We start from the raw sequence: 60,948 nt of genomic DNA on the forward strand, positions 1-60,948 counted from the left end.
TGCATGCTTGAGATTTTTTCTTTTGAAATCATTTGTAGTTTTGGAGATATTTAACTTTAAGCGCCCCATTCATTGTCGATGCGGCAATGGACATTTAAAGGCAGGCTTACAACTACATACTTACGCCTAGTAACCTCATTCATACTTTAAAATGTTCGTCTTACTCTGGACATGTTTGCCTGAAAAGGAATCTTTGAAATGTTTAATAGTTTTAGAATTGTACTCCTTTAAAAGTTCAGAGATTTAGAATGGAGGTCGATGGACGAATTTGGGACCTCAAAAAAACACTTTCACCTAGAAACTCCATTCACAGTTCAAAAATTCCACGTTACTGTGGACATGCATGCTTGAGATTTTTTCTTTTGAAATCATTTGTAGTTTTGGAGATATTTAACTTTAAGCGCCCCATTCATTGTCGATGCGGCAATGGACATTTAAAGGCAGGCTTACAACTACATACTTACGCCTAATAACCTCATTCATACTTTAAAATGTTCGTCTTACTCTGGACATGTTTGCCTGAAAAGGAATCTTTGAAATGTTGCATAGTTTTAGAATTGTACTCCTTTAAAAGTTCAGAGATTTAGAATGGAGGCGGATGGAAGGTTAGGGTTAGGGTATAGGGACCTCAAAAAAACACGTTCACCTAGAAACTCCATTCACAGTTCAAAAATTCCACCTTACTGTGGACATGCATGCTTGAGATTTTTTCTTTTGAAATCATTTGTAGTTTTGGAGATATTTAACTTTAAGCGCCCCATTCATTGTCGATGCGGCAATGGACATTTAAAGGCAGGCTTACAACTACATACTTACGCCTAGTAACCTCATTCATACTTTAAAATGTTCGTCTTACTCTGGACATGTTTGCCTGAAAAGGAATCTTTGAAATGTTTAATAGTTTTAGAATTGTACTCCTTTAAAAGTTCAGAGATTTAGAATGGAGGTCGATGGACGAATTTGGGACCTCAAAAAAACACTTTCACCTAGAAACTCCATTCACAGTTCAAAAATTCCACGTTACTGTGGACATGCATGCTTGAGATTTTTTCTTTTGAAATCATTTGTAGTTTTGGAGATATTTAACTTTAAGCGCCCCATTCATTGTCGATGCGGCAATGGACATTTAAAGGCAGGCTTACAACTACATACTTACGCCTAATAACCTCATTCATACTTTAAAATGTTCGTCTTACTCTGGACATGTTTGCCTGAAAAGGAATCTTTGAAATGTTGCATAGTTTTAGAATTGTACTCCTTTAAAAGTTCAGAGATTTAGAATGGAGGCGGATGGAAGGTTAGGGTTAGGGTATAGGGACCTCAAAAAAACACGTTCACCTAGAAACTCCATTCACAGTTCAAAAATTCCACCTTACTGTGGACATGCATGCTTGAGATTTTTTCTTTTGAAATCATTTGTAGTTTTGGAGATATTTAACTTTAAGCGCCCCATTCATTGTCGATGCGGCAATGGACATTTAAAGGCAGGCTTACAACTACATACTTACGCCTAGTAACCTCATTCATACTTTAAAATGTTCATCTTACTCTGGACATGTTTGCTTGAAAAGGAATCTTTGAAATGTTTAATAGTTTTAGAATTGTACTCCTTTAAAAGTTCAGAGATTTAGAATGGAGGTCGATGGACGAATTTGGGACCTCAAAAAACACTTTCACCTAGAAACTCCATTCACAGTTCAAAAATTCCACGTTACTGTGGACATGCATGCTTGAGATTTTTTCTTTTGAAATCATTTGTAGTTTTGGAGATATTTAACTTTAAGCGCCCCATTCATTGTTGATGCGGCAATGGACATTTAAAGGCAGGCTTACAACTACATACTTACGCCTAGTAACCTCATTCATACTTTAAAATGTTCGTCTTACTCTGGACATGTTTGCCTGAAAAGGAATCTTTGAAATGTTGCATAGTTTTAGAATTGTACTCCTTTAAAAGTTCAGAGATTTAGAATGGAGGCGGATGGAAGGTTAGGGTTAGGCTATAGGGACCTCAAAAAAACACGTTCACCTAGAAACTCCATTCACAGTTCAAAAATTCCACCTTACTGTGGACATGCATGCTTGAGATTTTTTCTTTTGAAATCATTTGTAGTTTTGGAGATATTTAACTTTAAGCGCCCCATTCATTGTCGATGCGGCAATGGACATTTAAAGGCAGGCTTACAACTACATACTTACGTCTAGTAACCTCATTCATACTTTAAAATGTTCATCTTACTCTGGACATGTTTGCTTGAAAAGGAATCTTTGAAATGTTTAATAGTTTTAGAATTGTACTCCTTTAAAAGTTCAGAGATTTAGAATGGAGGTCGATGGACGAATTTGGGACCTCAAAAAAACACTATCACCTAGAAACTCCATTCACAGTTCAAAAATTCCACGTTACTGTGGACATGCATGCTTGAGATTTTTTCTTTTGAAATCATTTGTAGTTTTGGAGATATTTAACTTTAAGCGCCTCATTCATTGTCGATGCGGCAATGGACATTTAAAGGCAGGCTTACAACTACATACTTACGCCTAGTAACCTCATTCATACTTTAAAATGTTCATCTTACTCTGGACATGTTTGCCTGAAAAGGAATCTTTGAAATGTTGCATAGTTTTAGAATTGTACTCCTTTAAAAGTTCAGAGATTTAGAATGGAGGCGGATGGAAGGTTTTGGGACCTCAAAAAAACACTTTCACCTAGAAACTCCATTCACAGTTCAAAAATTCCCCCTTACTGTGGACATGCATCCTTGAGATGTTTTACTTTGAAATGATTTGTAGTTTTTGAAATATTTAACTTTAAGCGCCTAATGCATTGTCAATGGCAATGGATATTTAAAGGGAAAAGGGTACAAAGTTTTAAAGGCTAAGTAACAAGTCAGAACCTCTGTGGTGCAGTGGTTTAGATACAGGACTTGGAAACAGAAGGTTACCGGTTCAAATCCAACCAGGACAGGTTTCCAACCAAAACCTGACTCTTGCACCTTTATCTGATCTTTCACTGAAGAGCGTGTAAGAGACCATAGAAAGTTTGTACCATGGTGGAGCAGTGGTTAAGATTCAGGCCTTGCATACTGAAGGTCCTGAGTTCAAATCCCGCAAGGACATCTTTCTAACTTTTACCTGGGGCTTTTACCTTTATATAATCTTTGAGAAACTTCACTTTGCAGACTAACTTCTAGAAAAACAAGTTAAAAACACCAGGAAACCTGTAACTCTCAGCCAACAGCTTAGCTCAACTGGTAGAGCGTTTGTCCAATAACATGACTTGACCTGACTTGTGTGGTTTCGATTCCCACTCGAGTCAAGTGTCCCCGGTATCTTGGGGCAACGGATAAATTGACTGATATCCTTAGTGATGCGCTTCACTTTGCATAGCTCAACTGGTAGAGCGTCTGTCCAATAACATGACTTGACTTGACCGTAGAATAACTTGTATTATTATGCTGTTGGCTGAGAGTTACAGGTTTCCTGATGATTCTAACTTGTTTTTCTAGAAGTTAGTCTGCAAAGGGAAGCATCACTAAGGATATCAGCAACGGATAAATTGACTGATATCCGTAGAATAACTTGTACAACTATGCTGTTGGCTGAGAGTTACAGGTTTCCTGGTGGTTCTAACTTGTTTTTCTAGAAGTTAGTCTGCAAAGGGAAGCATCACAAAGGATATCAGTCAATTTATCCGTTGCCCCAAGATACCGGGGACACTTGACTCAAGTGAGAATCGAACCCACACAAGTCAGGTCAAGTCATGTTATTGGACAGACGCTCTACCAGTTGAGCTAAGCTGTTGGCTGAGAGGCACAGGTTTCCTGGTGGTTTTAACTTGTTTTTCTAGAAGTTAGTCTGCAAAGGGAAGCATCACAGTAAAGACACCAGTGGGATTTGAACTCATGGCCTCTGGATCATGAATACCGCGTCTCAACCCATTGAGCTAACTGTTGGCCAAGAAATACAGCCTTCCTGGTGCTTTGACTTGAACAACAAACAAGACAAATACATTTATTTTTTCACCATTGTGTCACTACCGAAACGAAAGTTTGTCACTACCGAAACGAAAGTTAAATCCGAAAAAATCACTAAGTGTGGAGGCCAAAATCGTCCCCCCAAAAACCTGTTAGGAGTACGTTTCAGGCAATTTAGAGTTGATTGGTAATTTTCGTTTCGGTAAAATTTATTTTACCGAAACGAAAGTTAAATCCAAAAAAATCACTAAGTGTGGAGGCCAAAATCGTCCCCCCAAAAACCTGTTAGGAGTAGGTTTCAGGCAATTTAGAGTTGATTGGTAGTACTTTGTAGTGACTTTTTTTGGTCCCTAACATTGAATAACTTAAAACAAATGTGTTACTTTTCACATTCAACCTAACCTAACCATAACCCTAAAGGCAGGCTTACAACTACATACTTACGCCTAGTAACCTCATTCATACTTTAAAATGTTCATCTTACTCTGGACATGTTTGCCTGAAAAGGAATCTTTGAAATGTTGCATAGTTTTAGAATTGTACTCCTTTAAAAGTTCAGAGATTTAGAATGGAGGCGGATGGAAGGTTAGGGTTAGGGTATAGGGACCTCAAAAAAACACGTTCACCTAGAAACTCCATTCACAGTTCAAAAATTCCACCTTACTGTGGACATGCATGCTTGAGATTTTTTCTTTTGAAATCATTTGTAGTTTTGGAGATATTTAACTTTAAGCGCCCCATTCATTGTCAATGCGGCAATGGACATTTAAAGGCAGGCTTACAACTACATACTTACGCCTAGTAACCTCATTCATACTTTAAAATGTTCGTCTTACTCTGGACATGTTTGCCTGAAAAGGAATCTTTGAAATGTTGCATAGTTTTAGAATTGTACTCCTTTAAAAGTTCAGAGATTTAGAATGGAGGCGGATGGAAGGTTAGGGTTAGGTATAGGGACCTCAAAAAAACACGTTCACCTAGAAACTCCATTCACAGTTCAAAAAATCCACCTTACTGTGGACATGCATGCTTGAGATTTTTTCTTTTGAAATCATTTGTAGTTTTGGAGATATTTAACTTTAAGCGCCCCATTCATTGTCGATGCGGCAATGGACATTTAAAGGCAGGCTTACAACTACATACTTACGCCTAGTAACCTCATTCATACTTTAAAATGTTCGTCTTACTCTGGACATGTTTGTCTGAAAAGGAATCTTTGAAATGTTGCATAGTTTTAGAATTGTACTCCTTTAAAAGTTCAGAGATTTAGAATGGAGGCGGATGGAAGGTTAGGGTTAGGGTATAGGGACCTCAAAAAAACACGTTCACCTAGAAACTCCATTCACAGTTCAAAAATTCCACCTTACTGTGGACATGCATGCTTGAGATTTTTTCTTTTGAAATCATTTGTAGTTTTGGAGATATTTAACTTTAAGCGCCCCATTCATTGTCGATGCGGCAATGGACATTTAAAGGCAGGCTTACAACTACATACTTACGCCTAGTAACCTCATTCATACTTTAAAATGTTCGTCTTACTCTGGACATGTTTGCCTGAAAAGGAATCTTTGAAATGTTGCATAGTTTTAGAATTGTACTCCTTTAAAAGTTCAGAGATTTAGAATGGAGGCGGATGGAAGGTTAGGGTTAGGGTATAGGGACCTCAAAAAAACACGTTCACCTAGAAACTCCATTCACAGTTCAAAAATTCCACCTTACTGTGAACATGCATGCTTGAGATTTTTTCTTTTGAAATCATTTGTAGTTTGGAGATATTTAACTTTAAGCGCCCCATTCATTGTCAATGCGGCAATGGACATTTAAAGGCAGGCTTACAACTACATACTTACGCCTAGTAACCTCATTCATACTTTAAAATGTTCGTCTTACTCTGGACATGTTTGCCTGAAAAGGAATCTTTGAAATGTTGCATAGTTTTAGAATTGTACTCCTTTAAAAGTTCAGAGATTTAGAATGGAGGCGGATGGAAGGTTAGGGTTAGGGTATAGGGACCTAAAAAAAACACGTTCACCTAGAAACTCCGTTCACAGTTCAAAAATTCCACCTTACTGTGGACATGCATGCTTGAGATTTTTTCTTTTGAAATCATTTGTAGTTTTGGAGATATTTAACTTTAAGCGCCCCATTCATTGTCGATGCGGCAATGGACATTTAAAGGCAGGCTTACAACTACATACTTACGCCTAGTAACCTCATTCATACTTTAAAATGTTCGTCTTACTCTGGACATGTTTGCCTGAAAAGGAATCTTTGAAATGTTGCATAGTTTTAGAATTGTACTCCTTTAAAAGTTCAGAGATTTAGAATAGAGGCGGATGGAAGGTTAGGGTTAGGGTATAGGGACCTCAAAAAAACACGTTCACCTAGAAACTCCATTCACAGTTCAAAAATTCCACCTTACTGTGGACATGCATGCTTGAGATTTTTTCTTTTGAAATCATTTGTAGTTTTGGAGATATTTAACTTTAAGCGCCCCATTCATTGTCGATGCGGCAATGGACATTTAAAGGCAGGCTTACAACTACATACTTACGCCTAGTAACCTCATTCATACTTTAAAATGTTCGTCTTACTCTGGACATGTTTGCCTGAAAAGGAATCTTTGAAATGTTGCATAGTTTTAGAATTGTACTCCTTTAAAAGTTCAGAGATTTAGAATGGAGGCGGATGGAAGGTTAGGGTTAGGGTATAGGGACCTCAAAAAAACACGTTCACCTAGAAACTCCATTCACAGTTCAAAAATTCCACCTTACTGTGAACATGCATGCTTGAGATTTTTTCTTTTGAAATCATTTGTAGTTTGGAGATATTTAACTTTAAGCGCCCCATTCATTGTCAATGCGGCAATGGACATTTAAAGGCAGGCTTACAACTACATACTTACGCCTAGTAACCTCATTCATACTTTAAAATGTTCGTCTTACTCTGGACATGTTTGCCTGAAAAGGAATCTTTGAAATGTTGCATAGTTTTAGAATTGTACTCCTTTAAAAGTTCAGAGATTTAGAATGGAGGCGGATGGAAGGTTAGGGTTAGGGTATAGGGACCTAAAAAAAACACGTTCACCTAGAAACTCCGTTCACAGTTCAAAAATTCCACCTTACTGTGGACATGCATGCTTGAGATTTTTTCTTTTGAAATCATTTGTAGTTTTGGAGATATTTAACTTTAAGCGCCCCATTCATTGTCGATGCGGCAATGGACATTTAAAGGCAGGCTTACAACTACATACTTACGCCTAGTAACCTCATTCATACTTTAAAATGTTCGTCTTACTCTGGACATGTTTGCCTGAAAAGGAATCTTTGAAATGTTGCATAGTTTTAGAATTGTACTCCTTTAAAAGTTCAGAGATTTAGAATAGAGGCGGATGGAAGGTTAGGGTTAGGGTATAGGGACCTCAAAAAAACACGTTCACCTAGAAACTCCATTCACAGTTCAAAAATTCCACCTTACTGTGAACATGCATGCTTGAGATTTTTTCTTTTGAAATCATTTGTAGTTTTGGAGATATTTAACTTTAAGCGCCCCATTCATTGTCGATGCGGCAATGGACATTTAAAGGCAGGCTTACAACTACATACTTACGCCTAGTAACCTCATTCATACTTTAAAATGTTCGTCTTACTCTGGACATGTTTGCCTGAAAAGGAATCTTTGAAATGTTGCATAGTTTTAGAATTGTACTCCTTTAAAAGTTCAGAGATTTAGAATGGAGAAGGATGGAAGGTTAGGGTTAGGGTATAGGGACCTCAAAAAAACACGTTCACCTAGAAACTCCATTCACAGTTCAAAAATTCCACCTTACTGTGGACATGCATGCTTGAGATTTTTCTTTTGAAATCATTTGTAGTTTTGGAGATATTTAACTTTAAGCGCCCCATTCATTGTCGATGCGGCAATGGACATTTAAAGGCAGGCTTACAACTACATACTTATGCCTAGTAACCACATTCATACTTTAAAATGTTCGTCTTACTCTGGACATGTTTGCCTGAAAAGGAATCTTTGAAATGTTGCATAGTTTTAGAATTGTACTCCTTTAAAAGTTCAGAGATTTAGAGTGGAGGCGGATGGAAGGTTGGGGTTAGGGTATAGGGACCTCAAAAAAACACGTTCACCTAGAAACTCCATTCACAGTTCAAAAATTCCACCTTACTGTGGACATGCATGCTTGAGATTTTTTCTTTTGAAATCATTTGTAGTTTTGGAGATATTTAACTTTAAGCGCCCCATTCATTGTCGATGCGGCAATGGACATTTAAAGGCAGGCTTACAACTACATACTTACGCCTAGTAACCTCATTCATACTTTAAAATGTTCATCTTACTCTGGACATGTTTGCTTGAAAAGGAATCTTTGAAATGTTTAATAGTTTTAGAATTGTACTCCTTTAAAAGTTCAGAGATTTAGAATGGAGGTCGATGGACGAATTTGGGACCTCAAAAAAACACTTTCACCTAGAAACTCCATTCACAGTTCAAAAATTCCACGTTACTGTGGACATGCATGCTTGAGATTTTTTCTTTTGAAATCATTTGTAGTTTTGGAGATATTTAACTTTAAGCGCCCCATTCATTGTTGATGCGGCAATGGACATTTAAAGGCAGGCTTACAACTACATACTTACGCCTAGTAACCTCATTCATACTTTAAAATGTTCGTCTTACTCTGGACATGTTTGCCTGAAAAGGAATCTTTGAAATGTTGCATAGTTTTAGAATTGTACTCCTTTAAAAGTTCAGAGATTTAGAATGGAGGCGGATGGAAGGTTAGGGTTAGGCTATAGGGACCTCAAAAAAACACGTTCACCTAGAAACTCCATTCACAGTTCAAAAATTCCACCTTACTGTGGACATGCATGCTTGAGATTTTTTCTTTTGAAATCATTTGTAGTTTTGGAGATATTTAACTTTAAGCGCCCCATTCATTGTCGATGCGGCAATGGACATTTAAAGGCAGGCTTACAACTACATACTTACGCCTAGTAACCTCATTCATACTTTAAAATGTTCGTCTTACTCTGGACATGTTTGCCTGAAAAGGAATCTTTGAAATGTTGCATAGTTTTAGAATTGTACTCCTTTAAAAGTTCAGAGATTTAGAATGGAGGCGGATGGAAGGTTAGGGTTAGGTATAGGGACCTCAAAAAAACACGTTCACCTAGAAACTCCATTCACAGTTCAAAAAATCCACCTTACTGTGGACATGCATGCTTGAGATTTTTTCTTTTGAAATCATTTGTAGTTTTGGAGATATTTAACTTTAAGCGCCCCATTCATTGTCGATGCGGCAATGGACATTTAAAGGCAGGCTTACAACTACATACTTATGCCTAGTAACCTCATTCATACTTTAAAATGTTCGTCTTACTCTGGACATGTTTGCCTGAAAAGGAATCTTTGAAATGTTGCATAGTTTTAGAATTGTACTCCTTTAAAAGTTCAGAGATTTAGAATGGAGGCGGATGGAAGGTTAGGGTTAGGGTATAGGGACCTCAAAAAAACACGTTCACCTAGAAACTCCATTCACAGTTCAAAAATTCCACCTTACTGTGGACATGCATGCTTGAGATTTTTTCTTTTGAAATCATTTGTAGTTTTGGAGATATTTAACTTTAAGCGCCCCATTCATTGTCGATGCGGCAATGGACATTTAAAGGCAGGCTTACAACTACATACTTACGCCTAGTAACCTCATTCATACTTTAAAATGTTCGTCTTACTCTGGACATGTTTGCCTGAAAAGGAATCTTTGAAATGTTTAATAGTTTTAGAATTGTACTCCTTTAAAAGTTCAGAGATTTAGAATGGAGGTCGATGGACGAATTTGGGACCTCAAAAAAACACTTTCACCTAGAAACTCCATTCACAGTTCAAAAATTCCACGTTACTGTGGACATGCATGCTTGAGATTTTTTCTTTTGAAATCATTTGTAGTTTTGGAGATATTTAACTTTAAGCGCCCCATTCATTGTCGATGCGGCAATGGACATTTAAAGGCAGGCTTACAACTACATACTTACGCCTAATAACCTCATTCATACTTTAAAATGTTCGTCTTACTCTGGACATGTTTGCCTGAAAAGGAATCTTTGAAATGTTGCATAGTTTTAGAATTGTACTCCTTTAAAAGTTCAGAGATTTAGAATGGAGGCGGATGGAAGGTTAGGGTTAGGGTATAGGGACCTCAAAAAAACACGTTCACCTAGAAACTCCATTCACAGTTCAAAAATTCCACCTTACTGTGGACATGCATGCTTGAGATTTTTTCTTTTGAAATCATTTGTAGTTTTGGAGATATTTAACTTTAAGCGCCCCATTCATTGTCGATGCGGCAATGGACATTTAAAGGCAGGCTTACAACTACATACTTACGTCTAGTAACCTCATTCATACTTTAAAATGTTCATCTTACTCTGGACATGTTTGCTTGAAAAGGAATCTTTGAAATGTTTAATAGTTTTAGAATTGTACTCCTTTAAAAGTTCAGAGATTTAGAATGGAGGTCGATGGACGAATTTGGGACCTCAAAAAAACACTTTCACCTAGAAACTCCATTCACAGTTCAAAAATTCCACGTTACTGTGGACATGCATGCTTGAGATTTTTTCTTTTGAAATCATTTGTAGTTTTGGAGATATTTAACTTTAAGCGCCTCATTCATTGTCGATGCGGCAATGGACATTTAAAGGCAGGCTTACAACTACATACTTACGTCTAGTAACCTCATTCATACTTTAAAATGTTCATCTTACTCTGGACATGTTTGCTTGAAAAGGAATCTTTGAAATGTTTAATAGTTTTAGAATTGTACTCCTTTAAAAGTTCAGAGATTTAGAATGGAGGTCGATGGACGAATTTGGGACCTCAAAAAAACACTTTCACCTAGAAACTCCATTCACAGTTCAAAAATTCCACGTTACTGTGGACATGCATGCTTGAGATTTTTTCTTTTGAAATCATTTGTAGTTTTGGAGATATTTAACTTTAAGCGCCTCATTCATTGTCGATGCGGCAATGGACATTTAAAGGCAGGCTTACAACTACATACTTACGCCTAGTAACCTCATTCATACTTTAAAATGTTCATCTTACTCTGGACATGTTTGCCTGAAAAGGAATCTTTGAAATGTTGCATAGTTTTAGAATTGTACTCCTTTAAAAGTTCAGAGATTTAGAATGGAGGCGGATGGAAGGTTTTGGGACCTCAAAAAAACACTTTCACCTAGAAACTCCATTCACAGTTCAAAAATTCCCCCTTACTGTGGACATGCATGCTTGAGATGTTTTACTTTGAAATGATTTGTAGTTTTTGAAATATTTAACTTTAAGCGCCTAATGCATTGTCAATGGCAATGGATATTTAAAGGGAAAAGGGTACAAAGTTTTAAAGGCTAAGTAACAAGTCAGAACCTCTGTGGTGCAGTGGTTTAGATACAGGACTTGGAAACAGAAGGTTACCGGTTGAAATCCAACCAGGACAGGTTTTCAACCAAAACCTGACTCTTGCACCTTTATCTGATCTTTCACTGAAGAGCGTGTAAGAGACCATAGAAAGTATGTACCATGGTGGAGCAGTGGTTAAGATTCAGGCCTTGCATACTGAAGGTCCTGAGTTCAAATCCCACAAGGACATCTTTCTAACTTTTACCTGGGGCTGTTACCTTTATATAATCTTTGAGAAACTTCACTTTGCAGACTAACTTCTAGAAAAACAAGTTAAATCCACCAGGAAACCTGTAACTCTCAGCCAACAGCTTAGCTCAACTGGTAGAGCGTTTGTCCAATAACATGACTTGACCTGACTTGTGTGGGTTCGATTCCCACTCGAGTCAAGTGTCCCCGGTATCTTGGGGCAACGGATAAATTGACTGATATCCTTAGTGATGCGCTTCACTTTGCATAGCTCAACTGGTAGAGCGTCTGTCCAATAACATGACTTGACTTGACCGTAGAATAACTTGTATTATTATGCTGTTGGCTGAGAGTTACAGGTTTCCTGATGATTCTAACTTGTTTTTCTAGAAGTTAGTCTGCAAAGGGAAGCATCACTAAGGATATCAGCAACGGATAAATTGACTGATATCCGTAGAATAACTTGTACAACTATGCTGTTGGCTGAGAGTTATAGGTTTCCTGGTGGTTCTAACTTGTTTTTCTAGAAGTTAGTCTGCAAAGGGAAGCATCACAAAGGATATCAGTCAATTTATCCGTTGCCCCAAGATACCGGGGACACTTGACTCAAGTGGGAATCGAACCCACACAAGTCAGGTCAAGTCATGTTACTGGACAGACGCTCTACCAGTTGAGCTAAGCTGTTGGCTGAGAGATACAGGTTTCCTGGTGGTTTTAACTTGTTTCTCTAGAAGTTAGTCTGCAAAGGGAAGCATCACAGTAAAGACACCAGTGGGATTTGAACTCATGGCCTCTGGATCATGAATACCGCATCTCAACCCATTGAGCTAACTGTTGGCCAAGAAATACAGCCTTCCTGGTGCTTTGACTTGAACAACAAACAAGACAAATACATTTATTTTTTCACCATTGTGTCACTACCGAAACGAAAGTTTGTCACTACCGAAACGAAAGTTAAATCCGAAAAAATCACTAAGTGTGGAGGCCAAAATCGTCCCCCCAAAAACCTGTTAGGAGTACGTTTCAGGCAATTTAGAGTTGATTGGTAATTTTCGTTTCGGTAAAATTTATTTTACCGAAACGAAAGTTAAATCCAAAAAAATCACTAAGTGTGGAGGCCAAAATCGTCCCCCCAAAAACCTGTTAGGAGTAGGTTTCAGGCAATTTAGAGTTGATTGGTAGTACTTTGTAGTGACTTTTTTTGGTCCCTAACATTGAATAACTTAAAACAAATGTGTTACTTTTCACATTCAACCTAACCTAACCATAACCCTAAAGGCAGGCTTACAACTACATACTTACGCCTAGTAACCTCATTCATACTTTAAAATGTTCATCTTACTCTGGACATGTTTGCCTGAAAAGGAATCTTTGAAATGTTGCATAGTTTTAGAATTGTACTCCTTTAAAAGTTCAGAGATTTAGAATGGAGGCGGATGGAAGGTTAGGGTTAGGGTATAGGGACCTCAAAAAAACACGTTCACCTAGAAACTCCATTCAAAGTTCAAAAATTCCACCTTACTGTGGACATGCATGCTTGAGATTTTTTCTTTTGAAATCATTTGTAGTTTTGGAGATATTTAACTTTAAGCGCCCCATTCATTGTCGATGCGGCAATGGACATTTAAAGGCAGGCTTACAACTACATACTTACGCCTAGTAACCTCATTCATACTTTAAAATGTTCGTCTTACTCTGGACATGTTTGCCTGAAAAGGAATCTTTGAAATGTTGCATAGTTTTAGAATTGTACTCCTTTAAAAGTTCAGAGATTTAGAATGGAGGCGGATGGAAGGTTAGGGTTAGGTATAGGGACCTCAAAAAAACACGTTCACCTAGAAACTCCATTCACAGTTCAAAAAATCCACCTTACTGTGGACATGCATGCTTGAGATTTTTTCTTTTGAAATCATTTGTAGTTTTGGAGATATTTAACTTTAAGCGCCCCATTCATTGTCGATGCGGCAATGGACATTTAAAGGCAGGCTTACAACTACATACTTATGCCTAGTAACCTCATTCATACTTTAAAATGTTCGTCTTACTCTGGACATGTTTGTCTGAAAAGGAATCTTTGAAATGTTGCATAGTTTTAGAATTGTACTCCTTTAAAAGTTCAGAGATTTAGAATGGAGGCGGATGGAAGGTTAGGGTTAGGGTATAGGGACCTCAAAAAAACACGTTCACCTAGAAACTCCATTCACAGTTCAAAAATTCCACCTTACTGTGGACATGCATGCTTGAGATTTTTTCTTTTGAAATCATTTGTAGTTTTGGAGATATTTAACTTTAAGCGCCCCATTCATTGTCGATGCGGCAATGGACATTTAAAGGCAGGCTTACAACTACATACTTATGCCTAGTAACCTCATTCATACTTTAAAATGTTCGTCTTACTCTGGACATGTTTGCCTGAAAAGGAATCTTTGAAATGTTGCATAGTTTTAGAATTGTACTCCTTTAAAAGTTCAGAGATTTAGAATGGAGGCGGATGGAAGGTTAGGGTTAGGGTATAGGGACCTCAAAAAAACACGTTCACCTAGAAACTCCATTCACAGTTCAAAAATTCCACCTTACTGTGGACATGCATGCTTGAGATTTTTTCTTTTGAAATCATTTGTAGTTTTGGAGATATTTAACTTTAAGCGCCCCATTCATTGTCGATGCGGCAATGGACATTTAAAGGCAGGCTTACAACTACATACTTACGCCTAGTAACCTCATTCATACTTTAAAATGTTCGTCTTACTCTGGACATGTTTGCCTGAAAAGGAATCTTTGAAATGTTTAATAGTTTTAGAATTGTACTCCTTTAAAAGTTCAGAGATTTAGAATGGAGGTCGATGGACGAATTTGGGACCTCAAAAAAACACTTTCACCTAGAAACTCCATTCACAGTTCAAAAATTCCACGTTACTGTGGACATGCATGCTTGAGATTTTTTCTTTTGAAATCATTTGTAGTTTTGGAGATATTTAACTTTAAGCGCCCCATTCATTGTCGATGCGGCAATGGACATTTAAAGGCAGGCTTACAACTACATACTTACGCCTAATAACCTCATTCATACTTTAAAATGTTCGTCTTACTCTGGACATGTTTGCCTGAAAAGGAATCTTTGAAATGTTGCATAGTTTTAGAATTGTACTCCTTTAAAAGTTCAGAGATTTAGAATGGAGGCGGATGGAAGGTTAGGGTTAGGGTATAGGGACCTCAAAAAAACACGTTCACCTAGAAACTCCATTCACAGTTCAAAAATTCCACCTTACTGTGGACATGCATGCTTGAGATTTTTTCTTTTGAAATCATTTGTAGTTTTGGAGATATTTAACTTTAAGCGCCCCATTCATTGTCGATGCGGCAATGGACATTTAAAGGCAGGCTTACAACTACATACTTACGTCTAGTAACCTCATTCATACTTTAAAATGTTCATCTTACTCTGGACATGTTTGCTTGAAAAGGAATCTTTGAAATGTTTAATAGTTTTAGAATTGTACTCCTTTAAAAGTTCAGAGATTTAGAATGGAGGTCGATGGACGAATTTGGGACCTCAAAAAAACACTTTCACCTAGAAACTCCATTCACAGTTCAAAAATTCCACGTTACTGTGGACATGCATGCTTGAGATTTTTTCTTTTGAAATCATTTGTAGTTTTGGAGATATTTAACTTTAAGCGCCTCATTCATTGTCGATGCGGCAATGGACATTTAAAGGCAGGCTTACAACTACATACTTACGTCTAGTAACCTCATTCATACTTTAAAATGTTCATCTTACTCTGGACATGTTTGCTTGAAAAGGAATCTTTGAAATGTTTAATAGTTTTAGAATTGTACTCCTTTAAAAGTTCAGAGATTTAGAATGGAGGTCGATGGACGAATTTGGGACCTCAAAAAAACACTTTCACCTAGAAACTCCATTCACAGTTCAAAAATTCCACGTTACTGTGGACATGCATGCTTGAGATTTTTTCTTTTGAAATCATTTGTAGTTTTGGAGATATTTAACTTTAAGCGCCTCATTCATTGTCGATGCGGCAATGGACATTTAAAGGCAGGCTTACAACTACATACTTACGCCTAGTAACCTCATTCATACTTTAAAATGTTCATCTTACTCTGGACATGTTTGCCTGAAAAGGAATCTTTGAAATGTTGCATAGTTTTAGAATTGTACTCCTTTAAAAGTTCAGAGATTTAGAATGGAGGCGGATGGAAGGTTTTGGGACCTCAAAAAAACACTTTCACCTAGAAACTCCATTCACAGTTCAAAAATTCCCCCTTACTGTGGACATGCATGCTTGAGATGTTTTACTTTGAAATGATTTGTAGTTTTTGAAATATTTAACTTTAAGCGCCTAATGCATTGTCAATGGCAATGGATATTTAAAGGGAAAAGGGTACAAAGTTTTAAAGGCTAAGTAACAAGTCAGAACCTCTGTGGTGCAGTGGTTTAGATACAGGACTTGGAAACAGAAGGTTACCGGTTGAAATCCAACCAGGACAGGTTTTCAACCAAAACCTGACTCTTGCACCTTTATCTGATCTTTCACTGAAGAGCGTGTAAGAGACCATAGAAAGTATGTACCATGGTGGAGCAGTGGTTAAGATTCAGGCCTTGCATACTGAAGGTCCTGAGTTCAAATCCCGCAAGGACATCTTTCTAACTTTTACCTGGGGCTTTTACCTTTATATAATCTTTGAGAAACTTCACTTTGCAGACTAACTTCTAGAAAAACAAGTTAAATCCACCAGGAAACCTGTAACTCTCAGCCAACAGCTTAGCTCAACTGGTAGAGCGTTTGTCCAATAACATGACTTGACCTGACTTGTGTGGGTTCGATTCCCACTCGAGTCAAGTGTCCCCGGTATCTTGGGGCAACGGATAAATTGACTGATATCCTTAGTGATGCGCTTCACTTTGCATAGCTCAACTGGTAGAGCGTCTGTCCAATAACATGACTTGACTTGACCGTAGAATAACTTGTATTATTATGCTGTTGGCTGAGAGTTACAGGTTTCCTGATGATTCTAACTTGTTTTTCTAGAAGTTAGTCTGCAAAGGGAAGCATCACTAAGGATATCAGCAACGGATAAATTGACTGATATCCGTAGAATAACTTGTACAACTATGCTGTTGGCTGAGAGTTATAGGTTTCCTGGTGGTTCTAACTTGTTTTTCTAGAAGTTAGTCTGCAAAGGGAAGCATCACAAAGGATATCAGTCAATTTATCCGTTGCCCCAAGATACCGGGGACACTTGACTCAAGTGGGAATCGAACCCACACAAGTCAGGTCAAGTCATGTTACTGGACAGACGCTCTACCAGTTGAGCTAAGCTGTTGGCTGAGAGATACAGGTTTCCTGGTGGTTTTAACTTGTTTTTCTAGAAGTTAGTCTGCAAAGGGAAGCATCACAGTAAAGACACCAGTGGGATTTGAACTCATGGCCTCTGGATCATGAATACCGCATCTCAACCCATTGAGCTAACTGTTGGCCAAGAAATACAGCCTTCCTGGTGCTTTGACTTGAACAACAAACAAGACAAATACATTTATTTTTTCACCATTGTGTCACTACCGAAACGAAAGTTTGTCACTACCGAAACGAAAGTTAAATCCGAAAAAATCACTAAGTGTGGAGGCCAAAATCGTCCCCCCAAAAACCTGTTAGGAGTACGTTTCAGGCAATTTAGAGTTGATTGGTAATTTTCGTTTCGGTAAAATTTATTTTACCGAAACGAAAGTTAAATCCAAAAAAATCACTAAGTGTGGAGGCCAAAATCGTCCCCCCAAAAACCTGTTAGGAGTAGGTTTCAGGCAATTTAGAGTTGATTGGTAGTACTTTGTAGTGACTTTTTTTGGTCCCTAACATTGAATAACTTAAAACAAATGTGTTACTTTTCACATTCAACCTAACCTAACCATAACCCTAAAGGCAGGCTTACAACTACATACTTACGCCTAGTAACCTCATTCATACTTTAAAATGTTCATCTTACTCTGGACATGTTTGCCTGAAAAGGAATCTTTGAAATGTTGCATAGTTTTAGAATTGTACTCCTTTAAAAGTTCAGAGATTTAGAATGGAGGCGGATGGAAGGTTAGGGTTAGGGTATAGGGACCTCAAAAAAACACGTTCACCTAGAAACTCCATTCAAAGTTCAAAAATTCCACCTTACTGTGGACATGCATGCTTGAGATTTTTTCTTTTGAAATCATTTGTAGTTTTGGAGATATTTAACTTTAAGCGCCCCATTCATTGTCGATGCGGCAATGGACATTTAAAGGCAGGCTTACAACTACATACTTACGCCTAGTAACCTCATTCATACTTTAAAATGTTCGTCTTACTCTGGACATGTTTGCCTGAAAAGGAATCTTTGAAATGTTGCATAGTTTTAGAATTGTACTCCTTTAAAAGTTCAGAGATTTAGAATGGAGGCGGATGGAAGGTTAGGGTTAGGTATAGGGACCTCAAAAAAACACGTTCACCTAGAAACTCCATTCACAGTTCAAAAAATCCACCTTACTGTGGACATGCATGCTTGAGATTTTTTCTTTTGAAATCATTTGTAGTTTTGGAGATATTTAACTTTAAGCGCCCCATTCATTGTCGATGCGGCAATGGACATTTAAAGGCAGGCTTACAACTACATACTTATGCCTAGTAACCTCATTCATACTTTAAAATGTTCGTCTTACTCTGGACATGTTTGTCTGAAAAGGAATCTTTGAAATGTTGCATAGTTTTAGAATTGTACTCCTTTAAAAGTTCAGAGATTTAGAATGGAGGCGGATGGAAGGTTAGGGTTAGGGTATAGGGACCTCAAAAAAACACGTTCACCTAGAAACTCCATTCACAGTTCAAAAATTCCACCTTACTGTGGACATGCATGCTTGAGATTTTTTCTTTTGAAATCATTTGTAGTTTTGGAGATATTTAACTTTAAGCGCCCCATTCATTGTCGATGCGGCAATGGACATTTAAAGGCAGGCTTACAACTACATACTTACGCCTAGTAACCTCATTCATACTTTAAAATGTTCGTCTTACTCTGGACATGTTTGCCTGAAAAGGAATCTTTGAAATGTTTAATAGTTTTAGAATTGTACTCCTTTAAAAGTTCAGAGATTTAGAATGGAGGTCGATGGACGAATTTGGGACCTCAAAAAAACACTTTCACCTAGAAACTCCATTCACAGTTCAAAAATTCCACGTTACTGTGGACATGCATGCTTGAGATTTTTTCTTTTGAAATCATTTGTAGTTTTGGAGATATTTAACTTTAAGCGCCCCATTCATTGTCGATGCGGCAATGGACATTTAAAGGCAGGCTTACAACTACATACTTACGCCTAATAACCTCATTCATACTTTAAAATGTTCGTCTTACTCTGGACATGTTTGCCTGAAAAGGAATCTTTGAAATGTTGCATAGTTTTAGAATTGTACTCCTTTAAAAGTTCAGAGATTTAGAATGGAGGCGGATGGAAGGTTAGGGTTAGGGTATAGGGACCTCAAAAAAACACGTTCACCTAGAAACTCCATTCACAGTTCAAAAATTCCACCTTACTGTGGACATGCATGCTTGAGATTTTTTCTTTTGAAATCATTTGTAGTTTTGGAGATATTTAACTTTAAGCGCCCCATTCATTGTCGATGCGGCAATGGACATTTAAAGGCAGGCTTACAACTACATACTTACGCCTAGTAACCTCATTCATACTTTAAAATGTTCGTCTTACTCTGGACATGTTTGCTTGAAAAGGAATCTTTGAAATGTTTAATAGTTAGTGTGGTTGCCCTAACAGGGCAACCAGACTATAGTACTCCTTATACTTTATTTGTTTATTTATTTATAGATAAACAATACTTCGGGCCGCTACTCCTCCCACAGTTTATTATTCCCAATTTAGTGCTATATGTCAAAATGACCGGTCTGACCGGGAATCGTGCACTTGCATAAGGCTAAGAGATTGGTTGCATGGTTTAATTGATATTGATTTATTAGTGCATTAAATTTCCCCATCCGCTTTAATGTTAAAGTGAAAAAACTCAAATTCAAGTATTTTTGTCTCAGAAACCGTAAGGGCTAGAGTTACCAGATTCGGAGGGAAGGTTCATAATTTAGTCCGAAATTATTTTAACAAATGTCACAACATTCAGCCTCATGGTGGCGCTATAACAGCCCCCTTTACGTTTTGGCCTGTAACTCTTGAACCGTAGGTCCTAAAATCAAAATTTCTTTTCACCTGGATTCCTTGGGTCACGACGCATCTCCCCATATAGGCCACGCCCATTTGCGTCTGGATAGATTTTTTGATATTGATTTATTAGTGCATTAAATATCCCCATCCACTTTAATGGGAATTGCAAAAACTCCCATTCAAGTATTTTTTTCTCGGAAACCGTAAGGCCTACAGTTACAAGACTTGGCGGGGAGGTTAATAGTTTTTTGCAAAATTATTATGAAAATAATCACACCAGTCGGCCACATGGTGGCGCTATAACAGCCCACTTTACCTTTTGGCCTATAACTCTTGAACCGTAGGTCGTAAAATCAAAATTTATTTTCCCCTGGATTCCTTGGGTCACGACGCAACTCCCCATATAGGCCACGCCCATTTCCGTTTGAATAGATTTTCCGCCATTTTGAATTTTCTAAAAAACACACTTTTAGCTCCTCCTCCCACATATTTTGTCCCGATTTCACAAAAATCGGTACACATGATCTCTGGGCCCATGCGGTAAACATATCCAAACGGCATTTTCATAGTCCTTACCGTTCGTCTGTAAATGGCTTCCAAAGTTAGCGGGAGGGGCCTGTTTTACCAAAAATGCCAGAAATCACGAACCAAACGTCCGGTTAATCCCAAATTTAAATCACATGTCGAGGGTGGTTTACTCAACAAATTCCCAAAAGCATTTCCACTTTGACCCATAGGGGGCGCCACAAATGCGCAAAATGTAACCGTTTGATGCAAAAACATTATTTCGGGGTGGATCGATCCTTTCAAAATGAAACGCAAGCAATCTCATGAGAGACGTGACAATGTAATTGGCGCAGCGTACGACGGTATTCCTCCCAGCGTATCCCTCAAGTCCCGGCGGCCGCAGCCCGCGACCGGCGTCGGCGCAACCACACTTTGCAATTGCAAATTGCGACGCGTCTAGTTTTAGAATTGTACTCCTTTAAAAGTTCAGAGATTTAGAATGGAGGTCGCTGGACGAATTTGGGACCTCAAAAAAACACTTTCACCTAGAAACTCCATTCACAGTTCAAAAATTCCACATTACTGTGGACATGCATGCTTGAGATTTTTTCTTTTGAAATCATTTGTAGTTTTGGAGATATTTAACTTTAAGCGCCTCATTCATTGTCGATGCGGCAATGGACATTTAAAGGCAGGCTTACAACTACATACTTACGCCTAGTAACCTCATTCATACTTTAAAATGTTCATCTTACTGTGGACATGTTTGCCTGAAAAGGAATCTTTGAAATGTTGCATAGTTTTAGAATTGTACTCCTTTAAAAGTTCAGAGATTTATAATGGAGGCGGATGGAAGGTTTTGGGACCTCAAAAAAACACTTTCACCTAGAAACTCCATTCACAGTACATAAATCCCCCCTTACTGTGTCCCCCTATACGTTGTCAATGGCAATGGATATTTACAAGTCAGAACCTCTGTGGTGCAGTGGTTTAGATACAGGACTTGCAACCAGAAGGTTGCCGGTTGAAATCCAACCAGGACAGGTTTCCAACCAATACCTGACTCTTGCACCTTTATCTGATCTTTCATTGAAGATCGTGTAAGAGACCATAGAAAGTATGTACCATGGTGGAACAGTGGTTAAGATTCAGGCCTTGCATATTGAAGGTCCTGAGTTCAAATCCCGCAAGGACATCTTTCTAACTTTTACCTGGGGCTTTTACCTTTATATAATCTTTACATTTGGGATGTTTCCTAACAATGGAAATTATCAGAATGTATTCAAGACAAAAGGCAGTGAAAATATGATTGTTTTAAAAAAAGTTTTCTGGTGTCTCACTTTACCCCAGGTCTGGGGTAAACCGAGACAAACCAGAAAAATCAATGGGGTAAACTGATCCACTTACTTTTTTCAGTTTAAAACTACCATAAAAACACATGTTCTAACAGTTAGAATACCAACAGCTAGCTTGACAACCACACATTCCAGAACTAATGTCAGACTAGTAACAGAATCATGGCAATTGGTCATTAAGCACATTTTGCTCTACACAATTGGAAGGTGTCTCACTTTACCCCAACCGAGACAAACCAGTTTTAACCAATCAAACCAATATTAGATTATCAAACCAATTGGATTATCAAACCAATATTAGATTAAAATATGTTTAAGTACTAAACTTAACTTTGAGACAGTTTCCCACTGTACCCCAAGCCGTTTGTCTCACTTTACCCCACAGCCACATTTTGGTGAAAAGGACCACTTTTAGCAATTCTGGCTAATCTTCAATTAGCATTAATCACATGGATGTATAGGTTTGTAGTTCATCAACATGCATGACATAAGTTTTTCTACCTGAATCAATTTTCTTTGACACAACAGCTGATTATGTTGACAGCCCAAAAATTACTTTTACATGCAAAAAACATATTTTAGTGAAAAAAACATGCTTACTACAGCACAATGAGGTCCTCTCCTCCATGGTAAGTGGGAAATGGGAGGGGCTTCAAAATCTAATGGTCATATGACCACACAGGTGTTGTGGTCAGGTGATAAGGGGGGTGTCTCACTTTACTCTGTGTCTCACATTACCTCACTACTGCTAGTAACCCCATTCTTTAAAATGTTCATCTTACATCTTATATATATTTCAGCTTGGGGGGTTCCACACACACACACACACACACACACACACACACACACACACACACACACACACACACACACACACACACACACACACACACACACACACGCGCACGCCTTTGAACTGCGTGGTTGTGACGTCACATGTGTATAGTTTATAGGGCATAGCAGTTGCGGCCACTTCCTGGTTCCACTTCAAAATACTCAATGCATTTATCCCATTGACATTTCCAAAAATATTTATATCAATTAATTTAAGCCTAGAATCAAGCTATCCAGGGTCCTGGTGAATCATGACCATTAAACATTTTTTTCTGTGTTTTTTTTATTTTATATTAAATTATATGAAATACTATATTCAATAAATACCCTTTGTTTTGCCATTTTCAAAAAAGTTTTTTCACAGAATCAAACGTTTTATGGTCATGATTCTTGACTCTAGGCTTAAAATAATTGATATAAATATTTTTGGAAATGTCAATGGGAAAAATGCATTGAGTATTTTGCAGTGGAACCAGGAAGTTGCCGCGACTGCTATGCCCTATTACGTTGATTGAAAGCAGCAGACTGGGATAAATTCACTACGGGTTGATTGATACGGAAACTGTGTAGTGTGTGTGTGTGTGTGTGTGTGTGTGTGTGTGTGTGTGTGTGTGTGTGTGTGTGTGTGTGTGTGTGTGTGTGCGCGCGCGTGCGTGCTTGCGTGCCTGCGCGTGTGTGTATGCGTGCGTGCGTGCGTGCGTGCGTGCTTGCGTATGTCTGAAGCAGGTTAATATATGAACATACACCATTCCAATTGGTGCCACTAGAAGGCGAAATGGGTCACATAAACTTAACGCTATTTGAAATTCCTGAATTCAATTAACTCAATTAGTGATTTTTAAAAATAATTATAGTATTCCGTATTTTTTGTGATATGGTGTAGTGTAGGGCTACAGTGGTTCTCAAAAGTCCCTCAAATTAATGTGTTTGGCCGTGGACCTCCATACACAATTTGTGTTGTTAAAATGTTTCAAAACGTTTACATTTTGTCACTTTTTTTTTGTTGCAGATTTACAAACACATCGTGAGCTTGTAGATTGATAGATTTGATACTATATTAACTAACTTTGGTGGGGACCCCCTGAAACCCCCACAAGGACTTTACCAACTCAAAGCTAGCATACTAAAAGAACACGTTTCATACCCGCCAACTCTCTTGTTTTCTCCTGTAGTCCTTGGGCCAGACGAGATATCGCTACCACTAAGTTGGCAAAACCTTACCTATACTAAATTGTTTTTTGGGCCAATATAAGTAAATAAAAATATGATAGACTTTCCATAGGAGCAGCTTTTTATATTTTTTGACATGTTGTTATTTTTCTCTATAGGCGGATTTTCATTCATAGCCAACAACATATTAAAAGTTATATAACACACTTTTTGGACATCACACTGCTCCTTTTTTTTATAAATTAAACAAACCTGTGTCCAATTAAAGTAGTTGATGAAGTGGGTGTGGCCTATTTGGTGGTGTAGCAGTTTTTTCAGGAATCAAAGCTGAAGTAGTAGAGGCCCTAGGAGGGGTCCACGTGCGACTGCTTATTTTTTTTTCTAGTTTTGATTTTTGGCATCCATAGGACCTCTAATATTGGGATTTTGATGATCCCAAGAAAAAAAGTGGTCCCAAGTGTGTTTTTTTCAATGTTTTATTAACCCTATGAGACCTGCGGGATGGCTGGCTGGAACGCCGGCGAGTGTGGAACACTCAAATTTAGACATAGCCCAAAGATAGAGATACCATTTGATTCCAGACAACCTCAGGTTTCCAATGGGACCAACCTTGTCATGCTACCTTGGAAGGGGGCTAAATACCTAATGATTCAAAGTTAAGACAACATTTTGGCGAGGGAAAAACGACCATCACCATTTTCCAAATGGTCCCTTGAGCTGTCAACTCAATATATGTGAATGAAAATGGGTTACATGGATTCCTACAAGCCTCTCCTGTACAGACATGCCAAATGTATGCCTATCTCATGCAGTTCTGGGCAAGAACCATGCAGTGTTTTGCATGCAGTACAAATATGTAATTTCTGCCTATTGTAAAAAGGAGACCACTTCTAGGAGAGGAGACTGCATCTATTGCTGTATGAGACCACTGTACTGTATCTAGAAACCACTGTACTGTATCTAGACCACCCCACTGTATCTATTGCTATATGAGACCACTTTAATGTATCTAGAGACCACTGTATTGTATATATACCACCGCACTGTATCTATTGCTATATGAGACCACTTTACTGTATCTAGAGACCACTGTATTGTATATATACCACTGTACTGCATCTATTGCTACATGAGACCACTGTACTGCATATATGAGACCACTGTATTGCATCTAGACCACTGTGCTGCATCTATATCCCACTGTACTGAATCTATAAACCACTGTGCTGCATCCAATACCACTGTACTGAATCTATAAACTAATGTACTGCATGTATAGACCATTGTACTGCATCTATAGACCACATACATTGACCACTGTACTGTATCTATAGACCACTATACTGCATCTCAACTCAACACAGCTTTAAACATGTATATATAAAGCACATTTAACATGACTATGTCGCCACAAAGGCTCGGTAGATGCAGTACAGTGATCTACAGATGCAGTAGAGTGGTCTACAGATGCACTAAAGTGGTCTACAGATGCAGTAGAGTGGTCTACAGATGCACTAAAGTGGTCTACAGATGCACTAGAGTGATCTACAGATGCAGTAGAGTGGTCTACAGATGCAGTAGAGTGGTCCACAGATGCAGTAGAGTGGTCTACAGATGCAGTAGAGTGGTCTACAGATGCACTAAAGTGGTCTACAGATGCACTAGAGTGGTCTACAGATGCACTAGAGTGATCTACAGATGCAGTAGAGTGGTCTACAGATGCAGTAGAGTGGTCTACAGATGCAGTAGAGTGGTCTACAGATGCAGTATAGGGGTCTACAGATGCACTAGAGTGGTCTACAGATGCAGTAGAGGGGTCTACAGATGCACTAGAGTGATCTACAGATGCAGTAGAGTGGTCTACAGATGCACTAGAGTGGTCTACAGATGCAGTAGAGTGGTCTACAGATGCAGTAGAGGGGTCTACAGATGCACTACAGTGATATACAGATGCAGTATAGGGGTCTACAGATGCAGTATAGGGGTCTACAGATGCAGTATAGGGGTCTACAGATGCAGTATAGGGGTCTACAGATGCAGTAGAGGGGTCTACAGATGCAGTATAGGGGTCTACAGATGCAGTAGAGTGGTCTACAGATGCAGTAGAGGGGTCTACAGATGCACTAGAGTGGTCTACAGATGCACTAGAGTGGTCTACAGATGCACTAGAGTGGTCTACAGATGCAGCAGAGGGGTCTACAGATGCACTAGAGTGGTCTACAGATGCACTAGAGTGGTCTACAGATGCAGATGCACTAGAGTGGTCTACAGATGCACTAGAGTGGTCTACAGATGCACTAGAGTGGTCTACAGATGCAGTAGAGGGGTCTACAGATGCAGTAGAGGGGTCTACAGATGCACTAGAGTGGTCTACAGATGCAGTAGAGGGGTCTACAGATGCACTAGAGTAGTCTACAGATGCACTAGAGTGGTCTACATATGCACTAGAGTGGTCTACAGATGCAGTAGAGGGGTCTACAGATGCAGTATCGGTGTCCAGAGATGTCTACAGATCACGACAGTAGTCTACAGACATACTAGAGGGGTCTACAGACACACTAGAGGGGTCTACAGATCACGACAGGGGTCTACAGATGCACTACATGGTCTACAGATGCACTACAGTGGTCTATCGATACAGTACAGCAGTCTATAGATACAGTAGCTAGTCTATAGATGCAGTACAGTGGTCTTTAGATGCAGTACAATGGTCTATATATGCAGTACAGTGGTCTATCGATACAGTACAGCAGTCTATAGATACAGTAGCTAGTCTATAGATGCAGTACAGTGGTCTTTAGATGCAGTACAATGGTCTATATATGCAGTACAGTGGTTTATAGATTCAGTACAGTGGGATATAGATGCAGCACAGTGGTCTAGATGCAATACAGTGGTCTCATATAGCTATAGATGCAGTACAGTGGTCTCATATAGCAATAGATGCAGTACAGTGGTATATATACACAATACAGTGGTCTCTAGATACATTAAAGTGGTCTCAGATAGCAATAGATACAGTGTGGTGGTATACAGTACAGTGGTTTCTAGATACAGTACAGTGGTCTCATACAGCTATAGATGCAGTCTCCTCTCCTAGAAGTGGTCTCCTTTTTACAATAGGCAGAAATTACATATTTGTACTGCATGCAAAACACTGCATGGTTCTTGCCCAGAACTGCATGACCATCTTGGATGGCATCTTGAAAATTATGCCTTTCTGCTAAGTATATTTTCCTGGATATTTGGGATGTTCTCAAGCATGCCTAAAGGTACCAGAATCAATTGAAAACCCTTTTGTATCAATGTTTAGGGAGGTTTAGTGGTACTCTTTCTTATAAGCCTATTGACCGGTCTATTTCTCATAAAAAGTGCTTGTTTAAGATAAGGCTGAAAATGACCACCCCAGAATGAAATACTATGGGTAAATTATACATTTCCTGAATCCTTAGGGTCATGTCAGTATTCCAGTTGTTGTGTTTTGTGTCTCTGATGTTTCTTGATGCCACAGAACTAAAAGAAAATATATGGTTTAGGCGGAAATTGTGAGAAAAAAAAGGTTATTAAAGGTTTGAAGAGCTCCAGTGACCACTGTACTTATCATACATAGTCACCAAAGGGCTCGAATGAAAGCTCAAAGTGTCCCCTTAAAAATGATACCAAACATAAAATATAAAACATTGTAATATGCCCTGAACGTGAGCCAATACCAAGATATGCACATGTGTCTAAAATGCCATTTTTCAATGGGGGGTGGTAACTTTAGCAGCTGATAACCCCAATTTAGCTGGGCCTCAGGAAGGTCTATCATACAAAAATAATATCTAGGGATGTATAGGAATAAAAAAATCCCAACTAGAATTTGCCATCCCAGGTGGTAGCGATATGTGAGATTTTGGGGTTTGGCCCAAGGACTACTGGACAACTCCTGTTCTTCCATTTCTCCTGTTTTGGGGGATTCCACCCTTTTTGTGTGACCCCTCACTGATATGCAGCCAGCTTTGATTCTGGCACACACACCCTCTTTCTGAGAATGGGAATGTTACTCTTATACTGTCGCTTTATGTATATTATGTCTGGATAAACTCCAGTCTCCTATGCAATTTTAAAGAGATACTTTATAGTAATTACTGGTTATTATTAAATATGGCTATTTTATCGCTACTTTTAACTTTTAAATGGGTCCTATGTAAGTAAAGCCTGATAAAAGTAGAAGTACTCCACTAGTACTCAAATACTCCAGTACGGTTAAGTAAAAAATACCTCAAGGTTTCAGTTGTGAGCTTAAACCTGGTCTTAATTGGTTAATGTACATATTTTGGAATAATAATCAAAATCTCCAAAGTAACTTGTCACTGCCATATAGTTGAAGTGGAGTAAAAAGTTAATTTGCCTGTGAATTATAGTATGAAGTTAGCTCTGGTCCATTAGCCTAGACAGTGGAGTTCCTGAGGAACTACAGGCTAAGAGGACCAGAGCTAGTATGAAGTATAATCTCTTTTTTTGTAATACTTAATAGCTCCTCAAACTTGACCTCAAGTATGTGTAAATGTACTTTTGGCGCTGTCGGGTGGAAACCTTGGATGTTGAACCAAAATAATCCTATTGGAACTGGGGACCACCAACCCTGATAAACACTTGGAATTGTACGAGTTGCACCATGGGTAGATCGGCCACTTTATTGTGTAATTTGACAATTTGGTCAATGTGACGTTTTTATAATATAGTTTGTTAAATTGTCAATTTAATGGACCCCCACAGGTTGAGAATAACTGCATTATGTGACTGGAGGTTCTGCTTCGGACATGACTATACCGCCACCATGTGGTCAATTGTAAAAAAGGCATCTTCCAAACTTGCCAGAAATAAAGACAGACACAAGTGGATTATTGTTTTACAGTAAAAAAATGAAACAAAAGAAAACAAAAAACAAGATTTTATTAAAGAAGCATAAAAAATAAAACTCTTGATACATATCTCATAACCGTCAAGTCAGCTGAAATTATACCATTATACAATTTTTTTCCCGGCTCACGGTTAAAAGGTCCATAAACTTTCAAATAAAATATATTTCAATTTTAAAATTTCTTCAATAATTTTTTTCTCATTTTGTTATAAATTGCTTATATGTTGTACACAGGAAATAAAGAAATTTAAAACCAAAACAAAAAAAGGAAAATAAAATTAATTTGAAGTAATAAAAAAAAAAGGGTCACATTATTGTCTGGGATATTTAGGTATGCAAATAAAATTGTAAAAATAAAATGTGTAAAAAGTGTTTTTTTTTGTCTTTATTTTTCTTTCCTTCTTTCCTCTTAAAAATTATTAGCTAATGCCTGGTGGCTTGAAGACATGCAGATGGTTAACTTACAAATAATGATACATGTTCTTAAAAACTACACTTATCTTCAATTAAGTCCTTTTTAAACTTTTTTTTGAAAAACGCGATCCCAAATGATTGTATTCAGGGTATTTACACACAATACAGGTCAAGGCCTGAAACCTTAAAAGTTTGCTGACGTTTTTCATTTTGGTTCTGCATACAAAAAGAATTAAAGCAAAAAACAGACAAGCGGGAGGCTTGAGGGAGGAACGATCCCCCTCCCCCCGAATTGGCGCCGACCTTTACGCACCCCGCTTTGTCTTGAAAACAAAAAACAAAACAAAATGTCAGAGGTCACTGGCTAGCATGCCTCAAGGAACCCTGTTTTCAAAACCTTACAGAGGGAACGGGGGAGGGGGGATAAGTTCAGCTTTTTAAAAAAAGGGAAAAAAAATCAGCAGTCAGTATGAGAATATTTGTACCTTTTCTTTTTTTGTTTTTGTGGGTTTTTTATTTTAAAAGTTTTTTAACAATTAAGCTACTGTACATTACCCTAAAACTGTCTCTGGTTGGCCAGAGGTATCGTGGTGCAACACCAGAATCTACTTTAGATTCACCTGGCATGTTCGACACCTTCCATTTCTTGAATAAAATTAAACTTTTAAATAAAGAAGACTTGGGACAGTTAGCAGAAAGGCTTTAGAAGAATCGACCTCGATGCAGACTTTGAGCGACAGTCATTAGAAACCTCTCGCACACACACACGCACGCACTCGCGCACACACTCTGCATCTGATGATGATGCCAGTCTGCAGGATGCAACATTTGACATCAGACCCCCAGCGTCGGCCAGGGTGGATTGCCAATTTTAAACGTGACATCAGGGCTGGGCAATTCATCAAAAATATCTTGAGAAACCGATATTTAGACCCAATATCCAACTTAATCTGGCTCGCGTAGGTTTTTTCTGCTTTTCGAAGCAGGTTTTTTCTTCTTTTTATACATCAGCGAATTGACACGTAAAAAGTTCTAACCGATTTTCTTTTAATAATCGAGCAAATCAATTAGTCCCATTAACCACTTAACACTGCATTATACTTCGTTGTACAATGACTTTCACTAGTTTGTTCAATAATCTTTCATTAACCACTGGAACCCCCGACATCCATATACGCCAAAATAGCAGATCTTCAAGCTCAAAATGCGACTCATTTTGAGCTTTAAGATTTTTGGCGAAAAGATTTGGTGTAGGCAGAAAAAAGCGGTCCGAGTACAGTTGACACCCAAATTCGTTTCAGTTTAACTAAGTACTACAGGGTTTCAAGTGGTTAATCGTAATCGACATAATGGCGATATCGATTTGAAGCCTCATCGCCCAGCCCTACGTCAACAGTCCCACACGGGGGCAGCAGGAGCGAGGAACACAGTGCACTGGAAGGACTATCGTCGGCCAGGTTGGGGGGGGGGGGGGGGGGGGGATTTAGGCCCTGCACTAGCTAGCATTACAACAACTAGCAGATCCTGTTTGTTCTTCAGTGTGTCTCAGTAGGGAGTTGCACCAAAAAGCACCATAGGCTAGTCTCTGTGAGAAGAGACCACTAATCACAGCTCCCAGGCATGTTTTCCCTCTGCGCTGCCTGCCTTGCGGGACCAGCTCCCAGGCATGTTTCTCTCTGCGCTGCCTGCCTGCCTGCCTGCCTGCCTTGTGGGGGCCAGAACCGTTCAACACCGCTGCAGTGTTAAACCAGGACAGCCACTTATTAGATTAGCCGTGTGTCGGAAGAAGAAGAAGAGGGAGGGGCTGCCCCGCCCCTTCGCACACCAAAAGTAGCAAATCTACAGTCAGGCATCTGGAGGAGGAGAAGCACACAAGCTAACAAGTTTAACCGTTTAGGCCGGGGTTGTAGCACCATTAACAGCAGCAGCATCTTCCCATTAAGTTTCTTTGTTGTTGTTGTTTTTTTTGTCATTTCGTTTCAACTCCGCAGCCAGGGAGACAATCGTCTACTCTAAGTCGGAGGCATCCTCCTTCCTCCCCTTAACGTGGAAAAACAAAAAAAAACCTGATCCTTTTCCGATCTGCGATTACATCAAGGGAGGGAAACTAAATGCATTTTTGAATAGCGCCCCGCCCGGACCTCATTTAATATCTTCGCTTCACGACGGAGCATTAAATGAGGCATTTGGCGCCCGTACTTTTATTCACAGGATCTGTATGACCTAAAGAGGACCCGGTTGAACACCTGTGTGCAGGTGTTAGACCAGGTGTAGTAGACCAGTCGGCGAACAGGACAAATAAATAAGAAGCAACACATTCTGCAGCTGTTGGGATTGGAACACGACAAAGTGTCTGGAAGCCCTGGATGACCTAGCTACTAGCTGCCATAAAAAGGATTATATTTGATTATTCTGGCTATCGTGTTGTACCAATGAGAAGCTCGAGAAAATGCAATGTCTGTGCAGTCATAGGAAGCCCTTAAGCGTCAAAGTCGTTTTGCGTTTTTTTTTTCCTTGATTCGATTCCGTCGTCATGGCTTTGTCTCTCGATTCGATGAGATTATTCCTGTTGGTTTTTAAATGTTCAAAAATAAAGGGCTACATACTGACGACGACGACAACCATTTAAACCATCATCACACCGACATGTCCAAGCCATACGTTATTTAAAAACAAAACACACCAAAGAAAAAAAAAGGAGGCAGGTAAATGCGAACCAACTCACACTTTTTAGAAATACACGAAAACACGGAAAATACAAATCCGACGGGTTTTGCGCGCCAACAGGCTCATGAGATGAGTCGCTCCCGTTTTGCGCTATAATGAAAAAAAAACACAGGACGAGTCTCAGAATGACTTCTCCTCCATATAGTGCACTTGATTCGGGGCCAAAGAGTACAGCTCTATGGGGCAGACGAGGGGGCCATTTGAGAGAGTGCCATACAGCTTGGCTGTGTTAAGTTGGGGGGGGGGTGGAAGACAAAAAAAAAAGAAACATACAAAAGAAACTAAAAACAAGAACAGAGATGTCTTTTTTTCTTTCTTTTCTGTTTTTTTTTCTTTTCATTTAGAGGGGCGAGGGTGGGTGGGGGGGAGTGGAGGGGGGGTTGCAGTGCATGAAAAAGACGGCTCACTAAACTCCAGCCCCGCGTCGTAACCCACCATTTCAGAAGGGGGGGGGGCGGCTGCCATCTCCCGTCAACTAACTAAGACCCCTCCTCCTGGACGAGACATTCAACGTGTGTGAGACATCGCGTAAAGAAACCCCCCCGTTTTTTTCCTTTAGCCCACACTTCAAAAACATACCATAAAGCCACACACACACTTACTTTTGACAAGTCAGTTAAAGAGTACAAAAAACTATTTAAAAACACTGGATCAACCTATCTAAGTGTAACAGACTGACAGAGGAGGGGGTCCAGAGAAGGACAGAGGGGAGAATAAGTGTCCTATAGGATGGATGGATAGGTGGATTTGCTTCCCTTCGTTCTGAGGATTTCAATGGAGGTACAGCGGGATTAGAAACCCCAGAACCTCAATGACCTCGGTCATCTATCTAGACAAACCAATGTCTCATCATGTAGGAATCATATAACTATCACTATGATCTAACACATGGCTGTGCATTCAAATCTACCCCGACTCTCACACATACACACACACACACACACACACACACACACACACACATATAAGTGAGCGCAACACTGGGCTCAACCAATCAAAAAAAACTAAGAAGAGAGATGCAGATAGATTGTCAGGCAGACCAAAGGAATAAGAGAAACTGACCTCATACACATTCCTTCAAACATTATATTAAATCAAGTTTTTCCCAGTCGTTAAAAATGATAATTAACGAAGAGCCAAAGGGTTTCACAGCGTTGCTTGACATTTTTTTGGGGGAGGTCAAAGTTTAGTGTACAAAAAAAGAATGTTATTGTTTTTTTTAAGGTGATTTTAGTGAACGTACGAATTACATTCCTCTTTCTCCTATTGCTCCCCATTCATTTAGAATTAATGGTAGACTAAAATTTGTTCATATTTGTGTGGCAATAAAAAAATAAAAACAGCGATAATCCTTTAGAGGTTCCTCGGGTATATATATATTGGTCTGATAGGCTCCTGACGTAACGTTTTAACCACTTACAACCTATTTGTGTCTTTTATAGGCCAACATTTTGAATAAATAGCAAAAAAATAGCCGATCTGCGAGCTCACAACATGTCGTGGTGCGAAGCATTTGTAGAGTTTGCAGATCGGCTATTTTCGCTACTCGCCATACGACAAAGTGTTTAGGACTGAAGTGGCTAAACAAGTCCCAAGATGAAGGAACAACAGCTTAATGTTTCACACACAACAACAACAGTATGAGAGGAGAGCAGGACCGACCGCGCCAGAGCGCCGTTTCAACACCTGCGTCGGTCCCGCCCAAGAACACGAGAAGAAAACAAAAAAATGAGTAGAAAAGTGCACAGGCCTAGTGCGGCTTTGTCGAAAAATATCTGCTAAGTACAAAAAGAGTCCAAAGGAAAAAGGCTTTGTGAGTGAAAGCAGGCAGATAAGAAATCTTGAAGAAGCCAGAATGAACAGAACGGAGAGAGAGAGAGAGAGAGAGATAGAGAGACAGACAGAGAGAGAGAGAGAGAGAGAGACCGGCCGGTCAGCAGACTGGACTATGTGGAGCTGTGCAGACCCGGACCAGGTCCAAAACGAAGGCCTGAATAAAGATAAGACACTGGTTTCCTTCCGCGAGTCAACATTGTGAGACCGTCCGTAGCCCCACAGCTTCTGCCTCGGCAGTCCAGTTTCAATGGTCTTCACTCAGAAAATAAGTCATTATTATTATTGTAATTATTATTATTATTAATCTTGACATAGTTATTAGCAATAAATCAACATCCATATAGTGTCATCATCTGTTATTAATGCATTTATTACGGTCCGTCCTATGTGTGTGAGGGTCAGTCCTTCCATCTGCTCCTCCACAGCAGCTCGGACGAGCCCCCAAATATGTCTCTGACAGTAGGACGACTTCAGTTGCGTCCCCCTCCCTGCCCTTTCCACCACTCACATGACAGCCCCTCCCCTCGCATTAGGAGAAGATGCGGATGCACTGTGTGGTAGGAGTGTGGCACACGGGGCACTCCGGCTCCGACGACTGGCAGATCTGCCCGGCGCACTCCATGCAGAACAGGTTGTGGCCGCAGGGCACCAGGGCCGCCGTCACCTCGCTCTCGAAACACACGAAGCAGTCCCTGTTGATGATGGCGCCGGTGGGGCCGATGCCCACCAGGCCCGGCCCCGCGCCCACCCCCACCGGGCCGCCGGTGGGCTGGAGGCCGGCGGCCTTCAGCCGGCCCAGCATGGTGGCGCTGAGGGCCATCCCGCTGCTGCCTCCCTCCGAGTCGGTGGGCGAGCCGCCGGGCAGGGAGGAGGCCGAGCACGACGAGTAGCCGGTGGACGACCCTCCGGAGCTGGAGCTGGACGCCCCGGAGAAGGAGCCGGCGCCCCCCGCGCCGCCGGACTGCAGCCAGGAGAGGGTGCTGAGGGGGTCGCTCTGGGCCCGGCGGGCCAGCGGGTGATCCATGGGTCCCACGCCGGCGTCCTGGGGCAGCGTGGGGGAGAGGCGCGGGGTGATGGCGCCGCCGCTGAGGCCGCTGCTGTTGCGGCGAAGCGGCTGCTGCTGCTGGGAGGAGGAAGAGGAGGAGGAGGGGTTGGCCGTCTTGCCGCCCGCGCCGCCGCCGCCGTTCACGAAAGGCGCCCAGATGTTGGAGGCGCTGAATTCGAAGCCCAGCTCCTCGGAGGAGGGCAGCCCCGGGGTAGAGTCTCCCCCGAAGGTGAAACCTCCTCCTCCGCCTCCTCCTCCGGCGCTGCTGGAGCCCGTGCTGAAGGGGCTGGTGGGGCTGCCTCCCTCCGTGGCCCTGCGGGAGGCGCTGTAGCCGTCTGAGCTCAGAGCGCCGTTGTGCGCGGTACCAGCGTGGTAGGTGGAGGCGGAGGCCGACAGCTTCCTGCTGGAGGACGAGTGATGCATGGCCATGGGAGGGGGAGGTGGAGGGGGAGGAGGGGGAGGAGGAGCGGCGGCGGCAGGGTGATGGTTGGTGGCCCTGGACCACAGCGCCGCCCCCAGCCCGCCGCTCAGTGCGCCCAGGCCCTCCAGGCTGACGTCGGTGCCGTTGCTGTGGAAGTCGTTGTCTCCCTGGAGGTCCACGAAGGCCCCCGTCCGCAGCGTGATGTGGGTCTCGATCTCCTCCCGGGCGCGGTCCACGTTCTCGGGCATGCCGGTCACCTCGAACACCGGGTCCTTCTCCCGGCTGGGCGTCACGATGTAGGTGTGGGTCTGCTGCTGGATGCGCTTGATGGTGGCCCCCTTCGGCCCGACCACCAAACCCACCACTCTGTAGGGCACCCGCACCTGGAGACACAGCCAAACACACGACTCATCATCTGGACCAACCCTCAGTTGAAGACTAACTAAATCAGGGGTCTTCAACAGGGGGTCCGGGACCCCTAGGGGGTCCACAGAGTTACTACAGAGGGTCCGTCAAATCTTTGTGTGATATGATTTTTTTTTAACATTAAACACTTGACCCCTAGCATCACTTTTCTGAGGTGAAATTTAGCCAAAAATAGCAGATCTACAAGCTCACAACGCCTCTCAGCACGAGGCGTTGTGAGCTTGTAGATCGGCTATTTTTGGCTAAGAGTTATAGGTGTAGAGGGAAAAAAGAGCAGCAAAAATGTATCTGAAACACAATTTTGTACAATATAGAGGGGGTCCCTGCTTCATCTCTCTCTCAGCTAGGGGGTCCTTGGCCTGAAAACATTGAAGACCCCTGGAATAAATCAATCTTGGATTTAAAACAGATGCTATTCCATACACTTGTATTTACCTAACATCTCTATTCTGGGGCAAACAATTGGTAAAAAACAATAGATCACAACACGTTGTGTTGTGAGCTGGTAGATCAGCAATTTTTGGCAAAAATATTTGATGAAATGGGAATAAAGGATCAGACCAAGTACAGAGCCCTGGGAGGACTCCGGTCAATTAAGTATATAGCTGACTGATTCAATTAAGGGCCCAATCTGGGAGTGTTTTTAACATAAACTACAGTTTGATTTGATTTTCGTTTGGAACTTTCTCTGCCCATCATAAATAAAATTTAAAAAATAGGTCTGTTTTACTCCAATGTTAACAAGCATTAACAATGCAAACAAACCTCATACACATTCAGCAAATAACACTATTTATAATATTAAATAATTCATCTGTTGTGAAGTGTTACCCTTCTATCAAAGAACTGAGTCAAGTAACTTTTTGGCTTCCTGAGCAAATGTGTTCTAAACTGTGGCCATAGCATTTCATATTTGGACAATATGTTCAAAGCATAACAGCAAATAAGCATCACTTTATTTTTAAGAACTGTTGTGCTAGTCAAGTTTTATTTTTATAATTTGATTTAATTCTTTACAAATGCGCAAGTTTGGGGTCCTTTTTTTATCAATGTTTTAATTTAAAATAATAAAAATGTCCATTTTCCACCTCATCTCAGGTACCCCTGTAGTGCCTCTACACACCGCTAGGGGGTACAGTGAGCTGGAGAATAAAAACATTTTCTCCAGTCACTGCTATTTCTGTACTTTTGGTGGAGAAGCTATTCTGTTCATGTGTTGATATTTATATCACTGAATGAGCCTTCTCATCCACACAACAATGTGTCCCTGTGTTGTACAGGCTAATTATGGCTTTAATTAGCTGAGAGACATTTCTGCACAACAGGGTTTAGGTTAAAGAGGATGCAGTGTTACGGCTTTTGATTCAAGCACAACGGTTAATGTTGAAATAATCAATTGAACTGATTACATAAAATAATATTTGTTTCATAATAGCAGATCTACAAGGCAAGCTCACGACGAGGCATTGTGAGCTTGCAGATTGGCTTGTAGCCCCCCCCCCCCCCCCCCCCCCCCCACCCGCCACAAAGAAAACAACATACAATCTCGATTATTTGATTCATTGAAAAAGCAAATCTTTGATATACTCTAATCACACCTCGTTAAAGGACGACTTCACCCATTTTTTAACCTATGTTCATATAACAGATCCTCACTAGTGCTCCTGATAAAATGGTGTCATTTTTTTCTACTCAGTCTGTGTCTCATAGGAGGGCTGTGGACACTTCAGAAACCCGTCTACCATCATCGTTAGGATGGTTTTTTTTTCCCTCTTCAATATTTCAATTTTATTAACGCGAGAACAATGGCTTCCATTATAGCATGCTAACTTTCCAGGAATAGAAAGCCTGTAGTTTCTATTAGCTTGGATTCCCCATCGATGATGTCACTGGTAGACGGTTTCTGAACTGTCCACAGCCCCTCCTCTGAGACATGGACGGTGTAGACAAAAATGGTTCCATATTATCATGAGCATTAGTGAGGACCAATTATATGAAGACGAAGAAAATGGGTGAAGTCGTCCTTTAAGAGATACATTAAAAAAAACTAGAAATGTTTTTGTTATCTCAATAATTATATATGTTTTTGTTATCTCAATAATTATATTGTTTAAGTCAGGGGTCTTTTAACAGGTCGTTCATGAAAGTCCTTGCGGTCTTGTTTCCAATAACCACTTGAAACCTAATATCCCTTTTCTAAGGAGAACTTAAGCCAAAAATAGCCGATCTACAAGCTCACAACGCCTCGCAGCGCGAGGCGTTGTGAGCTTGTAGATCGGCTATTTTCGGCAAAGAGGTGTAGAGGGGAAAAAAGAGCAGACCGAGAGAACAAAAAAGGTTTTATCTGAAACACAATTTTATACAATATAGAGGGGGTCCCTGCTTCATCTCTCTCTCTCAGCTAGGGGGTCCTTGGCCTGAAAACGTTGAAGACCCCTGGTTTAAGTCAATAATAATAATAGAGAACCACTGTAGTGGTATGTGCAGGGGGGCTACCTGTATGGTGGTCATATATACAGCAGTAGTGGTATGTACCTGAATAGTGGTCTGTCCGGGGAGGTGTGGGGGTCCCGGTAGAGACCCCCCTCCTCCTCCTCCTCCTGCGGCTCCGGTCCCGGGCCCTCCTGTGCCGGCGCCGGCCTTGCACCGGGAGGCCCGGATCATGGAGAAGTGCTCGGCCGCCGACACGATCTCCCGCTTGGCCATCTCCACGTCCTCCCTGCGCCCCGTCACGATGAACACGGGGTCCTCGCCCCTCACCGGGGTCTTGATGTAGGTGTTGGTCTTGGCACGCAGGGCCTTGATCTTACAACCTAAAAAAGTGAACGAGACGAACGAAATACATGCATTACATAAGAGTTATTAAACCATTAAAGACCTGAGGCGATTCTTAAAAATGTTTTCTAAATCCTAACCGTTTTTTGGGGAAAAAAAACTATTTTTTTCAAAAATAGCAGATCTACAAGCTCAAATCATTATTTCCCAAGAGGGCCAGGCTCTCATGTTTGATTCACATTCACCATTTAACCCTTTTAGACCGGGAAAACGCATCTGTGTCATTTTTAGATTTCTTTGGCTATTCAAAAATAGCAGATCTACAAGCTCATAGCGCCGCACCGAGTGCCGCGCTATGAGCTTGTAGATCTGCTATTTTTTTTAAATCGTGAACATTTGTGCAAATCCTTGAATGTATGTTTTTTAAGGCGAACATTTGTAACTCAAATCTTTGCTTCTGGGGGATTCTACAAATGTCTTCTAAATCCTAACAGTTTTTTGAAAAAAACGTATGTTGCTATAATCAGTGGTTCTCAAACCTTTTCATGTCAAGGACCCCCAAAATGATATGTATTTTGGCTGCGGACCCCCACCTCAAAATATGTTGTTCCAGGGACCTTCCAGAATTGCAAAGATTTGAGCTAAAAAATGTTTGCTTAAAAAAATATGTATATTCAAAGATTTGCACAAATTGTCAGGATTTTTCAAAAATAGCAGATCTACAAGCTTGTGCCGCGCTATGAGCTTGTATATCTGCTATTTTTGAATAGCCAAAGAAATCTAAAGTGACACAGATGCGTTTCAGGTCTTAATGGGGTTAACACCCAGAATCCTAAACGGAAACACTTTTTATAATGATATAACTTACTGCTCAAATATTCATACTTATTCCACTCGGCCCCGACCACTAAACCGCTTGTATTTACCTAGCAACTCCATTCTGGGGCAAATAATAGGTAAAAATAGACTAGATCCGATGGACCCGAGATAAGACTAGCTGACGTTAAGGCGTCAGCTAACGGGGATCCGTATAAATAAACAAAAGTGTTTCATTACGTCAGTGGTTATCAAAGTAGGGCCAGGGGACACCCAGGGGTACTTGATGGGGTTTCCAGGGGGTCCCCAGCAAAATGAGAACATGTAATACAAATTTGGATTATTAGTTTTAACCACTTTAATCCTATTTTATACTTTGGCTACTTGAAACAACACGTCTTTGAAACAAATGTTGTTGATTGATTGGCTACCCATTGAGACCTGGAACGCATCTGTATCACTTTATATTTCTTTGGCTATTCAAAAATAGCAGATATACATGCTTATAGCGCGGCACCGAGTGCCGCGCTATGAGCTTGTAGATCTGCTATTTTTGAAAAATCTTGAAAAATAAATTTTGGGATTTTTTTTCAAAAAACTGTTAGGATTTAGAAAAAAATGTAAGAAATCGCCTCAGGTCTTAATGGGTAAGACCTGAGGCGAACATATTTTGTGCCCGGCACAAAATATTTTCAGATGGAGGTCTGTGGCCAAATACATACGTAACCATTTAGGGGTTCCTGACATGAACATGTTTGAGAACCACCCCATACATCACGTTAAACTGTTGATTTTGTAATAAATAAATAAAAACACATGGATAGAAGCAGGAAAACACCTATGTTGTCCCCTGGGAGCTGATAGTTTAAAAATGGAAGCAACTGTGCTATTTTATAAGCTGAACCAGATTTTATCAAATCGAGTAGGAAGTTGTAGGAACCCCCAAAGGATAGTCGTTTACCTGCCAAAGAGGCCGATAGAATAGAAAATATAATTGGCTAGTGTCCATTACCCATCCTGACTACTACAATTACCGATTCCCTACATAAAGTAATGTAACCCCCAGGGTCCTTGGGGGGGGGGGGGGGGGGGTTCCAGGTGGTCCCCAGCAAAATGTGTTAATATAGCAGCAACATTTTTTACCCAACATACATTGGCTAAAAAAAGCCGATCTACAAGCTCATGCACAACGCATTGTGAGCTGGAGAAAAAAAATCACGAAAAACAAAAAGAAACATTTGTGTGTGTGTGAAACATTTTAACAACACATCTTGTATGGCGGTCCCTGGCACAAAATATTTTAAGATACATATACTTACATATATTATAATATACAGTATATATGTATCCCCTAATAAATATTAATTTGGGGGTCCTTGACATGAAAAAGTTTGAGAATCACTGCCTTAATGAATTAAACTAAATAGATGCATATTATGTACTATGACTTGGACGTACATGGTGACAGCCGAACAGTTTATTATTATTATCATCACATTCTACTCTTATATCAGCTCAGTAGGACCAATAAAGGTTTGTCATCTATAACGGCAGCAGGTAAACACAGTGGCTACATTAACTACCAAATCTACATTCATGTGTTCTCATGTCATAATAATATGCTTGTAAACACTGAACACAACCTGAAGATTTCACTCATATAATCCAAGTACAGATCTACAAGCTAACGTGTCACATTTGGGACACATCTATGTACTTGTAGATCTCTTTTTTTCCACTATCAGATAGGTACTATTATGAGAAAAAAAATGTACTATGCCATACAATATGGCATACAATATATATCTGTAAATTAAACTATACTATATATATTTTTTAAATATTTAAATTGTAATGAATATATTAAAATAAATAAATATATTATACATCATTACATAATATTACAATGCATAATCAATGCATAATAGTGTATATTTTTATTACAATACACAATATAGGCAACTGAATATTTGTATTATTTATAATTATATTATTATAATTATATTATTTGTTGTCAGTAAATTAGAATACATAATGAGGTCGCCGTGCCTTTAAGGCGGTGCAGCCAATAGGACGCAGGGTGGTGATGTCATCATGGTGGGAAGCAGCAGCATGGCTTTTTAAACAAAGAGAACAATGAAACCTGCAGCTAACCTGCTAATAAACACTAAAATAACACATTATTATAATCATTTATCATATATAATATGTGTAAGATTGTGCTAGTTTTATTATAAAAAAAACGTTATGCCGGCTGAGCAGGAGCTGAGCTGAGCAGACAGCCCCACACACACACAGGCTGGGTGCAGGGCGTGTTAACACCGCCCCGACCGTGTGTGTGTGTGTGTGTGTGTGTCTGTGTCTGCCGGCCGTCTGCCTTCGATCCATCGGCGCAACAACAACCCCCCCCCCCCCCCCCCCCCATTACTATTCGATACCATTTTATCCATCATCTTATCCAACTCAAGAGAATGTACAAATGGAAACGAATCCATTCGGTTCCATTTGTACATTCTCTTGTTACAGCCCCCCCCCCCCCCCCCCCCCCCCCAAAGGCTAAGAGAAGCGTCCCATATTTTTAGGGGGACCGACCCGACCCCTGGTTGGTTGGTCGGTGGTGGGTCCCGGACCCCCCCGGTGTCACTACTAAAAGAAGTGACACTTTTTTTGTGGTTCCCTCTTCCCTTCCCTGGAGGAAACACAACCAGGCTCGGTTGTTGTGGATCCGGATATGATTAAAAAAAAGGTCCCGTTTAAAATACTATGTGGTTGGTTGGTGTTTCTTTTGTGTGTCTGCAGAGCAGAGAGAGCACCAAGCAGACAGACAGACAGACAGACAGACAGACAGACAGTGTGTCTGTCTGTCTGTCTGTAGAGCAGAAAGAGCACCAAGCAGACAGACAGAGCACCGAGCAGCAGACAGACTGCTCTGCTAGACATGTCCAGACTCCCCCGACATGAATCCAGTGCTTTGTCTGTCTGTCTCTGACCCTCCCCCTCCCTTCTCCTCTCCTCTCCTCTCTCCACTCATATGAACTACACATCCACACACCATTGTCTACACAATATAGACTGCTGCTGTTTCAGTGACACATAACAAGATACAGGAGGCATGGCCTTTTATTTATTTTTAGGGACTACCCACCACATTATGCAAGAGCCCACCAATACCACCACCACCACCACCACCAGTGCCAAGGTCCAGAACCCTCCACCCACGACCACAACAACACCTGGCCCATGGTGGCATAAACCCCCCCACACCAACCCAACCCAGACCTCCCCCCTCCTCCTCCTCCTCAGCCACCCACCAACCCAAACAAAGAAGCACACCGCTTCCATCACATCCCGTTCAGCTGGAGCCAGTGATTTTCAACCTTTTTGGGGTTTCAAGGACCCCCACAAATTTGACACACAGGAGACATTTTTATTGGATCCCGATTTTCACTGTAAAAATTGATATATTTAAAACATATATATCAATATATACAATTTTAAAGACACATTTATCGTTGTCTGTTGCTGCTCCGTGTTGTTGTTTTTGCTCCAGCTGTTTTGAGTGCTGAATGTTTAATGGACCGACAGTGGAAACAACCCTCTGGCTTTTTTGTTGTTGTATATATCATCATCCATTTGGCGTTTTTTTTCTTAACTCCTTGTACTGTTTGTACTAAAATTCGTCAATAGAATATTTCAATCAATCAATAGTCAGAGTGTAAACTCTCAGGGTGACAGACCCCCATTAAGGGTCCATTTGGCGAGTTGTACATAAACAAAACCACGTTTTCCAACCAAAAAAAAACAAACACACACACACCACAACAAAGCACTGATCTCCTCCTCTTACCTTGTCCGCCCTAGCGATCTCCGCCACATGCTCGGAGCTGGGCACGGGGACGCACTCAGTCATGTTGACACTTATCTTCCGGCTGCACAGCACCGAGGACGAGCTTTGTTCCCCTCCGGGTCCGGGCGGGGGTCCTCCTCCTCCACCTCCGTGGAGCATGGGATGGGAGCCGGCCATGTGGTGGTAGACCCCCCCTCCTCCTCCGCGCCCGGACCCCGAGCCGTAGTACTCGGGGGACGGGGAGCAGGAGGACGGCGAAGTCCCTCGACCCGCCGCCGCCCTGGTGATGATGATGCTGGAGTCCAGCATCTGGAGGTCCACGTAACCTCCGCCGCCGCCGTTCTCGGAGGGGGTCGGCCCCCCTTGGGGACCCCCACGTCCAGGGGGTCCACCACCACGCCGCCGCACTGGTCCACCTTGTCCAGGGCCATGAGGGACAGCTGGTCCAGGGCGAAGCGCAGGGCGTCCTGGTGGTGGTGATGGCTGTGGTGGTGGTGGCTGTGATGGTGGTGGTGGTGATGGTGGAGCTGGTCCTCGTCGCGGGACGACTCCTGGTCCGAGTCCACCCCTCCTCCTCGCGCGGGGCAGACCCCCGACCCCGTTGTGCTGGCTGCTGACCACCATGTCGTGGTCCATGATGTCCGGGTGGAAAAGCGGGCTGGGCATCGTAGTAAAGGATAGGATAACACACACGCCCGTGGATTCACATCTATGGAGCTAAAACTATGATTCCCTGGAACTCCTTTCACTCACTCACACACACCCTCTGGAAAAACAACAACAACACAAAGAACAGTTAATACAGTAAACCCCTCCCAAAAAAACTACAATCTGTTTGTTTATCCTTTTGTGACTCAATCTGGGTTGGCTACAAATGAACCCAAAACGGGTCCATTTGGTTCCATTAGCAGCCATCTCACAGTTAAATACATTAGGTGTGTCATGTTTCCTCATCATCTAACATAACCATAGAATAAATTAATACTGGAGGGTTTTAGGCGCCCAAGCTTTTGTCTGGTCTGTTGTCTGGTCTGTTATGTCGCTGCCCTTCTTCTGTAATTCCTCTAAATAAAGTCCCACTTCAAAATAAAAACAAAAATAATCTTCTATTCTAAACGGAAAGCACCGACCCTCCCGACTTACATGGAAAACCGTTTTAAAATAACAATCCTACTTTGTAATGAGGTGTGTGTGTTGTGATGTTCCTCAGACAGAGCAGCAGCAGAGCTAGCAGCAGCACCAGGCTAGCAGCTCCACTCAGTCACGTTGTCGACCCCTTTGTTTGGAAGTAGCGATGCTAGCTGCTGTTAGCAGGTTAGCAGCCGCACAAACACACACTTTCTCACCCTTTTCCTTCTGAATTTAAATAAAAAAGGACCCAACCCAGGAAATATCCCCCCCAAACCAAGCCCAAACCCCCCCCCAGTATAGGACCCCCGACCCCCCCCCCCTTAGAACCACAACTTACCCCGATCTGTCCCCCTCTCTCTCAGTCCCTCAGTGAGGGTCTTCTCCTCAGTCAGTCTGGTTCTTTGTGGATAATGTTCTGGTTGGATGCTAGATGAAGGATGGTCACATCCAGAGGAGACGAGGAGGCTAGTAGACACACTACTAGCTACTAGGAGCTAACACACACACACTAAGGCTGTCTGGGGGGGCGTTGGGAGGAGAAGACGCAAACAGGACAGTGTGGGTGCTGCTATGGGTGCTAAATCCTTCCTACCCCAGATCCCCTCCTGCTGTCTGATGAGAGAGTCAGTCCCCTTGGCTTTGTGTCGCCGCCCGGTTCCTCTTCTTCGTCCCGTCGTGGCTTCTATGATGATGATGATGATGATGACCACATGTCCATGCGGGAAGAGGAGGAGGAGGTTGAAGTGTGTCTGTGTGTTAAATAATATTATATAAATATAAAAACAAGCCGAAAGCCTTGTGAGTGTCCCCGTTTCTCCTTCTTCTTCTTCTTCTTCTTGTTCCCTGACCCTGTCCTCCTCTCCGCCGCCGCCGCCTTTGTCTGCTCTAGAGCCAGGCAGGCGCACACACACATACACACACACTGGGACACACGCACACACACACGCCACTCCGCCTGTCTCCCTCCCTCCCTTCCACGACGCTGACGTCACCCGCGACACAACAATGGGTTCAAAGGCCACATGCATGCAGCATGCAGCATGCAACACACAGCGGCAGCACTGCAATGCATGCTGCATGCACACTGCTGCTGCACTGCCATTGTGTCTGGAGGGAGTGTTTTTTATTTTATTCACCTTGCTTACACTCACATGAGGACACACCAATAGTTGCATAAGGTAACATTTTTTTTCAGCATAATTGGGTGTGTACATCATCATGGCTACCTTGGCTTCTCTTTTTTTTGGGTGGTCCAACACAGCTCTCTGACTGAACATAATGTACATTTTCAGTCTGCATGTGCGTTCAGTCAGTATTTTAAGGCAAGGTTATCCACTTCTCATGATAGCATGCAGCGGTACTCTAAGCTCAAGCCATGACCTGTAAAAAATAATAATGTTGACAATAACAACCCACAACCCCCCCAGAGATAACACTTTGCACACCAGTTTAAAAAAAAGAGTTACATTTATTTACTAGTGAAAAATAACGTGGACCAAACAACTTGGCATTGAGGTACAATCAAGTGCACGCCAGCATCTTATTATGAGTATATATATTTTTCTCAGTCAGGGTACATACTTCTTCCGTCCGGGTTAATGTAGTACAAAAACTGTTGTAGCTTAACAACCTCTGAATCCAATACACAGAGTTATTTTTTTTTCCAAACAGATAATGGAGATACAACAACCGTTATTCAAACAAACAAAAAACAAACTGAAAAATTAAAAAAAAAAAAAAATCCTAAACAGGCGACTCATTTTTAGAGCTGTGTGCCCGTCAGTGACAGCCATAGCATTTCAACAGTTCACAAATTTAACATCAAACATGGAAAACAAAAAAAACAACAACCAGAAACACTCAGTCAGTTACAGAACAGACAACACTGGAGCACCGCGGTGAGTTCATCGTAATAATATGACGAGAGAGAAAAGGGAACGTTAGCTTTCATATCGTCTCTGTCGGGGTGGAAACCTCATATGTCCAAAACTGTTACTTTTCAGGATTCAAATTCATTAAAAAAAACCTGCAAAAGTAGCAGATCTGCAAGCTCAAAACGTTGTCGCTTGCGGATCTGCTGCTTTTGATGATTTTGTGTGACGCTGTAGTATGATCAAGTGGGGTGTTAATTTACGGGGGTAAAAAAAACACAAAAAGTTAAAATATGGAGATAGGAGGTTTCTCTTCCCGACAACGACGATATGAAGAGGAGCGCCACATCAAAAAAGAAAAAGAAAAATCACAATGTTGAGAAGAAAAGAACCCGGCTGGCTGGCATGAAATAAATCCCCTACCTGCAGGGAATGAGAACAGAACACACATAGCTGTAAACTACTAGCTCAAATACTGTCAAATACCACCACATGAAACAGGGCTGGAGTGGAGGCACAAGACATGAAAAGCATTGGGGGAAAAGAAGAGAAAAAAACGTAACGATGTTAGGTCATTATCTTAACCACTTAAACCCCATATGGTTGACCCGGAATCCCTCAGGGCTCTATACTAGTGTATTATTTTCTGTTTTCTGTTATTGTGGGGAAAGCTTTCGCTGAAAATAGCCGATCGACAAGCTCACAACGCGACGCAACGCGTCACGTTGTGAGCTTGTCGATGTGCTATTTTAAGCGAAAGGTTTCCCAACAACACGGATGCTGGGGTTTAAGTGGTTAAAAGGTATGCTGACATGAGCATGTTTTCACCCAAAAAAAACAAAACAAACATGTATCCAGAACCTTATCAGAAGCGGTATGGGATAGAATGGGAAATCTAAATGTAATTTTACATTCTCAAAACGCACCCAGACACTGCTTTGAGTGAATTAGCGTGGGACACCAAAATGTTTTAATAAGGGGGGAGTGTTTTTGAGTGCAATATGTTGCAACTTGAACCTGGTTAAACCAATTTCAACCTGGCGTCCCATATCTTTTGGGCATGTCATTCTCGGCAAAAAAATCTAATCAATCAATGTCAAGATTTTCCAAAATAATGAAAATAGTCAATTTACAAACTCAAGTCACAGCACACTGCAACACGCTGTGAGTTTATAGACATGGCTATTTTAACTGTTTGTCGTAACAATGTACAATGTATAGGGCTCAAGTGGTAAAGAACAAATAATTATCGGGTTGTACTTGACCAGAGGACAACAAACTGTATAAGAGCAAGTCATTATTATGAAGGAGGAGGGCACCGGACCAGCCTGAACTTGGCTTGAGGCGCGGTGGAACCCCATTGTGCATGTAATTATTATAACCGATAACAACAAACGTAGTCAGTTAGTTTCATCAGTTGGCTTAGCACCATTTACTACCACTGTAAACATTCTCTGCTGCACCTACTCCTCGGCCAGAGAGCCTTAGAGTTCATGTGTGACCGCCCGGAGGAGAGCGACGCTCATAAAAAATGAAATGGAGTTACAGTACATTTGTGTTCTTTGACGCCAGGACCCAGTTGAGCATTCAGAAATGCCCGTTTTAAAAGCACACCACTTGTAAAATGATCGAGCAGATACCACGAAACGAAACATAAAATTCCATATGTTCCGTTTTGCAACTCGCTAAACTCGTCATCGTCTCTTTGTGCTATGAGTGTTAACGCATTTCAGCATAACCTTTAACGGTAATATCTTGATTTTTGGTGCTCAGGAGACTAAATTAAATCTAGTCTCTTTAGACAAATGAAGTTGTGTCCTCTGCCCCCCTCCCCCACCCAGTATTTGACATTCTAATATTCTTCCAACTTTTCTTGGTGTATTCTTCCATCCTTCCCCACAGAGGAGGAGAAGAATATGATGCCCTGCTGGAACCGTAGAACTAAATGAACAAGACCTTTTCAACCAACACACGTAGTATAGCGCTAAGGCACTCTTCTTACGCATCCTCTCTCCCTCGCTCGCTTCTGTCTCCACACACACACAAACACGCACTCCATTTAAAAAACATAGCATCCCTATTCTGGGGCTAAAATAGCCTGTCTACAACCTTGTCAATCTGGGAACACATCGGCCAAAAAAAAAGAAGACAAAAAACAATTCTCCTTCGAATTTGCCTCCGTGTAGAGACTAGACGTCGGCCCGTTTACTCTCCTTCAGCCCTCCTCTTCCGGTGGTGCTCCTTTGTTTTCATTCCTAATAACAACAACTCTACACGTTGTAATGGGAGTTGCTGAAAGATTCAGCTGCGGAGCTCTGAATCCGTCTTGAGAGATTACAACCTTGTAGATGGGCTATTTTGGGGCGAAGAGACGTGTAGAGGGCAATATAACAGACCTAGTATAGCGCCCTGGGGGACACCGGTCAGCTCAGTACAGTATAGGGTTTAAGTGGCTAATCAAAACCATATCAACTTGTGTGTGTGTTGTAAAAAAAAGCACCAGTCAGTCATATCTGCTCACAGGTCATTAGAAGAGACAAAAATAAAAAGGGACAAACAGAACTTCAATTCCCACGACAAAGGCGTCTAGTTTGAGGGCGGTAAAGGTTAATGTTTATCGCCAGCGGTGGCGACTTTGACACACAGCGGTGGCATGGGAACAGCTGGCGCTAAAGGACAAAAAAAAGGGTGGGCCTAATGAAACGGGGCGACTCACCACAGAAAAAAAACAATGACTTGTTCGTTCTTTCACCGTTTCATCATGGCTCTGTGTGCCCCGTCTAGGCCTATCCGGGTGCTTCTACAAATACAAGTGAAGAGGGACATAATATGTGTCTGCCAGTTAGTCATCATGGCTGTCATTAATCAAATAAAAAAATTAAAAAAAGGTAATGTTGACAAAACAATTATTTAAAAGCCTGTATATGCCCTCTTTAAAGATTTCTGACAAGGCTTCCAGACAATAAGAATGGCTACAATACCTACAGTATTATACAGACCACTTAGCAATGCGTTTTGAGTGTCAACTCTTTAGGGCCGTTCACACCAAGCACTATAACTGCAACGAGAACTACAACCGTTGTCACTCCTCCTTTGTGGAATTTGTCACTGTACATTTGCATACCAGTGAAACAAGGTATGCGCATTTAAGCCATCCTAAGTAACCGGAGCAGTGGGCACTGGTTACAGGGGCAGCACCTCAGGGAGCAATTAGGGGTCAACAGTCTTGCTTGCAGGGACACACATCGACACATCGATCCCTAGCCTGGAATCGAACCTGGGACAACCAGGGGCCTCTGGCTCAGCTATGACCGTCTAGCATGGCGAGTGTAGAAGACTGTCATTCTTTTTAAGCCATATGAGCCTAATCAGTGTACGGCCTGCTGGAAATTAATAGAAGCAGCATCATGACGTAGGTGGAGGATTATTAAAAGCTGGGACAATGTTGTTGTGGAGTTTTAGGCCAATGTTGACAAGTTTTCTAAGTGTCCCAGTCTTCCTCCACATGCACTAGACCGTGGCGACCCTGAACCAAATGCACCGTCAAGGAAAACCCTAAAGCTGTTGGAGCTTACATTCAGTTGTCCTCCACTGAAGGCAGTGGTTCTGAAGACAATGATCCGGAATAAACCGGAAAACCAAAGAAATGTGCCCGAGTTCATCTGTCTAACAGGAAGGAAGCAGTGTTTTTTAATCCTGGGGAGGGACGCAACCTACAGGAGAACAGCCTGGTGCTGATGGAGGGTGGCAGGACACAGCACCTTCCAGGATCCACTTACTATTATTATTTTTTAAATATAATATATAGTATATAGTTATAGCGCTTGTGTGAACGTCCCTTTTCTCAGGCATTGCTTTTTTCATGTTTGAACTTTTGTCTGTTAGGGAACTATCTTCCACTTTTTTTTGTGGAGTATCTACATTGGTCAAAGTTGCACATAGTTAGCAATACCGCTGACACGTCGTCCCCACATCAGGACTGGCCACATCAGGACTGGCCACATCCATGGCGGCGGTTTGAGGCTCACAATACTTGGGGAATCTGTGCACTGGTGGGATATCGTGTTGTTGGCACCACCTGGCACGGAGGTCAGAGGCCAGAGAGACAACACAGCCCCAGTGCACCAGCGTTTACCACCCTCAACCTAGAGGCCAAAGGTCAAGTGTCAAAGTGTCAAATATCTCTAACTCAAATGGGTTAGAAGAAGTAGAGCCTCCGTTTTGTTTTGTTGTTGTGGAACAACCTACAGTTGACAGTATGCAGATTCTCTGTGATGATGATCTGTTGGTGGTAGATTGATCATTCAAGTCCTTTGCATGGCAGGACAGGACAATACTGTTTTGCAGCCAGCTCCATGCCACCCGGTAAGCCTGTTGGGAGAACATTAGAAAAGTGGCACATTAGAATAAAAAAACGGTGACCACGGAACACACCAATAGCAAAAAGGCGTTAACACATCGCAGTACGTTGCAGAAGCTCAGATTGTAGATTGACTATTTCTAACATGTCACCGGCCCGCAACTAGCTACACATTAACCACTTGAACCCTCTATACTTAAAATGGACACGAGTTGTACAGTAACATGGACAAGAGTTGCACTATACTGCGTGCCCCTTTTTTTTCTTGTCGATCTACACCAAATCTCTTCACCAAAACAGCCGATCTCCAAGCTCACAACATGTCATGTTGCGACGCGTTTTGAGCCAGTAGATCAGCATTTTTTTTCGGGCGAATGTTCTGTCCCAGAATAGGGATGCTGGGCGCGTCATCCCAAAGCCTATACCACTTGTGCAAGGACGCGCTATGATTGGCCAGTAGCCACTTTTGGCAGTTGAGGCAAACGCTCTCGGCAAAACATGATTTACGATTATATGCCTATCGGTACATAACTTTGTCGGCTTGTCGCGGTCAAAAACGGTACTTTATCGGCCGCCAGCTCCTCGGCCGCGTGCGTCACAGAAGCGGGGCGTGGTTAAAGCACAAGCGGCATAGGCTTTAGTATATCACATCCAAGACCATTAGGGGTTAATGGAAGGTGGTTCTGAACATGTATTCTATTGCCAGTTTGACCACTTCAAATACTCTAATCTTAAAATAAATAATAACCGAAAATAGCCTATCTACACTATAAGCTCACAACGCGCGTTGTGAGCTTATAGATCGGCTATTTTCAGGCGCAACATGCTTCCATAGAAGACATGTTGGTTTCTATGGAATCCAAATGAGTGAAATCAGTCGTGGCGACTGACAACTTTAATCCAAGGGATCAAGTGGTTCAGCATTACAGTGTCATTTACTTTGGCTATAAGTCCCCGTTGTCGCTCTGCTCCGTCTTGTCCTCTGGCGTGTTGTTGTCCTCCGTGTCTAAGGTGGTGCTGTCCTCCATGTGGGCCAACATGTCCGCCATGAGCGCCTCCTCCAACCTCCTCCTCACGTTATGAACCAGGTCCTCCTGCTTCCTGGACACCACAAACAAACACATAGAGTTAGACATTCTCTTGTCTTTGTCAAGATAAACTATAGGACAGCTCTGAACCCTTTTGATTTCAAGGACCCCCGCCATAACTCTGAGTGTGTACAGTACAAATGGAATATTCCATTTGGTACCCAACACTGATCTAGCTGGGAAACCATGTGGAACCCCCTCAAGGATCCGTGGGGGTCTCCGGACCCCACTTTGATCTTCACGGCACAAAATGTAGGGGTTCCACACAACGCTCATGTTATCAACTTTTCAAAAAAATAGTTTGAATATAAAACCAAATTAAATGTGGTGTATGTGATATTTTTTGTAAAAACAAAAACATAGTCTTTGTTAAAAAGTTAAAGCTCTGTATTCCAATAGATAGCAATCATTTAAAAGAGTGTTTGTTCAGTAACAGAGGTCTCCCCATCTCTTTCATAAACAGAAAATTGGGATACCACAGGTTGGGATACCAATTATATCCAATCAGGAGAGCCAACAAAGTTAATCTATCAGTTTCAAATGTATAGTGTTCCAGTTCCAATCGTGTCTGCTCATTGTGTCAGTTTGTTTCATCCCTTCCAATTCCACTTGTCTATCCTGTATCCTGTATGAGTTCTCTCTCCTGATTGGATAAACATGCTATCCCGTCCTGAAAATGTATTTTCTATGTACTTAAGAGCTGGAGAGACGGGGAGACCCTGTTACTGAACAAACACAGTCTATAGCAATGAGTACTATCAGAATATAGAGCTATTTAACATTTATTTGAACAAAACAACGCCAGGCAGTGAGTGTTTGATCAGAATCTTCAGCCTGAATGCGATTGTCTATCATTGTAGTATATCAGATGCTATTCGATGGATGCTTTTATTCACAGCTCCTTACACTATCATGAGGTAATGAGCATCAAACCCCTAACTTCGCAGCATATTTCTTACTGAAAGTACGTTCAGCGAGGTCATAAGAACTGAATTAACATAATTGCATTTCCTTGCCAAAATGTGTTTCTGCAGTTCTTGCACCTTCGAGACTTTTATATAACTAGCAGAATATATATATCACTGCAGAGACACCAATGCAAACATTTTGCGTTATAGGTCAGAAATACCAGGCACTTCTGATCGATATGGTTTTATTTCTGCAATCTGTCTCTATTAATCCCTCACTGAAGGACTACAAACACAAGTCATTGGCCATTCATTAATAGAGAGTGATAGCAACGGAACACATTTTGTCCACTTGTGTCTGTGGCCAGAAATGGTGAAATCTCCAGAGTCAACCGATGTCAAAGTGACCTGGGGGCAAACATAGAGCGGAGATTCAGGTGTCACAATCACTGCTCCAGCGCCGTTTGTGGACGAGGGTCTAATAACGTAAAACACTCAAAAGTGGAGTCACATCGACAACAAAACAAATTGGTTTTGTTCGGTTTCGGCAAGCCGATACAGTTGGACTTTGTTTGAAGTATGCCACCAGCTTCCGGCCGACCAGCTGCTACTGGTTGAGCTCACGACCAAGAAAAGGACTACATGCAGAGGTGATCGAGCCTTTGCTGCTGTTGCCCCGAGGCTCTGGAATAACCTGCAATTTAATATTAGAGCCTCTCAGTCCATAGACATTTTTAAATCATTATTGAAGACATTTCTTTTCTCTGGATTTTTAGCACAGCTAGTCTGATAATCCATGACCACAGACTACCTCACTATTTTCTGCTGTGCATTTTTAAATTGTTTTTCAACTGCTGTATGTATTTGTCGTATATCCTATTGTGACATCGTTGTTTTCTCCTGGTGTGATGTATAGCACTTTGGTTGGCTTAGGTCATTTGAAATGTGCTCTATAAATAAACATTGAGTTAAGTTGGACATGGTTTTGAGGCAAGGTTTAGGCATAGTTTCTGTGAAGTTAAAGGCTAGGGTTTGGGCACCACACCAAAAGAAGAGGGAGCCCCGCCAGCTTTGGTGTCATCATGCAGGAGGGCCCCAGACAACAACATTACATCACCGTCACAACAAGAGGTGTGCGGCCGGCCAATGGCGTCTAACCTGATGTCATCATCGGTCACCATGAAGGCCTTGCAGAGGGGCTGTGCCGTGTTGAGCCACACGCCAGGGTTCTTCTCTACCGCCGCTGTGAGCTGACCGGTGACGGGGGTGGGGCTGGTGTGGAGGGCGCTCGCGATGGCAGAGAGCAAGGTCTTGTCTGTGCACACAGGACCCACACCTGGAAGGCCAAGCCAGAACACAATCGATTGATTGATTAAAATAAACATGCTCTGAAAATGCACACAAGGATTTTCAATTGGGCCCTGATCCAGAAAAGGTTGAGAACCACTGCCCTAATTTGATACCCACAAGATCAACAATGACAATAAGCGTTCATTAAGGGTTTGAGATATTACAGTAATTTAGCAGATATACTTAATTGCGCGCTGTGTCGCATACCAAAAAATAGCAGATCTACAGCTTGTAGATCAGCTATTTTTGATACAAGACCCTGGCAATCAACCATAAGTAGAAGTCGGGCTTTACTCTGACCCTGCAGACCCTTGGGCAGCTCCATGGTCTTCACCAGCTCCTCTGCAATGTCGAACGCACTCAGACCACTCAGCTTCCTCTCCCAAAACAGCTGAACATTAAGACAAAAAGAAAACAAACTAATTACATATTGGCCATGCTGGAGAAAGGAAAAACACACAGGGAGGAAATCCTATGTGAAGATAGAAGATACATATCTTTATCTGCAAATTAAATGCATTTCTACTTGAATAAGGATGCCATTTGCAGAACTGCATTATTGAAGCCTGAGTCATTACTCAAATTATGCTGGAGAACTTGACTAGACAAAACATAATTGCAATTAGCAATAACCTCAAAAAAGGTTAACACCAGAGAGTGAAATACACAAACACACTTGGCTATTAGACTTCCTACTGACTGAATGGATTTAAGTGCTTTCCTTTAGTGGTATTGAAACTAATAGAATAACAAACTCCCATTACCAAACTTTGAAGCACAGCAGCATACTGAATACAGTGTGTATGTAATGATCTCATAATAAAAACCTCTTCAAACTTAAAAGAAATAGGCTGTCAAACTTAAATTGTAACCTTTTCTGAGTACAATATAATATTAAATCATTCTTTACTTCTTGAAAGTAGGATTAACCACTTCAACAAACATATTGAAACGTCACCACCGTTGAGTTCTGTTTCTACTCTGTGGTTCCGAAGCGACAGTATACAGTTTTAAGGTATACCGCAGTATCAAGCAGCCATTGTCTAGTCAGATGTTTTGGGGAGCGCTCGTTTAGGTTTTACAACAAAATGCGTGGCTTTACGGCTTGTGAAGCACCCCGGAGCGAGCCGCCAGGTGAAAATGTGTGGGCCCCAACGAGCGGCCGAGGGCCTTGCTGTCCGAGTTGGCAAGCCATGGTGGACAGAATACGTTATCAAGTGAAACTAAATGAGCAGCACTCCCTCCGAATGTCTCAGCTGGGGTTTGGCTAGTATAACATAAATGCTTTAATTTGAACTGTCAACCTTTCCCTGTAATAACGTACCCTAGCCTACAGTATAGACTCATTATTGTGGTAAATATTAGTTTGTTAAATGTTGCAAATGCCAAAGAGTTTCAGTTGCTAACTGCACACAAGACACTCATGGGCGGCTGGCTGCTCAGGAGGTAGAGCAGCCACCTATAAGAGCCAGACGGTTTCCGGTTGGAACGGATGCCCTGATGTGCATGTTGGTGCCTTGCTGCATGGATGCCCTCGACATCCCAGTGTGAATGCGTACTGCATGTAAAACGTAATGTGTAAACGGTGTTCTGCTGTGGCGGTGTGCATGACTGGGTGAATGTGAAGTACATTTGAGTGGTCAGAAGAATGACTAGAAAAACAAATCATAAATCCAGTCCAGTTACACACGCACACACATTACAGCTCAATAAAGCTATATTGTTTTTCAAAGCAAAATACTTTTAGTTTCCAATGAGCCATATTACTCATGGTCCCCAAGTCAAGGCTTGCAACAGAAGGAGGTAGATGGAGCATTTGCTGTAAAGGCTCCACATTTGTGGAATAGACTTCCTTAGGCTACCTCTGTGGCCACGTTTAAAACTCTTTAAAGACTCATATCTACAGAACAGTTTTTAACAAGAGGATTTGACAACAGACTCTTTTCATTTGAAAACTCTATTGTATTGCATTTTTTTTTTGCTATAATTGAACTGCCTGTGTTTTCCTTTTTCCCCGCACTTTGTTGTGGTTTGTGTTGTGAAGCATTTTGTAAACTTGCTTTTGAAAAGTGCGGTTAAAGGGAGGAATGGATACCTGTGATATACTGTACTGTATACCATGGTATTTTGGTAGATACTGCGCCCAAATGTAAAATTTCATACCGTTAGATCCCTGCTCTGTGATGATATACATTAGTAATTTAAACCACTAAAGGGTTTTGAGTTACATTTTAATGGGAAGGGCGCCGATGGCCTAGTGGTTAAGGCGCATACCACAAATAGGCTCTGTTGCAGCCTGTCAGCGAGTCATCTCTCTCTCTCCCCGTTTCCTGTCAATCTCCACTCACTGTACTATCCAAATAAATGCAGAAGAAAAACATGTATTTTAAATGGGAAGATGTGGAAACAGTGGCAATTGACTCACCTGTCTCGGTTGGTCCACTGACTTGTGAGGGTCTATCTTCACCTTGTTGTTAGGGTGATTGGTTACCTTGGTGACGGGTTGTTTAAAGATGGACGCCGTCTGTCGAACCGGTAGCGTTGTGTTTAAGTCAGGCTTGGCCTTCAAGAAAAGACAAGGACATAAACAACACAGTTACACTACTAAACGTAACAACGGTTCAAGAAAGACAAGGACAGAGTACAGAAGTCCTGACGTCACTCGTTCATCCCCAGGTTCGTAAAGTAATTTCGCTATGGAGAATAACATTGGGTCATCTTATCGTCTCATATAAGAATTGTGGTCCAAAAATAAACAAACTGTCTCGGCGATATTGTCAGGGAGGAGGCTCTGTATCGTTTATGACAGTCAGTCACTTATATTTGATACAGTCTGTTTCTGGCGAAAATTTAACTAATTCGGCGGAAGTAACATTATCGTTTTCTCACCGTCAGTTGATGCTTAAAATCCATAAGAGTAAAGGGGTCATTTGTTTATTTTTGGAACACAGTTCTTATTTGATGCGATATTAAATACGTCTATGGGAATTCAGAATGGGGGTGGAAAACCGCGAACCAGGTAGACAAACCTAGGATGTGTAAATTACGTCAGACTTCGGTGCTCTATTAACAACACAGTTACACTACTTACTGCTGGGAGATATCACTGGATAGAAAGTTTTTTTCTGTAAGAATGTTAATCTGGGACTGTTTGCATTCTGACTGCATAACACATTAAAGATATCCGTTTCTATAGTCAATATCTATTTCCAGTACAATCACTTCAAGTTCTTCTAATAAGGCCCATAATAATATCTCAAACATACGTATAGTATCTCCAAGGTTATTTATTCTTCATCGTATGATTGTGTCGTGCGCCGAAAATAGCCGACCTACTAGGTCGGCTATTTTTGGAGCGCAACGCCGGCCGTCTTACGGGCGAAGTATAAATTAGGCTGTAGGCAATGTCATGGAGCACATTAAACACAGTGGATGTACCTGGTACCACCTAGGGTTTTACTATGGCTCTATTCCATATCATGGATTTCACACACCATCCAAGTCATAATTCTGTTTAAATACACCCCACATTCGCACAACTTGGCTTATTGTCATAAACTTATTAATAATAATAAAAGTATTAAAAGGAGTAGTTCACCCAAAAAAGTACACATTTTCTATAAATTACACACCCCATGAAGCCTTGAATTCATGGAGATTTTTTAGTTTTTGTCGTTACAGTAGTCCAGGCCAAATGAAATAAGGGCATTGACAACTTTATGTAGGTTTGGGGTAGAGGACTGGTCGAATTCTGTGGATGTTTCTCAGGTGTAAAAAAAACACGGTTCGAACCACGGTTTCTACCTGAGCCTCAAGACAGAGGTCAGAATCCAGTAGTACACCCAAATTCTTTGCAACTGGGCTGACACGGACTCAAGACAGTTGTGTAGGTGGGATCTGGAACTAAGAGGGCCGAACAGGAGAATATCTCATTTGTTGCATTTTGTTCACTCTCAGAGTTAAATTAACACTGAGCCCCATTTATCAAATGGGACTCACTCCATGGCCCATTGCATATCAAACTAGGTGCCCTTGAAATGAAGACGCTTGTGAATCACTGATGTAAGAGGCTGAATAAACCGGTACAGAGGCTACAGTGGACTGGGACAGATTATTAACATATCACACATCCAAGCACAGCTCTGGGACAGATTATTAACATATCACACGTCCAATCGCAGCTCTCACTCTGGGCAAAAGATTCACCTTGATCTGATGGTTGTTGTTGTCATAGCGATGTTTGTGCCTGTTGCGCTGCACCTTGGTCAACAGCATCCTGCCTCCAGCACCACGGGGGTCCATGGCGTGCACATCACCGGTGTTGCCCAGGCAACGACCTATCTGGGGCTTACTCAAGAAGCGCTTGGTTGGGGGGCTGTGGAGATAACAGACGGCATGATAAGATATAGTGCATCTTCACCTCATCAAGTGATTCCTTTGTAAATATAGCCATATTTGTATTTGTTGATGACATTATTATTATTATTATCGTGTTATTATATGCTTTCTTGATGAATTGAATACATAGGACCACAATGGAAACACGTCCCCAGGACTTTTTTGTGTTATCCTTTTAGCCCAAATGTTTTACTGTGCCGCTGTGCCGTTTACATTTTCTGTCTAATAAAGTATAATCAATCAATTAATGAATATCAAGGCACGGTTATTTGTATAGCACCTTAACTTTCAACAACAAGGCAATTCAAAGTGATCTACACAAAACATTATGAGCAGCATTAAGACATTATAAAAAATATTTGAATAAAGTTAATATGGCTATTAAGGTGGGAAATGAGAAACGAAAATAATTAGTTTAGAACAAAATGTGAAAACAACAACGACATTCAATTACAGTGCACAATCAAAAAACACAGTAAAAAACTGTTGCAATCAAAAAAGTTGTAATTTCAAATAATGTGAAACAGATAATAATACAGATGTGACAGGAGACACTCAATGTCCCACTAATATAGACACTAGACAGGAAACCCTTTATCTTGTGCTTTATCCTTACCACGGGTTAGATGCAGGTTTTAACTAATTATTAGTTAATGTTGACACGTCAACTGCTGCAGAAGCATTGTGAATATGAATGTAAACATAGCAAACATTTCTAATTGCTTATGACATGTATTAATGTGTTATATCATGTATATATATATATATATATATATATATATATATATATATAATATTGCATGCTCTGTTGAGGAATGGAATCTGCAACTAGGGTAAACAATAAAAAAAATAAAAAAGTAATACACATTTTTTTTAAAGTGTACATTATTCAATACACACGTTGAGGTGTTGTAAAGGTGCTGTGGTGGTTCCTACTTCTAAACAATTATCCATCTGTACGTGTGCACTGCACAGTAGCTGGTGTAAGTAATAAAACAGTATAAATATCTATATGTACACACATACAGTACATACATGCATACATACAAAGTCTCTGTCAGCTGGAAATCTCATTTGTCCAAAACTGTTAGCTTTCAACTTCAAAAACAGCTAAAGTAGTAGGTCTACAAGCTTTATTATGTGTGAAATAAGTAAGGCGTTTATTTAAGAAAAAACACAAAAAAAGTTAAAATGTGGAGATAAGAGGTTTCTGCCCGACAGCAATATAAATATCTGTACACATGATTTACAGTGTGCATAATGTTGTTGTGTGTGTGTGTGTGTGTGTGTGTGTGTGTGTGTGTGTGTGTGTGTGTGTGTGTGTGTGTGTGTGTGTGTGTGTGTGTGTGTGCAGACAGTCCTGCAAGGTGTCATGTCTGGAGGTTACAGCCATGACACAACCATGTAAATACATGATCATTAGGAGGACTTTAACTGTTAACAGTCCTCATATCTTGTGTTGTTTTGTTGTGTGTGTGTATTTGCAGTGTTGTTGCACGTGGGTCACGTGTGTTTAGTTAGCTCCACAGTGACAGTCTTGTCTCTCATAATAATGAGAATAATCACATCAACGGTGATTCAGAGTAAACAATGAAAGTTAGCTAGCTAATTAACATTAGCTTAATGCATTGACTTCTTCTTTAGCATCAGGCTAGCATCCCCCCGTGTAGCATTAACCTAGCTGCACGCTTTAAACAATACAACCACATTCCTTTAATACAGCCTTAACTGTGTCCTAAACTGCACCTCTGTCACCCCACCGAGACGTTATATATGCAACATAATCTGCACTACTTAGAATGGGGATTTAACGTAGCTTTGCGGCTAATGCTACAATGCTAAAGCTCATTAACTTTAGCCAGCTGCAAACAGCATGGACTCTTCTCTGCCGTGCTGCTGCTTTCTCCTGCTCAAAGAAAACTTTACTTTAGCAACAACTCCTTCCAGACACATTCACACTGACTCCTACCTCTTCCTCTCCATGATGCTCCACAAAGGCTTTGATGGCGTTGCTTTGATGGGATGTTTAATGTTTATATAAAAGGGAAGAAGTTTATAATTCCACCTGCTGCCCTGCTAGCTTAAATGTTATTGTTGTGAGTTGAGTTTATCAGCTGCTTGTCCTCCTCTTCACGTCTAGACGTTTTATTAGATCCCTCCGCCCGCATTCTTTATGGTTGCATAATGAATGAGCCGCATCGCCTCTATACTTCCTCCATCAATGCGTCCGCATCGATGCCCAACACAAACTAGTTCCTCCCCTCCTAGACCTGGGCTGCTTCATTCATACCGTATAGCCCCACCTGCTGGTACAATGTCATCATTACTGTACCTTCATGCTGAGCACTGATAAATGCTGCAGAATAAATAAGGTTAACCACACTAAAGGAGTAGTTCACCCATAAAATCACTTATTTTCTATCAATTACTCACCCCATGAAGCCTTGAATTCATGGAGATTTTCTTGGTTTTGGCGCATTCCTGAGCCAATAATTTATTGACCGATGACCTGGTCATGAAATTATTGGATCAGGAATGCGTAAAAAAAAACTCCATTAATTCAAGGCTTCATGGGGTGTGTAATTGATAGAAAATAAGTCATTTTTTGGGTTAACTACTCCTTTAAGCTTAGCATTCATATTTTGACCATGTCATTATAAGCCAAAAAATAATGTTCCAAACATCTTCTTTTTAAGAAAGAAAAAAAAAATCTATAGTGAGGTAAATGCATCCAAAAGGTGAATTATCTACAAACGCATCACATATTACATATTACAATCACATATTATGCACTTACATTGACCGCTCATCCATTTTAAGTTAGAAGTCACACTAAAACCTTTGGTCGACTTTCACGAGGTACTATTGAGCAATTATATTTGGACTTACCGCTTTGATCACAGATCAACACTGTG

At 41.1% G+C, this 60,948-nt stretch overlaps 2 protein-coding genes across 2 annotated transcripts; both read right to left on the reverse strand.

Annotated features, from left to right (window-relative positions):
• Positions 1-28,609: 28,609 nt before the first annotated feature.
• LOC311046096 (RNA-binding protein MEX3B) lies at positions 28,610-44,923 on the reverse strand. Its single transcript, XM_084058221.1, is given in 7 exon segments — positions 28,610-35,446; positions 38,025-38,302; positions 42,928-42,937; positions 42,940-43,293; positions 43,296-43,520; positions 43,522-43,693; positions 44,396-44,923. Coding segments are annotated over 6 exon segments (2,259 nt in total). The 5' UTR covers positions 43,594-43,693; positions 44,396-44,923; the 3' UTR covers positions 28,610-34,126.
• A 583-nt stretch (positions 44,924-45,506) lies between these two features.
• On the reverse strand, positions 45,507-60,241 carry mbd3a (methyl-CpG binding domain protein 3a). Its single transcript, XM_084058200.1, has 7 exons — positions 60,003-60,241; positions 57,842-58,010; positions 56,061-56,198; positions 53,936-54,026; positions 53,444-53,621; positions 51,229-51,390; positions 45,507-50,300 (listed from the first exon to the last, which is right to left on the reverse strand). The coding sequence occupies exons 1-6, from the start codon at positions 60,014-60,016 to the stop codon at positions 51,234-51,236; spliced, it is 747 nt and encodes a 248-aa protein (XP_083914326.1). The 5' UTR covers positions 60,017-60,241; the 3' UTR covers positions 45,507-50,300; positions 51,229-51,233.
• Positions 60,242-60,948: the final 707 nt, after the last annotated feature.

The sequence above is a fragment of the Gymnoscopelus microlampas genome (assembly GCF_963454915.1).
Source record: "Gymnoscopelus microlampas genome assembly, chromosome: 5".
NCBI classification, from domain to species: Eukaryota; Metazoa; Chordata; class Actinopteri; order Myctophiformes; family Myctophidae; genus Gymnoscopelus; species Gymnoscopelus microlampas.

What these genes read in the sequence shown, in the direction of transcription:
- mbd3a (XM_084058200.1), bottom strand. An exon ending in CAGTGGACCAACCGAGACAG is followed by an intron (nt 54,027 to 56,060) that starts GTGAGTCAATTG and finishes CTTAATGTTCAG; the next exon opens with CTGTTTTGGGAGAGGAAGCT. An exon ending in GTGACCGATGATGACATCAG is followed by an intron (nt 51,391 to 53,443) that starts GTTAGACGCCAT and finishes TGTGGTGTCCAG; the next exon opens with GAAGCAGGAGGACCTGGTTC.